This window comes from Perca fluviatilis, chromosome 22 (genome assembly GCF_010015445.1).
Source record: "Perca fluviatilis chromosome 22, GENO_Pfluv_1.0, whole genome shotgun sequence".
In the NCBI taxonomy this organism is placed as follows: Eukaryota; Metazoa; Chordata; class Actinopteri; order Perciformes; family Percidae; genus Perca; species Perca fluviatilis.
Window position 1 is genome coordinate 25,458,993 of NC_053133.1, and position 71,505 is coordinate 25,530,497.

Here is a 71,505-nt window from a genome sequence, read left to right on the forward strand (position 1 = left end):
AGTGGAGGTGGGCTGTGTTACCCCGGACCGCCTGTTGCAGAAATGGGGCGATATGTAACCAACTAACTGCTAGTGGAGTTTGTGACTGTAAAATGCCGACCATTCTAGCTACATCCCACACAAATGTACGCTGTGTTTATACTCGATGTTTATACCACAGCCCACCAAGAGCTAATGCTAGTAGCTATGTGTTAGCCTTCTTTTATTACATGGCTTGGTTGAATTCTAATGTAGAATGCGGTCTGTTATTTCTTGATAACAGACCGCTGCTAAGGATAACACACCGTTGCCATGCATAGCAGAGCGTTGCCATGGACACAGTTCTGTTCACTCTGGAGCTTTCAATCAATCCGCTGAAAGAAGTCCGGATAATGGATCAGCTGTGGCCAAAAAAAAGCATGTTTTAAATGTGTAACACCACTTGAGCCACGGTGAAACGTTTTTTCGTGTATATGGTTGAAATGACAATAAAACACACTTGTTGAGTTGATCGCCTCACTGTCTGTCTGTAAAGGGTAGGCGTGGCTTGGGAGTAGACGCTAAAGCAGCGAAGCAAGTGCATTCCGGGATTTGGTGTCTTTCATCCACATGAGCCAAAAACACATTTTCTGGCTTTTCTCGGCCTAGAAGCCACCAATTTCTAAAAGAATTTCACATTTCTACTACATAAGTGACCCAATTTAAAGATATATTCATCTTTCCAATGGTGAAATATTCCTTTAACCTATTATCATTGGGGATTTTCTATTTGCTAATATTATGTTGGATTCATTTTAGGACTTTTACATTTTTGAAAAAAACTTAACAAATTGGAGACCCCTCCCTGCACTGACTCTGAGGCCCCACTAGGGGTCCCAGACCCGCAGTTTAAGATCTCTTCAGTAGATGATAGGATACGAACCACAAAACAATCGTGATCAGATTGTTTCATAACAATACCCTCAAAGCACAGTGAAGATGCAATGCTTTTGATGGACCAGCTGATTTGATGGTTTTACTAGCAGCAGTGAGATGTGTGAGATCGTACTGTTGTGCATCTGAAACTTATATTCTGTGTCCGGAACATTTCCCAAAAGCTTACTAAGTGATATGCTATCAAATTGCCAAGACATAAAGTTGCCCCTGGCTCTGAGAGAGAGAGATAGGCTGGTTATGTGCACAAATTGTGTTGTGTGAAATATGTATCATGTACCCAGTTTTGCCAGCAGGGAGATGATGGAGCTCGTCAGGGTCTGGCTGGTGTTTGGGTTTCCAGCCAGCTCCACCAGCCCACCCACACACTCCCGGGGCAGAACCTGGCCTGAGGACAGCAGCTGGTCACATTTAAGGCCCGAGACCTCCTGCAAACACACACAACAAGAACCACAACATTGTATGTACATTTATCCGAAAAAGGTGGAAAATACTTTACACAGGGATAACGTGCAAACATTCAACAAACATTCAGTAAAGCTACAACATCCAGCTTCATCTCCCCACCACTACCTGTGCCCTTGGTATGGTTGTAGTGCTGTAATGTACGTTAACGTAATGTCTGTCATGAAGGGACCTTACCTCCACTTGTTTCTGTAGCTGCGCTGCGTTTTGCGCTGTCCTGCCGTCTCTGTACTGCTGGACAGCCAGCAACAGAGACTTCAAAGACGTAGCCATGTCCATCCTGTAGAGCAAAACTATTCTGGTGAGACAACACATTAGCTCGAAAAATCTATTCTTTCAAACTGACGTTTTCGCCGTCCATCTTGAACCTTTAAGATGCTAACGCTAGCTAACAACAAGCCTACTTTACAGTTTCGTAACGACAGCAACTTAATTAATTTAAAAGTGGCTTAACATTTTTGACCAGTGCTTATATATTTCAATCGATGACATATGTAAATATGGGTGTGCTTGTTTGCGTGTAGCAGACTACCTGCGAAGCGTTTTCTTCCCCAAGAAACATCAACAAAACACAGCTAGCTTCCTCCTCCCGCTTCGAGCTTTGAACTGGACCGGACCATGGGCGAGAAAGGGGGGGAATGCCTGGTTAAATCTACATCGATAAAGCTTATATATTGATTCGTGAATAATATAAACCAATACATTATATCACTAAATTGATGCTTTTAAATGAAACAACATTAATACACGTCTGATGTAAGTCTTTTTCTTATACATTAAGCGAACTAAAAAATGCATTACTCCCTTTCGAATGTCTTGGGCGAGGCCACGCGAGAGTCACGTAACGTAAGGGGGCGGAGCAGGAACAAGCCGTTGCAGATACAATAAAATAAAGTAAAATTAAATTAAAAATAATTAAATACAATATCAAAAATATATAAATTAGAAACTTTTAGGAAAATATAATAATATAAAAGGCTTTTAATGATTTCATTATCAGTTTGATTTATATATTCCGGTAACATGATTAAATCAAGTAAGATCAGTCCGAATTTAAGATAAAAGTTGTATCCCATATGTCTGATTTGCAAAGTAAAAAAAAATGATTTGCAAAGTTGTATCCCTTATTGGTGAATTTTTTTTTTAGGCTTAATTTAGGCTTAATTTGCTTGATCACAGAATAATGCAATACAATACAAGAGCCACGCATTTAAAAGTTTTATAGACTATTCAGTTTTATTTCTAATGTTTTATTTTGTCCATTCTATTTCAAAACATGAAGCAAGCTAAATATTAGATGCAGTCCAACAGAACAACACCAGAAGTTATGGTCTCGAAAGTTAAATCAGTCAGTTTGACTAAAAAATGTAACATTATAAATTTCACAAGAATACATTTATTGTAGGGCTGTTGTTTACTTGTGTTGGATTAGTTACATTTTGTAACTGGTGGTAACTATCTGGGATACAAATTGCATGAGTTAGAGGCAAACAAATACCACATTTCAAGAAAATGTACTGGTCAGTTTTCTGTCTGTTGAAACATAAACAAAACATGAACAAACACTTTTGTTAAGGTTGCCTAAAATGCGTTTGTGAAAGAATTGTGACCAAGATATTTACTTAGTGGGACTTTTCACAATTTTCTCTGGAGGAAAAACTAATTAGTAAAGCCACAATTTCCCTTAAACATACTGTATATTAGGTTTATTACAGCAGCAAAAAGAACCATAACTAGAAGTTAATAAGCCTGATTCTCCTAAATAGCATCAATGGTTTGATGCCGTACAAGATTGACTTAGGTGTTAGGTTTGAGGAAAGATTTGTACGCAAAGAGATGGCAGAAGTGGACACTTTACTTAGACTAAACATGGACAAGGACAAGGACCCTGGCTCACAGCTTGTACTCATTTGAGGATAAGACAGCTACTTGTAATGTGCATATTTCATTTTTCATTTGTTTTCTAACAGGCTTTGTTTTTCTTTTCTATTATGATTTGATTTACACTTGTAAATTTACATGACCGTGTACAGTTGTGACATACTACAGTCGGCCCGTACAACTCCAACAAAATGTAACGTATCAACGACCACATGCATGTATTATCAAATAAACGTGTCCTGAGCAGCACTGTGAGGATGTTGTTGAGGACGGTCCTCACATCTTAATGGATTAAGACTTTAATTACACGTTCCACAATATATCTCATAAAATCAGGATTTTCTGCCATCTTAGACTGTAGGGTCTATGTGCATATGTGTGTTGTAGACATTTGTAGTTGCTTCTGTGTATGTGTGAGGAAACTGTGGTTAGACCATGCAGAGTCTCATTAAACCCCACCACTGACATTTTCCGCTTTCTTTCATGTGTCTTGTTTCTTCTTCTGGTTTGGTCAGTAATTGCACACAAATTAAACAGACGCATGCATTCACTTCAAATGTGCATTCGTAAATCTCTCTAAAAGACATAATGAAGGTCCAAAATGTCCTTATTGCTTATTATTACAGGAAGTAAGAAGAATGCTCTTCATGTAATAAGTGATGCTTTTTAGAAAGAAAAAAAAAGGGCCAGTGACCAAGAAATGTACTGACAAGCAGCTTGGTATGTGTGAAAGCAAACACAGGAAGTGTGGGGATGCTTTTGTCCGTGCAGACAATGATGTATAAAAGTGGTTTGGCCACGTCTAAGGGCGTTTTCAAACATACCTCGTTTGGTCCGGACTTTCGGACTTTTTAGTTTGATCCGAACCAAAATTAAACGTGTGAAACCTCCCCCGGACCACGGTCCGGATCAAAAGACCAAATTTTGGTCCGACAAAAAGAGGTGGTCTCGGTCCGGACCAAGCTGAACCATGGTCCGGTTCGTTTGTAGTGTGAAAGCATTTTTTGGATGGTTCGGACTTTCGGACCAAATACAGGAAGCTCTGGCAGGCTCTCCTCGTGTTACAAGACCGGGGAAGCTCCTTTAAGGAACAGGTGCTTAGTGAGAGAGAGAGAGAGAGAGAGAGAGAGAGAGAGAGAGAGAGAGAGAGACGGTGAATGCGCTCAGAGCAGACAGCTGTCGGCTATCAGAGCAGAGAATACATCAGCAGTTTATTTGTTAAGTGGTAGTAAATGTACAGTGTAGGTTTCAGTTTGTCTCTGAATAAATGCTCCAGAAAGAAAGTTCCTGTGTCTTGCTTCTCAACATCACAACAAAACAAAAAGAGCCGCGGCAGTAGGGGAGAGCAGCGGTCAGTTGAATAGCCTAAAGAGAGGATACGAGAGGACGGGGATGCCCGTCAACAAACCAATCAGTTATAAGTATCTGGAGACGCAGCTCACGTATGTGATGACGGCAGGACGTAGTTTTGTCACGTATAGATCTGTAGTGCGCTTGCAAAACTGCAGTGTGAAACCAAAACTTACCGGATCAAATGTATACAACGTAACAAAAACATGAACCTTGGTACGGACCTTGGTTCGGACTTTCATGTGTGAAAACGCCCTAAAAAACATTTTAACTCTTTTTGCCTACATCAGGGATCTTCAACAGGGGGTCCGGGACCCCTAGGGGGTCCTCAGAGTCAATGCAGGAGGGCCTCCAAATTATTGTTAATTTCTGAAAGTAAAAAAAAAAATCTCCACTGCTTACTGGCCTATAGATAAGATAGTCACTAAGGTAGTCATCCACAGATGTGATTTGCCACATGCATGTTTAACAATAAAACATGATTTATAAAAACATGCCAACAATTATTAGGCTATGTTAATAGCTTAGTATTCTATGCAAAAAAAGCATGTATAAAGGCTTTAGGTCTTCCTACATTTTATCTCAGGCCCAGTTTAATATGCAACTTCATTTTATACAATATATGTAGTAGGGGGTCCCTGCTCCATCTCTCTTTCAGTTAAGGGGTCCTTGGCGTAAAAAACGTTGAAGAGCCCTGGCCTATATCATAAAAAAAAAAAAACCTCTCTAGTTATATTTTTAACATCATTCTGCAAAGCGAGGAAATTATGGACAATCAGAGTGAGTTTTTGAATCGCACATTAAAGTCTCAAGGAAGAAAAAACACTCCAAAAGATTTTACTTAAAGCTCAGACGACACAGTCAGGACTGATAGATTCAGCCTGGAAAAGGTTGAGGAATAGCTACTAGGCATGAAAATAAATATGTATTTTCAGACTTCAGGCTTTCCAGATGTAAATATTGCTTTCCACCACATGCTCCCTAAACTAAATTATTACTGAATTATTTTGTTGGTCTAATGTCATTTTGTTCCACTATCTGCCTTAACATTGAATTGCGTTGGCGCTGTAGGATACTTGTGTGTTTTTGAAAATTCATGTGCTTTGCGAAAGCTTTTCAATAAAAATACATTTGAAAAGAAAAAAGATTTTACTGATTCATATAGGAATATTTACAGGAAGTGACAAAGGAGTTGGTTGCCTCATTCAAACTTAAAAAAGTTCCAATACAATCAAATATTTACACCATTCTGGATGTCTGCAGTAGTAATAATTGAAAAAGGGTTAAAGGAACTTGAATATATAAGCACAGACAAGGATGCTTCTACTGCAACCAAAAAAAATAAAGCAACACCTGCCTGAGTGCAGCAGACAGAGCACCCACGGCCAAACCACGTGTCAACTGTATCAAAGTTGAAGCTATGTCCCGAAAAATAGAGAGTTATATAAATAGATATACTATTCTGTGGTTACAGAGAACTGAGGCATTATAGAGACATTCACAGTACTTTGATCATAGTTTAAAAAGAGCAGGGTGTGTGCCAGCATTTTGTTTTCTGTCATTGCCTTAACTCTCACACAGGACAGGAAGGAAGGAGCATTCAGAAAAGGTTTACATGCCCACATAAAGCTCACAGGATCTGATTTTAGTCCCTCGTTCATCAGCATATCTGAGTTCCGATCTGATCTTTCTATGTGAAAAGGCTCGTTTTTTATCAATAAACTGTTTATTTATCATATTTGCTCTGCCATACCCCAAGACTATAAAATATATATGGTATATAGATGCCACTCGACCGCAGCCACAGACAGGAAGTCGGAAAGTATTAAGACAAATTACATGGTTTGGGTCATTTCATGGTATTTGTTGACAAGTAGTAAAAGGAAATCCAGAAGCCACAATAAGAAGAAAAACCAAAAAAAATTTGAGAACTTTTCATGGGTAGACCATAACAAATGTGTGACTGTTCTGTGAGTTTTATGTTTCTAAATTAATCTAAACTTTGAAAAAACCCTCTGTGTTTAACCTCAGTTACTGTAGAAGCCGCGAGCAGTTAGTTTCTAAGTAAAAAAAAACTGAAGCTGTCCTCTACGTGACTGTTAATGATGGTAAACAACGGTGCTGAGAAATACTGAAACTGTTCTACAGTTGGATGACTGGATGGCAGATCTTTTGAGATAAGAGTTAGCATCAAGGGCTTCCTTGATCAGTTTACACATGCATATCATTTTAGATGCGTCATATGCAGAGATGGCAAAGGAACTCACTTCCCGTACTCAGTACAGATACTTGTGTTCAAAAATACTCTGGTAAAAGTAGAAGTACTGATTTAACTTGTTTACTCAAGTAAAAGTACAGGCAATTTCATCAGAAATTTACTTAGAGTATAAAAGTAAAAGTAGTCTTGTGAATGACAACCATTTTTTTATGCAAAGCTATCTGGACCACACAAATGTTACTAGAGTGCCAGCTGAGAAACTTCAGTGGACATGGAAAAAATGCTCTTTATATGCTATTGGCTACATTTTAAATGGATGTATGCCAAAAGGCCTAAACCATCACATATATGATTATTGTGACAGAGACTGGCACTCCAGGTTAATAAGATTCTGACTGAGTCGCAAGATACGAATTCAATTGTGATTCTGTGAGAATTCAGAGATCCAGTTTCTCGTTTTTAATCTTCCCCTTAACATTTAAAGGAATCTACATGTATGTATGTGTGTGCTCAAATATGGCTTCTGGGAAGAAAATAAAGGATAAAATATGAATTACTAAACAGACTAATTAAGAAGTTGCCCATACTTTTAGAGTTACAACTAACATCTCGTCATTCTTGATGCCTACTATCTGAAACATCTCTCTCAGATAATGCTAAAGGATGATTGGGAATGTCTTGCTGCTTGTCTGCCGAATCTCTGGCATCTCCGTTTTTCTTCATTTTCAATTATGTCGCCGTCCATACCACTAGGTGCTAACGTTACCGCCAACAAGCCGCGATGATTTGCCGCGAATGAATGCCGCCGAATCTGTCGAGTCGTCTTGTAGCGGTGCGTCAAGTGCAACGTATATTCCCATCCAATTAGACTGAATTTGGTATTGATGACGCGAAAAATAATAACGGTAACTAAAGTAACGAGACAATTTTGTTAAATGTAAGGAGTAGAAAGCACCAATATCCGTGTAATAAATGTAAGGAGTAAAAATAACAAGTCGGCACAAAAATAAATAGTAAAGTAAAAAGTAAAAATATCTGAAAAATCTACTTGAGTAGAGTAACAAAGTATTTGTACTTCGTTACTTCCCCGTCTCTGGTCATATGCAAATGATGACATGCATCTAATCGGAATCCGATGTTTCACACGATGGTGTGTAAAAAATTAGCCCGTTAATGCTCTTCAGCTGAACAAAAATAGCTCCCAGATACGTGTACAGCCCCGCAAAGCAGCAGCAGCAGAAATACAAGATATTATTTATCGCTAGAACAAGAGTCTGCAGCCCTGTGAGGCTGCGCTGAGGTTTAGCGGTGCTTCACCACAATCAACACAAGCAACAATGGAGATCTAGAAACACACCTGCAATTATGGCCGGAAGTGACGCCAAACGAAACAAAACCCATCTTCGCGATGTGGCTTAAAGGCCACATCCAAACTAATACATTTTCATTTTAAAGCAGTGTTTTTAAATGAAAATGATCTTATATCACAGGCCATTCACATACAGTCTGGGCATGCATGTGCCGGTTAGCAAATCGCAGCAGATAATGTTAAAAGATGAAGACAAAGTTATTACAGTACATCCTCTGGGGATCACGAACGTCTTAACCAGATCTCACGGTAATCCATCCAACAGTTGTTGAGATATTTCGGTCTGAGCGACCGACCTCTCCACTCGTAATTACAGGAATACAAGCAGATGAAGAGCCCTCTTCTTCTGCATATGTTTGTCCAAGTTCCATATTCATTACTCTGAATTCGATCCAGTCTGTGAACCTTTTTAAGTGCCCATAGTTCAGAGAAAATGTCTTTTCCACTCTCCTAACGCGTTAAAGTTGTTCAATCAGGCAACACTTCGACGTATTCTGAGTCAGGAGCATCTAGAAGAAAATGAAGAAAAACGTTAAATATATCACATATAAAAAAAAGATGCAGTTAGAATAAGACAAATATATCAAATATATGACGTACTCTCATAGTCATGATCTTCTTCGGGTACAGGCGCCTGCTTCTCCTGTGCCTCACTTGGATCGGGTGGATCAGGACGTTTTTGGGGCTGGATCAACAAGGCCGTCTTTCTTTTGACAGAGTGGCGAAGGTGCATGGCCAGGCCCTGGTTCTTCCTTTTATAGTGACGGACCAGGTCGTCCAAATTCTTAAAAAATGTCTCATCCAAACCTCCCGCTGTCTGAAGGAACAACAACGAAGGCATAGAGTAAATAACATCTCCATGGAGAGGGAAAACATGTGAACAGAGAAGGACAACAGCGCATGTGAAAGCTTTGTCGATTCATCGATTGAAAAAAAATGTCCATCACAGATTTCCTAGAGCCCAAGGTGATGTCTTTACGGGTCTTGTTTAGTTTGACCAACAGTCCAAAACCCAAAGATAGTTACTTTAAAATGATGAGAAAATAAATAATCAGTCTATGTTCACTACAGGCTAAACACTGTATTGCTACTCTATGGAAGAGCAATGAGGCACTCTCACTGGGATTATGGTTTAGGAACCTCTCCAACTGCTTAGCCATGGAAAAACTAACATATGCCTACAAGGGCAAAATCCAGAGCTTCTACAAATTATGGGGACAATTTATTAAATACCTTGAGAATTTCCATTCCAGAGGTCTACCGAGTAACTGATTCATGCTACTGTAATATTTAAAATAAAAAGCAGGGTTTTTTTTTTTCCTCTCCTTTCTCTTAAGCAAGGTTTTATGTGTGTTTACATTTGTATAGGTTTGTGTGTACACATGTACATGAATGTAGTTCATATTATTCTGACAAGAGCTATGTACATGGTTGGTTGTGTTTGTGTTGTTACGGTGTAAACTTTGAAAAAACTCCAATAAAATATATATATAAAAAAAAAAAAAAAAATGATGAGAAAATATAGCAAATCCTCACATTGGAGAAGCTGTAGAAGCAAATGTCAAATGGTTTATCAATTGTCAAAATAGTTGCCGATTAACTTTCTTTCCACGGAACAATCAACTAATAGTTTCAGTTCTAAATTGAACAACAACATGTAGTCAACGGGGGAAAAAAAAACACAATGTTAAAGAAGAGAAACTAATTCTTAGAAGTGGAAACACAGTATATTATGAATGCCTCCGCGCCGGTGATTTGGCAAAAACTCCCACTTGGACTTAAGAATGAACTGATCAGATTTTGGAAGTCAAAGGTCAAAGTAACTTCCAGTCTGGGCCTACAGATGTACATTGCCGGGATAAAGCCTGACATCACCCTTTCCATGCCCCCCCCCCTACGCGTCGCGGTCACGCACGTGGCTCGGCCGTGGCTTGGTAGCGTCGCATTTCCCCCCCTGACTCATTTTGTGGTTCTCCTTCTCCATAAACAACATGAAATCAAGGAGAGGGTTAACTTTTCCTGCTACAGATTTCTCACCGTGGTCAGAAAGACACTTTGTTGCTCTCACTATGACTCAAGAGTCACAACTTGCTCCGAAGACAACTGCAGTCATTGTCTCACTTTCTCCCTCGCTCTACCACCTTCACTGTGACATCATAATGTTCTGCAACAAAACCTTTTTTTCCTGGCTGTTTTTCAACGCCCTCGCTCAGGAACAGAAGGGGAGACATTTGGTGGGAGATAGTGACACTAATCTAAAAACTGTGGTGACGGGTTGAAGACGTGCGGGAAGCAGGGTTCGAGTCCGAACTTCGAGACGGTTTTTCTATGGTCTCGGACTTGTCTCGGACTCGCTGGTATTTGGACTTGGGACTTGTCTCGGTCTCTGCCACTGGTCTTGCCAAATATGGCTTTTGGTCTCGACCGAGTCCAGGCGTCTTTATTTTGTTTATAATAATACTGGAGGCAAAGTGAAACACTGGCCACCTGATAACCAATCACACACTAGATTATCCCTGCTAACGTTACTGCCATTCATTTTCACTGATTCACACACACTGTCCGCCAATTCCGCCATGATCAAATTTTGGAGAAATCACCAGGAATTTCTCAGCACTGCGCTTAAAAAGAAACACAGGGCAGACTGCAAATACTGCAAAGCAACAATTTCGGAAACCTGTGGGACAACGTCAGACTTCCAAAGACACCTGCCGAGGCATCATACATTGCGGTAGGTTAACTACAGAGCTAGGAGCTGCTTAGCCCTATGTGTTAACGTTAACATTAGCTAACATAGCGAACATAGCGGAAGATAAAGGTAATGTTATTGGACATAAAGTTATCATAACTTACGTCTAGTATTACTGGTTTCATGAGGTAAAAAAATGATGGTATATATATATATATGGTATACGCGATTGGTTATCGTGTACTGTATTACGTTTGTGGTTGTGCACAGTCTTTTTACAAATGAACACTCACGTTAACGTTAGGGTTAAGTAAACTTTGCATCGGGCTAACATCACGCCATAAAGTCATAAGTTTGATAACTTATGTATGGTGGTAGCGGTGTGTCACATTTGTGTGAAAGGTGGTTCATTTGGGTAATGTTATCTGACATCGGTGACGATTTCCTCAGTTTTAAATTGAGAGGCTAAGCAACAGCCAGCTACTAACATTACTCTTCAAAATCTTGAGTAAGCTAGCGCAAAGAGTCACGTTTAACTAGCAGGAGACACAAGCATGTCCTGCACGTCTCTGAAATAAATGAAAATTTAACGGATAAACTTTTTTTTTTCTGTCCTGGACTCTGTCTCGAACCTCTTTGGACTCGGTCTTGACTCGGTCTCGACTAGTCCTGGTCTTGGACTTGTCTTGGACTCGACAAAGGTGGTCTTGACTACAGCCCTGGTGGGAAGCATTAACGTTTCGCCAAAAAAAATACACTTAATACCTTTTATGAATTTCCTTCAAAGTCTTTGCTACATATATTACATGATATTAGGCTGGACGGGCTTGGATGTAAACTGCAACGTGACTGGTTGGCAGAGGCCAATATGAAGCAACATATGACACAGCACGCAACAAGAGCGGGAACTAGACCCAAAGAAGAAGAACAACATATGACGTGACACAGCACAAGAAGAACAACATATAACACAGTACACAACAATAGCAGGAACTAGACCTAAAGAAGAAGAAAAAAGAAGAAGAAAAAATGTAAACATAATGTTTGGCTTGGACTACTTTGTAGTATTTTGTAGTACCCTTGTATGCAGGTCGGTGTGTGAGAGCGCATGTGGGTGGGCGTAAAAGAGAGGGAAGTGAAATAAAGGGCGAGACAATATTGGCCAAAGGAAAAAAGAAAGAAAGAGAGAAAAAAAACATAGCTACCAGCATCTCTGCTGGGCAAAGAGGCTGGATCGGGGGCAGCTTAGGTCAGAATTTTATGATTTCACTTTTACTTCTTCTTAAGTTTTAGCTTTTTTTGCCCTTCTCCTCTTCCGTGACTTGGCTTTAGGTCATCGCAAGACCCATAGGAGGGGGCTGTCCTGCTGCAGGTCAGATCCCCCACAGGACAGGCTTAGCAGGGGATCCGGTCCTCTGACTCCAAGCTGTTTAAACATGCTGGAGTAGAAAAAATAATAACGGAGGACAATAAAAAAATAAAAATAAAAACATGTAGGCTGGCAACATCCCAAGAAACATGGGGTAAAACGTCTTTAAAGTCAGTCAAACTCAGTCAAAAATGAAAGATGAATTCAAATCTCTGATCTAAAAGCAAACAGCCTGATAATCAGTTTGAATTTCCATTTCCTTTTAACTTCATCGCTAAAAACAAGCTACAGATACGTGGGCGGCCATTCAGAGATCTGGAAACAATAAATAAAAAACATATTTGCAATTAGCATCTATACAGATTTGATAAAACCTTTTATGTTTTCAGTGGAAAAAACGACCCTCAATAATATGGCAGCCCACCCTTGTGGTACAAAGTGTTGAGTGGTGCGTGTATGTGTGTGTGTGTGTGTGTGTGTTTGTGTGTGTCGATCTAGACATACAGGACGTCAGAGGAGTTTCCTGTGACGAGGGCTTGAGCTAATAACTGCTGAGTTTCCATACCGGTTATGAAATGTTCCTTTAACTCAAAATAATCTGATCTGTGGAGGAGGAGGAGGAGGAGGAGGAGGAGGAGGAGGGCAAATGCAACTAATGCTCAACTAATACTCAAATAAATCCACTATATATCTATATTTATATAAACTACAGAAAAGAGAAATACGAATTATAAATAAGATGAGAACATACCAAAGTTAATAAAACTGAAGGATTTAGTTGAATTCTTTGTTACTTATGTTGTGTGTGTGTGTGTGTGTGTGTGTGTGTGTGTGTGTGTTTACCATGAGAGTATAGTTTCCAGTGTGTGTCTGCAGCAGTCTGTAGGTATACACCACCTTCTGTTTACTGCAAAGATAAACAAGGTACATGTTGTTGATACAGCATTTTCTTTTGCAGATTTTTAACCATAAAATAATCTAATAAAAAAAGAGACGGGGGGTGGCTGTGTTGGCTCAGCGGTAGAGCAGGCGCACATATACTGAGAGGTTTACTCCTCGACGCAGAGGTCCAGGGTTTGAATCCGATCTGTGAAAAATGTCCTGCATGTCTCCCCCCGCTCTCTCTCTCCCCTTTCTCACCTAAATAAAAAAAAGACGGAGCGCCCAGATAGCTCAGTTGGTAGAGCCGGCGCACATATATATATAGTCCTTGACGCAGCGGGCCCGGGCTCGACCCTGACCTGCGGCCCTTTGCTGCATGTCATTCCCCCTCTCTCTCCCCTTTCATGTCTCCATCTGCCCAAAAAATTCCCTTTGAAAGCTTTTATTCTGCATTTTTTCTATTAAAAAATATTTGCATTTGTTGGTGCATCACGACTTTGAGTCTTGTGGCTCTAAAATAGATATGCTTTTGATCATGCAATATTTAAAAATGATTTGGATTGATTCAACTTTGTTGGCATTTATGCGTAATGCTTTCATTTGTAAGATTGTGGTAAAATATTACTTTAAGATAACATTCTTTTATTTTTAACGATCTTTTTTGGGCATTTTTAGGCCTTTATTGGACAGGACAGCTGAAGACATGAAAGGGGAGAGAGAGAGGGGGGGGGGGGGGTAGGACATGCAGCAAAGGGCCGCAGGTCGGAGTCAAACCTGGGCCCGCTGCGTCGAGGGGTAAACCTCTATATATGGGCGCGCACTCTAGCAACTGAGCTAATCGGGCGGCCGGAGCTAACACTGTTTTAAACAAACCTCTTCAAATACTTCATGTCTGTCAATATTTTAAAAACATTACTGGGTGGCCGGATTGGGTCAGTGGGTAGAGCAGGCGCACATACGTTTAGAGGTTTATGCCTATCGACGCAGGGTCCAGGGTTCGACTCCGACCTGTGATGATTTCTTGCATGTCTTCCCCCTCTTTTTCTTTTTTTAATGCACATAAATATTTTTAGTTTAAATACTTTTAATCGTTTTGCATCTTTTGCGCACACAAAGCTTTAAAGGGTAGGGTTGTTAACATTTCCCAATATACACTTTCAATATATATATATATAACTTCTGGGCTCTGATAAAGGAGTGAAAAAGAAACATCATCTGTAGCTGCTGTTATCCTGTAAAAACTACGACCAATCAAATGCCTCCTTGCCCCGTTGCGCGTACTCCAGCCCCGCAGTACCATTGATTTGATTGATTTGATTGGTCGTAGTTTTTACAGGATAACAGCAGCTACATCTACTCTCTTTTTCACTCCTTTTTCAGAGCCCTAAGTTATGTATAGCTGTCGGAGTGTAAAGACCATTTCAAAAATATATAATAAAAAGTGTATATTGGAAAATGTTAACCCTCCCCCGTAATCCGGCAAAAACATTAAATATAACCTGAAAATACACATCACAGAGTATGTAATAATACTAATAATAATTCAGTATAAAAATGCTCTTGTAAAAGTAAAAGTCCTGCATTTTACTTAGATTACAATGCATCATATTTAATCAACTAATCTTATGTTTTTATATGTAAAATCTTAATCTGAAATGTAACAAGTAACTATAGCTGTGGAACAAATGCGCAGTAAAAAGTATGATATTCCTCCTGAATAATAATAATACTGTCCTCAAAGATGCTTTACGTAGGATACAAATAAAAACGAGCGGTAAATATAAATATGTACTCATGTAAATGTACTTGGATACATTCCACCACTGACCAGGAGTATCTCTAACTCTAATACCAATCTGTATACTTATACAGCTTTAAAAAGGACTGAAACAAACCCTTCAGATAAAGAGAAGTCTGGCACATTCAAGTTCAACCGACCAGTATAGATTGCAGAAGTGAAGAGTACTCACTAAAGACATTAAAAAGTACTCACTAAACACACAGACACATAGCTCCCTGGATGGTCTCGCTGTCTCGGATCAGGTAGGCTCCGTCCTTGTTCTTCTTCCCCAGCAGCTCCTCGCACTCTGTCTTGGAGATGGCGCCGTGGTAAAACACAGGCAGAGCTGCTGCCATGGCGACATCCACCAAAAAACCCGCTGAGCAAACTCGTCTCAGGACAGCTTCATTTCTGAGAACAGTAGCTGTGTGCACTCCCCGCGGAGATGGGAAACAGCGGCCAACAGAAAGTCCAGATGAAGATGCTGCTTTAGTTGCCTGAGGTCTGGAGAGTCTGCAGCAGCACAGAGAGTAAAAAAGAGAAGAACAGAGAGAGAGAGAGAGAGAGAGAGAGAGAGAGAGAGAGAGAGCGAGAGAGAGGTCAGCGCTCAACACATGGAGGTGTTGAGTGCACCGTGAGAAAAAACAAAGAATACTACGAAGGTGGCCAAACAGTTTCACAGGAAGTGTTTATGAGAGAGCGAGAGAGAGAGAGAGAGAGAGAGAGCAGAAGAGAGAGAGAGAGAGAGAGAGAGAGCAGAAGAGAGAGAAGAGAGAGAGAGAGAGAGAGAGCAGAAGAGAGAGAGAGAGAGAGAAAAAAAAAAAAAAAAGAGAGAGAGAGAGAGAGAGAGAGAGAGAGAGAGAGAGAGATGAGCACTTCCTATACTGTGACAAATACAAACCAATTAGACAAATCTTCCCCAAATTTAAAAGTCAATGTAAACAATTTGAGACTCTTTCAGACCAGGACAAATTGAAATTTGATTTAGGCGAGAATTCAAACTGCTGCATCTTACGGTAGCAGCTGAATTTGTCGCTTCCTGCCACAGATTAAGAGATGACCACGGAAACACCACACAGGAGTAAACCCCCACAACTAACAGAACACCCACCTAGACCAATAGGTCCCTGTAAATATGTCAATATGTTAGAGTTAAATTGTGACAAAGTTGTAACAATGTGATCAAATGTGTAATGATTTTGCTGCACCATTCTACTCCTCGTGCCTTTATCACTTTATGTGTAGGTTGGTGTTTATTTTATAGTTTATGTTGTGCCAGTTATTGTCAATTTTCTTTTATTTATTATTAAGAGAGAGAGAGAGAGAGAGAGAGAGAGAGAGAGTATAGTGTTTTGAACTCAGTACTGATCTTCAATTAAAGGTGCTGTAGGTAGGATTGTGAAGATCCAGGACTTAGCCAAAAAAAAATTTGAACATCGACAACTTCTCAGTCCCTCCCCCCCCTTTCTGCTAAAGCCCCAAATGGTCTCCTAAGCCCCTCCCCCCACAAGGGAGAATGAATGTGTGTGCATGAGCAGTGATTGACACGCAGTTAGACACCCCTCCTGGCCCTGATTGGTGCATCTGAACAGGGAGTGGTGGATTTTTACAAATGGCACTACAGGTTGTAGGTGGTGCCAGAGGAGCTGGATTACCTGCTTCATGTAGTTCTACTGGAACATAGGGTCAGTTTCAGCAAATATGACAGAAAGTTAGTTTTATAAGGCTCACCTACTGTACCTTTAACTTACAGGTGTTATGAATCCTAAAAGACTCATCTGTCCATCTGAAAAACTATTTCCATCCATTGTTTTTACTTGTTTTATAACTTGCAACTCTAATTCTCTAACACGTAAACAAGAATCCAGTTTAAATACAAAATACATGGGACACTGACATAGCAACAACTCGATTAGACAACGTGGCTCGTTGTCTTATCAAGTTACTGCTGCTGGAGCAGCAACAGGGTCTAATGTCTAACATTAAAGAAATACTAACTTTAGTTACAAACCGCATGAATTTCTGTTTGTTTTGTCCATGCTCTATTTAATTAAATGAGACTTTGTGTTAAAATAAAGGGATTATATACATTAGACTATTACATATGTACTGTAGATACTGTATGTCTTGATGCTACACTCTGCCCCTCAGTGCCAGTAAACTCTATTTACTGTTGTCCTGCAGGAGGTGCTGTGCGCTAATCCAGACTGAGGGGCATTCAGGTGGACTAAAGGACCTGACCCTAAAGGACCTGACCCTAAAGGACCTGACCCTCCCTGTCAATCTGCAGCGCTGCATGGCTTCAGAAGCACAAACAGGCACGCAAGCACGCACGCACGCACGCACACGCTTTTCTCTGTCGTCTTATGACACACGTGTGTCTGAGCTGCCATCAGGTGTTTCATTTAATCACTGCAAGTTTCCACCTCTGTTAAAGGGTGATTAGACGAGTCCTAAAGTATCTATGATATAATAAATGTTATTGATCTTAATTAGAATTGTATAAATGAAAAACATTTGAGTTTAGTGTTGAGTTTTCATGAAGTTTGAAGGGGTTACAGGATTTTGAAATGTGTGGTTTTGCTGTTCCTCCTCTGAGTCAAACTCTAAAAACACACTTCCCATTCTTTGAATTGTATGTTCTCCTTAATCTCTCTCTCTTTTGTCATGACAAGGTGACATTGTTTGGGTCGTCCCGATTCTGACAACTTGACATTAATCAAAGGGACGTTACCAGAAGTCGTCTTGGTCATGACAAGTTGACATTACATTTGTTTGGGATGTCTTTGTAATGACAACTTGACATTAACCAGGATGACATTACATGACGCACTTTCAGGTGTATATGTGGTGGTGAGCATAGGTAGTGAGCTACGGTTTCAGCCATTCATTGAAGCTTGTCGTTCTTACCGTGTTTTTTCAAAATGTCTGAGGGTCGCAAGAGAAAAAGTGTCTAGGAATTGTATGACAAGAAGAGAAAGGCCTCTGAAGAAAGAAACAAGACCGGAGTGTTTTTGGGAGAATATTTCACACACTGGCGTGCTCTAAAAGCACAGGCTGGGCTTCCCACTGATGCCTCAGTCATGAAGTTTCTACTCCACAGGTAAAGTTTGGCGTGCTATTTGGAGAAATCCATTTAAAATCACTGCTAGTGAAAGTTGATGTAAGCTATGATTAGCGATGCTAGCCCTGGCACAAGTCACGCACCGCGCACACACGGTAAACATCTCAATTTCTGAAAAAGTGCAAATCTTCTTTTGGAGAGTAGCTTGTATGAACCATGCCGACAGCAACTTGTAAACAGTGCACTCTCGTGCACACGTTTAATAGGTGTTCCCTCTCGGGAGCAGGTAGAGTGTTGCGCATGTGCATTTTTTCAAAAAGTGGAGAGGGCGGATCTTTTCTAAAATTCGGGATAATCCTCCACTATACCTTTAAGACAACTTGACAGTAAACAGGATGACATTATGTCAAGTTGTCATGACAAAGACATCCTCTGGTAATGTCATCCTGGTTAATGTCAAGTTGTCATTACAAAGACATCCCAAACTAATTGAATGTCAACTTGTCATGACAAAGACAACTTCTTGTTAGGTCACTTTGATTAATGTCAAGTCGTCATAATCTACACAACCCAAAGAATGTCCCAACTTGTCATGACAAAAAACGAATTACACTTAATGACAGAAGTCCTAAACGTTTATGACTTGTTTATAACGTTTATGACACGTCCATGACAGTGTCATGTCATAGATATGACAGTGTCATGTCACGATTATGTCAATACCTTCAAGTAAAGTGTTACCAAAGCATCAAACCTATGAAAACGGTTCAGTGGTAGCTTGTTAAATGTCTTTGGACAGATGGTTGAATTGTCTGTGGCCGTGGAATTGATAGAGGAAAAGTAAAGGATCACCAAAGTCTTTTCGGATTTGTCCTGTGGACACCATGAATGACTGTACCAAAGATCCCAGCAATCCATCAAATAGTGGTTGAGATATTTCAGTCTGGCCCACAGACATCAACAGCGGCCATCCCTAAAGCTGTAAAGTAAGTCTCTCTGGGGGACAAACCAGCCGGTCATAACTGATAATACAGCTCACTGTGTCAGAGAACAGACACATGTTGGATCATCCCATTATCATTACCTAATTCTCCATCCAAACTGAGACATGAATATGTTTAGGTTCAACGGTTTAGCTGCGATTATCGCAGCAGCTTTAGCTGAAGACTCCTATAATAGAACATCCAGCCCCTCCTGACCTTCAGACCTTTCTAACCCAGCTGCAGGAACCGCTGATGGTCTCATTTTACAGAAAGAGAATTCTTATTTATCTTATATTCTTTCTTCATCCGTTCCCTGCATCAACCATCCTTATCCTGGCCCTAATCCCAACAAACCCAAACCGATAGGGGACCCTATCTAACCTACTATCCATATCAGGGTTATTGTACTAAACTAAAACCAAAACGAAAAGAAGCAGTAAAAAATATTTTCAGTAAACTAAAACCTTCAAAAAAACTAAACTGAAACTATATTTTCAGGTTAAAAAAAGTAATAAAAATAAAATTAAAATGAATCCTTTCAGTTTTAGTTTTTTTTTTTACTTATAATTTATCACTACCACTCTCGTGACGTTGAACCACAGAAACAGTCGGAGCTGTGCCGGATTTGCTTCACATCGGACACTAAAGTATCCAAATATTAAACTTTAAACATCACGGCTATTCTCCGAACATGTATTCTGTATGTATATGTACATGTAGCTACACACTTCTGAGACATTATACCTGGCTCTGATAAAAACTAACTTAAATCTAAAGGTGACCGCGCTTTAGCCATCAGGACCCCTCGACTTTGGAACCACTAATTAAAAAAGTCTTTAATTTAACATTTTAAAAAGATGAGGCCTTAAAAGTTTTACATTTCGTTTACAAAAGGTCTTACTTTTTCTTTTTCTTTTGTTGAATTAAATAAATGCCGTCATTTCATGAATGAATATTTTGTGTGTGTAGTTTAGTGTTTTCAGATTTTCCATTACATGGCTGTGAATGTGCCATTAAATTTCATCTTAGGTGGTATTAAAAAGGTCTTAAATTTAGAATCCTGGGGGGAGCCTGTTTCATGTGATGTTGTCTCTTTTTATCTTTTTTTTTTTTAGATAATTTGTTGGTATTTTAGGCCTTTATTTGATAGGACAGTTTTCAGGCATGAAGGGGGAGAGAGAGGGGAAATGACATGCAGCAAAGGGCCGCAGCTCAGAATTGAACCCGCGGCCATTGCGACGAGGACTGAGACTCTGTACATGGGGCGCACGCTCTACCAGGTGAGCTACCCAGGAACCCGGTCTCTTTTTTATCTTTGCTCCTTATTTTTATTTGATCTTTTTACCCTTTTTTATTTGCACATTTATATTTGTCATGTTTTTTAGTTTGTCTTCTCTCTATTTTTTGCATCTTTTTGTCTTCTTGTTTTTGTTTACCCACATTTTGTCTTGCTATTGTTTGGCCTCACCGTTTAGCTCTTTGTTGTTTTATTTACCTTTGGATGTAAACTCTGTTTTTAAAGTTATTTTCATGGTTTGGGTTGAAATAATGCATCGTTACAGGCAACTTGGAACTCAAAAATGTCCGACCTACCAGAAAAAGTACAATGGAACGCCACTCAAAAGATCCTACTTGGGGATAAACTTGGGGTGACTCCATCCACCCCGACATCATGAAGAAGCATTTATCTGACAACGCACAACAATAGAGGCACACATGGAAGCACATATTGTAAAAGGTTAACCACCAACTAAAAGACAGTGTGAAGTATATTTGCCTAAATCTAAGTAATGGATTATTTACAGCTAATATCTGCTCTTTCTAAAGCCGCCTACACATGATACATATACACCAAACCGCTTTGCGCCGGCCGTTCCATTGATTTCCTACGGGGGAAGGCTCGGATTGGTCGCATTGCGCTGCACTCAAAGTTCAAATTATTTCAACTTTGACCTAGTTGCCGCTGAGTTTTTGAAAGTGCAACCAATGAGATAACAGCTGTCGTGACCTATCAACTGGTAAAAGCTTCCTTGCCACCCTTGATGATGTTTACCTGTGCTGCGCTTTGCTCTGCGCCCTACCTAGTGGTGCGCAGAGAGCAAATTGCATATCATGTGTAGGTAGCTTAATGACTGACTTTTGATGTGCTCTTGAGCAAACATGCTGCACCTCATTTGACTGCTCAGAGAAGTTATAACATTTGTGACGCAGTTGTCTGTCGAGCTCTCTGGATAAATAAAGATTCATTCTTAAAAAGAAATAGTGGGGACCGCGGAGGGTGGGGGGTGGGAGAGGGGGGTTGTTCTTGTTCAAGTGTGTTTGTCTGTTCTGTTTTTGTTGTTTAAATGAAAAAACAAATAAAAAAATTCATCATTGAGCACACGTTGCTGGTTTTTTAATCTCTTCAACAGGATTCCCACCGGCCTCTCTGTGTTTATTTGCCAAGTCAGGTGACGGATGATAGGCCGTGGCCTCGAAGGTAAGCTCTTTAACTGGCCAGGACATTGTGACCTAACATACACCTTTTCCCTGGCTGCTCACTTGCCAATCACTGCTCAGTCCTGCTGGTCTGCAGAGACACAAAAAAACACAAAACGTGACAAGAAAAACTCAAAGGTCATGTAGACAAACACTTGCACATTTCAGATTTTTTTGATGCATTTTGTCCAACTGGCCAGACAGATTTGGTCTCCTTTGATTGTATCCAGTGTAAAAACAAAAAGAAATCAACTTGCCGAGACTTAAAGTGCCTATATTATGAAAAAAAAACACTTTTTCTGGGATTTGGGGTGTTACTTTGTGTCTCTGGTGCTTCCACACGCATACAAACTTGGAAAAAAAACATCCATAGTGTTCTGAGTGAGATACGGTTTCTGAATGTCTTCTGCCTTCAGTCCTCGGCTGAGCTATTCAAATTCTGCACGGCTTTCTACGTCACTAGCCGAAACGAGGGGACTAGGGGGCTAACCGTAGCATGCTAGCTCGTTCTCAATGGCAAAACTACGGTGGCCCTGAGAGGCCACAGCACGCAACAATAAGACAACACGTGCAAATAAGACAACACGTGCAAATAAGACAACACGTGCAAATAAACCACAGCACGCAACAATAAGACAACACATGCAAATAGCCCACACCACAACGGAAGTGTTTCCAGGGGACACTTTTAAGTGATGCACATGTGCCTCAACCATTGGCTTTGCAGTACATAGACAGACCAACAACAGGACAATTTTAACAATTTTCGCCATTTTATTCATCACTAAATTCACTTCTGAATACGTTTTAGGCGAGAAATGAACTCTTTAGATTTCGAATATAGGCAGTCTTGTGAAAATCGTTGCCGAATTGACAATTTGCTTCAAAGTTTTCGGAATTGAGGAGCTCCATAAAGTGACGCGACAGCCAGCTAGCGCCTGCCGGGGCGCTAGCTCATCGCTCAGACAGTCCTGCTCAGAGACCCCGCTCTAAGCTGGAGGTCTCTCAGACCGCTCTCGTAAATAAGAGGCTTTTATTTCCCCGTTGATGGATTATTTGTTTAAGTATCACAACACATGTCCATTTTAAGAGTAACCTGTGTTTAGCAGCATTTTCGGAGTTAAACTCCACAAGCGCTTGCAGTCTTAACAACCTTGCTGGCCGGCCGTCACACACACACACACACACACACACACACACACACACACACACACACACACACACACACACAGATACATAATAATAAAATACTGAGCACCCTACTTGTGCCAGACTGCCAGTAGGCTACATTCATTTAAAATTAAACATTGCAGTTGACGCTGAGTGGAGCGTTGGTGGCATTGATTCTTAAATTCTGAAAATGCAAACCTTTTTTTTTTTTGAAGGGCGCACGTGAGCACCCACGGGGGAAAACATAAATCGGCGCCTACGCACACACACACACACACACACACACACAGGCATAGCACGGGGGGGGGGAAGAGAGATACCCGTTTCTCTTCAGGAGAATTGTTTAAATTATTTATTATTAATTAAATTATTATTAGCTTTAATTTTATTGTTTATGGTTTAGCTCTAACACCCCTAACTTATTCAAAAGAGTGGAACGCGACTACTAGTATTAGTTTATGTCAGTTTAAATTATAAAAAGAAGTAGGCCTATGCACTGGCGTGTCCTAGGTGTCCCTATTAGTGTTATGTGGAATTATCATTTATATATTATTGTAGTGCACTGTAAATGCCTAGGGACAACAGATGGAAATTAGCAATTCAAATTATAAAGGTTGGTGTCTCCCCTTTAGTCTACATAACATGTCATAGCATGTTACCACTTTATGTACAACTGTTCATTTATCATACAGACTGAAACTCAACTTCTAATAAATCAGAAAACAAATACACCAACAAAAAAGTCTGAGCTAAATACCAAATCTAATGTATATAGCCCATGTCATAATTTAAACAAGTCTCCCGCATCTGCCTGCTGCGCCGCTGGCCGTGTGTGTGTGTGTGTGTGTGTGTGTGTGTGTGTGTGTGTGTGTCTGCATAGGCGCGGATTTATATCTATATCTTTATATCTTTCGCATGTCTTACCTGTGGGCTGGTGCTAGTGAATACTGTGGTGCTATAAGTCATACATGGAAGTGTTGAGAAGTCATTGTTCCTGCTGAACTGCACAATCTGGCACAGTTTATTGCTCTTATAGTGTAATTGGTACCATGTGTTGTCCAAAACAATTTTTTGAATGGAACTTTGTCACTGGTATCAGTTTGTTAAGTAAAAAGCACATGTATATAGTGGCTAGAAAGCATTCAGTCATAGTTCTCACAGTAACACCATTTCCTGAAGGCAACATGACAGAGGAGTCTTCTGCCTTCTTTGTTAGGCCCCTCTGAGTTGAAGCCACACCCCCTACGCAAAATCAGGGCCTAAAGTCTGAAACCGAAAAAAAATGATCTGAAAGTGAAAAACAGATCTTAAACCGAAAAAAAGGATTTGAAGCCGTAAAAAAAATAAGTTTTGAATCTGAAAACATGAAATGTGGAACTGAAAAGAAATATAAAAGTGAAAAATGAAAATTTATAATTTATTCAAAATAATTCCAGAATTGAATCTAAATTTTATTCAAACTGAAAGAAAAATTGGTACACTTATTTTTAGTTTCAATACATGGTTTTATTTTTTCCAAGTTTTGACCAAAACTTAAATTTTCAAGTTCAAGCTTTAGTTTTTCAACTATATATATTTTTTTCAAATTAACAAAACATTTGGCCCCGATTTAGCTCCATACAGGTTACTCTTAAAAGGGACATGTGTTGTGATACTTAAACAAATAATCCATCAACGGGGAAATAAAAGCCTCTTATTTACGAGAGCGGTCTGAGAGACCTCCATCTTAGAGCGGGGTCTCTGAGCAGGACTGTCTGAGCGATGAGCTAGCGGCCCCGGCAGGCGCTAGCTGGCTGTCGCGTCACTTTATGGAGCTCCTCAATTCCGAAAACTTTGAAACAAATTGTCAATTCGGCAACGATTTTCGCAAGACTGCCAATATTTGAAATCTAAAGAGTTCATTTCTCGCCTAAAACGTATTCAGAAGTGAATTTAGTGATGAATAAAATGGCAAACATTGTTAAAATTGTCCTGTTGTTGGTCTGTCTATGTACCGGAAAGCCAATGGTTGAGGCACATGTGCATCACTTAAAAGTGTCCCCTGGAAACACTTCCGTTGTAGTGTGGGCTATTTGCATGTGTTGTCTTATTGTTGCGTGCTGTAGTTTATTTGCACGTGTTGTCTTATTTGCACGTGTTGTCTTATTAGTGCGTGCTGTGGTTTATTTGCACGTGCTGTGGTTTATTTGCACGTGTTGTCTTATTTGACCGTGTTGTCTTATTAGTGCGTGCTGTGGTTTATTTGCACGTGTTGTCTTATAAGTGCGTGCTGTGGTTTATTTGCACGTGTTGTCTTATTAGTGCGTGCTGTGGTTTATTTGCACGTGTTGTCTTATTAGTGCGTGCTGTGGTTTATTTGCACGTGTTGTCTTATTGTTGCGTGCTGTGGCCCCCTCAGGGCCACCGTACAAAACACTACTACAACACACACACACCATAATCTACAAAAGAACTACTTCCATTCCCTGTTCTGCAGGTATTCCACGCAAAGTTGGAAGCGCGCCCTCGTTTAGAAGAAGTCTCCCGGCTAATCCTGTCTTGTAACTGACCGAAGTTGTTTAAACAGCTAGCTAGCTGATATGATCCTTACCTATCTGCCAAAGGTGTTGGCATGTTGAGCTGCAGCGATGTGCAGTACAACAAAAATATGGTGTTTTTTTGAAAATTAAACCATGTAAACCTATTCTGGTACAACCTAAAAATACAATTATGAACCTGAAATGAGCATAATATGGGCACTTTAAAGGCAACTACACCCATTAAAATAATCATTTGTATATTAATTACTTAAAGACTGGGAATCTATCACACAAAAGAAAACATTTAATTTGGCATGGTGTTTACTGTAACAGACAACTTGGCAAGCAACCCTCACCCTAACCCTTAAGTCCATTTTCATGGTGCAATGAAAAGAAGTGACCCGTATGGATGCTTGGAAAGGAGAAAAAAGCATTCAGAAACTTGGAAAAGCATAAAAAGCTTAAGCTGCATTAAGTAATTTCTAACCCAAAGGGGGGCATTAAGACATTACACAAACCCACAGAAACACAGCCCTGGTGTCCCATCGGCTATCCAGCTGTTGACACCTAACATGGCTGCAAAGAGTTGCCAACAATTCAATTCAAGTGCAATATCACCATAAGACATGGTCTCAAAACACTGTACAACAGAGAATTCAGTAAAAGTTGGGATTAAAAATACAAAAACAAATACATTCTTAAAACACTCTTATCTGTCTGTTCAATATGAAGCTACCACCGGCAGTCAGTTAGCGTAGCTTAGCATTAAGTCTTGCATCAGAGGGATGCCTGTCCAAAGCTAATGAAATCTGCCTACTTGAACTTTAAAATCTCAGTAATTAACACGCTGTATCTTGTTTGTTTAATCTTTACTAAAACCAAAGTCTAAGAGCAACATGCTGTGATATTATTGGGGATTTTGTGCCGGACTAGAGAGAGATTAAACGTTCACCATCCCATCCTTTTCCGAAACACTACAGAGGGATGATAACGTTACTCTGATGTGTCTGACGGATGCATTAATACGAATTATCTTCTCATAAAAGCAAGAAAAGAAAGGAACTAAGTAATACAAAGCTGCAAAGATTAATCGATTTCCAGCTTGTTAAATGTGAATATGTTCTAGTTTCTTCTCTCCTCTGTGACAGTAAACTGAATATCTTTAAGTTGTGGACACTGATCCACATTTTCCACCATTTTCTGACATTCACAGAGAAAACATCTAATTGATTAAATGAGAAATAATCAACAGATTTATCAACAAAAAGTGAAAAAAAAAATCGTTAGTTGCAGCCCTAAAGTAATTTCACAAAATGTTGAACTATAAAGTTAAGGGGAAATCTAAGATACTGCTGCTAAATGATGAATAAGTTGAGCAAAACAATAAATTGTGTATTTTCTGTGGCTGCCAGGGAGGATGAAACAGACCGGCTAATACAAGCAAGACGTAGAGCAGTATTCCTTTTGATAAACAGATTTTGCAGTGTGTAGTCTACATACTGGTCTCGCACCGTGTCTTTAAGAAGTCAAACTGAGCTCCAGTTCTGTCATTCAACCGTTGATTGTACGGTTTCAGCATGCACTCTTACATTACTGCAACCCTCGGCTCGGTTTCACTGCTTTTAAAAGTGTTTTCAGAGTCTCTGGATGTTAAATTACACGATGAATTCAGTGAGTACAGGGCAGCAGCATGGGCAGGGTGCAGTGTGGTCAGAGCCCGTGGAGCTATTAATAACTAGACCTGCTGAGGCTCCAACTTTATTACAAACAATCAAACTTCAACCTCACTAATCAGGGTCGAGGAGCGGCTGAGATGAGGCCACCTACCAGGATTTATCCTAGTCTCGCATTGCCAGACCTTCCTCCACAGAGCTGTGGAGAAAGGTCTGGCTAGTCCACTCAGCTTTCCGGGATGGGAGAAAAACGTGCTCTAGTTTTCTTTAAAGTGCTCATGTTATGCTCTAGTTTTCTTTAAAGTGCTCATGTTATACTTTTCGGCTTTTTCCCTTTCCTTTATTGTGTTATATATATATTTTTTGTGCACGTTATAGGTTTACAAATAGAAAAAGCCCAAAGTCCAGCCCAAAGGGACTTACCATCTCCAACAGAAAACACTGTTCACCAACTGCTCCAAACAGCTCTATTGTAGTCCAGCCTTTACTTCAGAGACAAACGTGCGCCTAGCCTAGCTGCTAGCATGGCACGCCCTCATCCTCTGCTTCTGACTGGCTAGTAGTCCTTACCTAGGTACTGTCAGGGCACGCCCTCATACTCTGCTTCTGACTGGCTAGTAGTCCTTAGGTACTGTCAGGGCACGCCCTCATACTCTGCTTCTGACTGGCTAGTAGTCCTAACCTAGGTACTGTCAGGGCACGCCCTCATCCTCTGCTTCTGACTGGCTAGTAGTCCTTAGGTACTGTCAGGGTACGCCCTCATACTCTGCTTCTGACTGGCTAGTAGTCCTTACCTAGCTACTGTCAGGGCACGCCCTCATACTCTGCTTCTGACTGGCTAGTAGTCCTTACCTAGGTACTGCACATGTGCAACTCCCAACAAAGATGGAACAGAAGTGAGATGCCTCACTATGTAGCTAAAACTGAGAGCTCCACAAACAGGGTGAAAAGAGGAGCTGCAGCAATGTGCAGTACAACAAAAATATGGTGTTTCTTGAAAATTAAACCATGTAAACCTATTCTGATATAACCTCTAAACACAATTATGAACCTGAAAATTAGCATAATATGAGCACTTTAAACCAATCACAATCATCATGGGTAATGCTAAGTGCCGGACAAAACCACGGTGCCGCTGCGAAATGGCCTCGGGAAGGAACTTGTTTTGGTGGAACATGGTGTAAGTTCAAAGGTTGTTTTAGTCGTGCAACAGAAAACTCCGATTGGACAGATAGTCTAGCTAGCTGTCTGGATTTACCCTGCAGAGATCTGAGGAGCAGTTAACCATAGTCCTCACAAATCCACCAGAGTTTAAAATTACAACACAAAGAAAGAGGAAGGAAAAGGGAATTTTGGCCTTTTGACATCTGGCCTTTTCGGCCAGATGTCCAGCGGAATTTCCGGCAGCACCTGAACAATCCCGGAAATGAAACGATGTACACTACTATTATCCTCTTTAATGTGCATTTTTACAAACAAATCAGTTTTTCATTTTTCATGTCTAGTGTTTCTAATGTAACATTAACTTTACTGTTGGTCTGACTATTTTAAAGATATTTCACTTCCTCCCATGTCTCCGAAGTCTATACCCTTTTGTGAATCCAGTTTCTTGCTACTTTACTAAGTTATTTTATCAATACCTTTAATATAACTTTTATTCATGGTATCCAAAAGAGTTGGTTAACTAAAATACATTAAGAAGAAGTACAAAACCAAAACTCCCCCACGTGGAAATCCTTCAAACGTGCTTCCACTTCCCCTTTCACTTACACATTTGTAGCAGAGACAGAACCAGGACAGTAAAACAATTAGCCGAAACTATAAAGCACCGTAAAGCCGAGCTGCATGTTCAGCTGATCATTCTCTAACAGAGAGACCTTTCCCATTGTCATTTACACATTATTATCATTAAATACAGATTAAAGCTGCTTTAAAGGTCATGTATTGTAATAAAAAGTGAGATTCCCACATCTGTTTTGATTATGAAGCAGGTCGAGGTGCTGTATAAATACTGTGAAAGTATTATTTATTTATTTAAAAGGGACAATGCACATCAGCTGACATTTTTTATTTACACTCAAAATGTAAATGTGTCAGCTACCAAAAGCTAATTTTCATCTGTATCAAAACGCTCAACCTACAGAGCAATGCACAGCGCCTGTATTCAGAAACCGTTCATGAAATGAGCCGTCAGGACTTCTGTACAGTTGTGATGTCACAACTATACTATATATAGGCAGAAAGTGGCGCTACAGTCATTCCCCGGCTGCAATGACAGTGCAGAGACTCTGAAAGCGCAAATACAGAAGACCCGGAAACGTTGACCAATCAGAGCAGACTGGGTGTTCTTGGGGAAGGGGCCTTAAAGAGACATGCGCTAAAACGGAGCGTTTCAGACAGGGTGAACACAGGTATATTCAGACAGACAGACAGTATGAGAATAATAATGTGTTTATTTTAACATAAAAGTTGAACTATAGTTTAGCTTGTGTTGAGGTCAGAAGTGAAACCGTTCTCCCGGCAGTAGGAAATTAATTTCTCCATTTTTGAAGATCTGAAAAGATTCACATTTATCTCCTTTAGAAATTACATCCTTCTCTTTTCCCCTCCCTTTCATCCTCCACTCGCTTAAACTTTTTACTATTTCTGTCCACTCCTTTTCTTCAAATCTTTTGTGAAATGTCCCTCCCTCTCGCCCTCTCCATCTTTCTAGAAACTGATCCTTACTGTACGTGAAGACACCACCTCTCCTCTCCTCCCTCCCTCCTTACCTCTCACAACAATCCCTCCCTCGTTCAGTCAGTCCCTCCTTCACTCTGCATTCAGAGCTCCTTCTCTCCGTCTTCACCTCCATCGTTTCCCTCTAGGTCTCTGTGGTTGTAGGAAGGATGCTGCCCTGCAGACTCCTGGCTGTGCTGGGGATCCTCATGCTCTGCAAAGGTAAGAAACTATTCTGTTCATTCATCTTTAACTTCTGCTCTAATGTGCTTACAGTTCAGCGCTTATCTTTGATGTGGGATTGATCCTGCAAGAAACTAACCCAAAATATAATAAATAAAGTTTGTGTGACTGCAGAAACAGCTAAGTGAAGTGTAGAAAAAGATTATTTAAAGTCATCTTCATCCTTTCGACTTTTAAGTTTATGGTAAAGCCTGCTATTTCTGTCTGTTCTGTCTGACACACACACACACACACACACACACACACACACACACACACACACACACCTTGTGTGTGTTTGGGGCTGGATTGGAGCCATTTTGTGTTCAGGGTGGGGCGGGTGGTAAAGGGGATGAGGTGTTTTTTTATAGCAGCCTGATCCTATTGAGGGCAGTGTCGCACTCCTGTGTGCTAATTGCATAGCGAGGATCCCCACCCGCCATAGAGGGAACTACCGGGCGCCTTGATGCTAAATGCTAACCAGCCTGTTTTTTTTTGCAGCTACACTGTGACGTTTGCAGAACAAGACAGCTTGGCTGTCATGATAGAGCACAATACTTGCTTTGTTGCTGAGAGTTAGATGAGAAGATGCTCATGTCTGTGCGTTAAGTACAGAGATTGATATGGGAGGTGATTAGCTTAGCTTAGCATAAAGATGGAAACATGGGGAAACAGCAAGCCTGGATCTATCTAAAGTTTTAAAAAAAAATCTGCCTACCAGCCCCTCTAAAACTCACTATTTAATGTGTTATAGTTTGTTACTTTAAACCGTATAAAAACCCAAATGTAAAGATGAAAGTGTGGTTTTACAGGGAGGTATGTGTACAACTTTGTTTATATAAGATTTTAATGATCACTTTGAAAGCTCTTCATAGCCTCAAACCCTGATATATCTCCTGACCTCCCGGTACCGTATATGCCGGGGGGTAGGTACCTTGAGATCCACAGGAAGAAGTCTATGTTATGTTCCAAAGGCCCCGCTAAAAATGAAGGGAGCGTTTCCAGTCGGGGCCCCGAGGCTCTGGAACGATCTGCCCGAGGATATTAGGTCAGCGGAGTCGGTGGTCACCTTTAAGTCCCTTCTTAAAACACACTTTTATCGAAGAGTCTTTCCTGATTTTATTTGATCTTAAACCTTTGATCTTAAGTCTTTTATTCCTTCCTATTCTAACCCACATTGTACAGGTTTTTATACACCAAATGGTTTTTATTTGCTGCTAAGTACGACCCCCAAGGTGTATTTCAGCAAGCTTAAAAATCTGTCATTAAACATTTTCAACTTGCGCAGACGTACGTATATTCGCCCCGGAGAAAACAATGCACTTGTTGGAGGATGTCCGTCTTTTATAAAGATCTAACCAAAAAAGAAAGAAAAAATACACCAGTCAGTCGGGATTAATTGGTGAGAAAACAACCACCACCAACCCGTCTTCGACATGGATTTTACAGTATTCAGGCTGAAGACACTTTAAATAGGCTAAAGAGACTCTTTGTTAGCCAAACTACTAGCCTAATCCTCACATCATTGAGCTAAAGAGGTCCAGCTGACACTAAACGTCACTTACCAGACAAAGAGTTGACCCCAGCATTTCCAGTCAGACAGCGTGAAGCTTTTACTCGAGACCTTGGACTTTTAAACCTGTGAAGAGGATAAAAAGTGAGCCAGAGGGTCAGAGGTGGAAAACATGTCAGCAAACATTCAGATAAAGGGTCTGGCTACGTCTGTCATAGTTAGATAACTCCTCTGTTACAGACTTCAGTAGATTTCGGCTGACAGAATTACACATTTACAGTTTTGTCTGATGATAAACAACTTATAGAAACAAAAAAAAAGCACCAAAATGCTCGCTTATTCTGTCAGGAAACATGTTCTTGTGCAGACATATATTTGCCTCAATATTCACTGACCTGGGCGACATAGAGGGCCCTATTTTAACGATGTAAGCGCAGGGCGTGAAGCGTCTGGCGCAGGTGCATTTAGAGCTTGTCCAAATCCACTTTTGCTAGTTTAATGGTGGTCCGTGCGCCTGGTTCTAAAGGGTTGTACTTAGTGTCTTCATTAATTCATAGGGGTGTTTTGGGCGTAACATGCAATAAACCAATCAGAGTGTCTCCCATTCCCTTTAAAAGCCAGGCGCCTTTGGGCCTTGGAGCATTGCTGTTATGATGGCGGATTTGCACCGTAATATTTTTATTTGTAATCTTCTGGATGTTTGTGTGCTGCTGCACTTCCCTGTGTGTGTAACAAGCATAGTGTGCGCGCGCTGTGCATAAGCCTAGGCACATCTATCTATAAATTGCAGGAACATCCGTCTGTCTGTCCGTCCGTCTGTCTGTCTGTCTGTCCGTCTGTTATGCGCATATCTCTCGAACCATTAGTCCGATGGATTTCAAACTTGACAGGTGTCTTGCTAAGGGCACAAGTAAGTGCAGTGCCAAGTTTGATGTTTGGATTAGAAATGCAAAAGATACCGTTAAATATATAGGTAAAGGAACTCCTAAAAAAAATTCACACCTTGCCTAGTCACTCTCCTCTAGTTCTTGTGACCAGAACTGATACAGGTCTATAGTAGATGACTTGGCTTTGTTAATCCTTGCTGTAGAGAGCTCAAGCATAACAATGTCTAGAAAATACACCAACCACTGTTTTATACAAAGCGAGTGGGGAGCCAGCGTTGAGCTATCGTTTTCTTGGTTGCTGTCGAGCCGGCTAGCCAAACTGTCTTCTGTCTCCCAAGCAGGTGTAATTTAGAGTCGTCATTAAGTAACAAGACAATCGGGTCAGTAGGAAGTGGACATCCTATCACATCAGATATTACTGATGTTGTTTTATTCCAGAACTCATGCACCTGTTCACACTCCCAGACCTCGTGCAGGAAAGTTCCAGTTTGTTCAGGTTGGCAGAACGTGCAACAGGGAGTAGGAATGACTTTAGAGACGTATCTCTTCTGAGGAGTCCAGTATGTCCTATGACATATGTTGAAGTGGTTCTGCTGGTGATTTGGGTTCTTGGAACAGTGGGAAATGTTGTCCCAAACTGTCTCCCAATTAATTGCGTTCCAGAGTACTTTTACTTTTAATACTTTAAGTACATTTTTCCTAAAGATACTTACATACTTTTACTTAAGTAAAATTTTTTATGCAGGACTTTTACTTGTAACAGAGTATTTTTACAGTGTGGTATTCGTACTTTTACTGAAGGACCTGAATACTTCTTCCACCACCAGGTCAGGATGAGAGCGGGATGGGCGAGTCCTGCGACAACTTCACAGACCTCAACCTGTCCCACTGCTTCATGGGAACCGCCCTGTACGTGAGGCTGCTGCTCTACACGCGCTCCAACCTCGACTGCGGCCGCGAGCTCAACCACCACCGCCTGTCCTCCCAGCCGCTCTTCGACCTGTCGCGCCCCACCGCATTCGTCATCCACGGCTACCGGCCCACAGGAGCGCCCCCCATCTGGATCGACCACATAGTCCACCTGCTGGCCGAGCAGGAGGACATGAATGTCATTGTGGTGGACTGGAACAAGGGGGCGGCCAACCTCAACTACTTCACCGCCGTGACCAACACCAGGGAGGCGGCGTACAACCTGACCGGCTTCATCATGACCATGCAGGTGAGACGCTAGGGCTGTAAATAAATCACGACTGCAGCTCATAACGATCACAGAATCAGAGGAATCAAGAAAAATGTATTATTTTGCACATTGCGTTTTGCAAGAAAAGTCTTATTTTGTTCTTAATGATAAAACTGGAAAATTATTAAAGTGCTCATATAATGCCTTTGGGGTTTTTCCCTTTCCTTTATTGTGTAATATATCTTATTTTTGTGCACATTATAGGTTTACAAAGTGAAAAAGCCCAAAGGGACTTACCATCTCCAACAGAAAACACTGTTCACAAACTGCTCCAAACAGCTCTATTGTAGTCCAGCCTTTACTTCAGAGACAAACATGGTCACTTTGTAACACACGTTATAATGCTCGCCTAGCTGCTAGCGTGGCACGCCCTCATACTCTGCTTCTGACTGGCTAGTAGTCCTTACCTAGGTACTGTCAGGGCATGCCCTCATACTCTGCTTCTGACTGGCTAGTAGTCCTTACCTAGGTACTGTCAGGGCATGCCCTCATACTCTGCTTCTGACTGGCTAGTAGTCCTTACCTAGGTACTGTCAGGGCACACTCTCATACTTTGCTTCTGACTGGCTAGTAGTCCTTACCTAGGTACTGCGCATGTGCGACTCCCAACAAAGATGGAACAGAAGTTAGATGTCTCACTCTGTAGCTAAAACAGAGAGCTCAACACACAGGGTGAAAAGAGGAGCTGCAGCAATGTGCAGTACGACACAAATATGGTGTTTTTTGAAAATTAAAGCATGTAAACCTATTCTGGTACAAACTCTAAATACAATTATGAACCTGAAAATGAGCATAATATGAGCACTTTAAGGGATATCTCACAGTTCCAGGTCTTTTCAGTTTCACTGTTTTTTAGGTTCATAATATCGTGATTTCAATATTGTATGTTTTCCTTGATAATGACAGTGAGGAAGACACAGATAATGATCCTCAAGTCTGCAGCTCCACAGAGCTTTTCAGCCTCTTTTAGTTCCTAGTTTTAAAGTTTAGTTAGTTTTAGCGCATTTACTGTTTGCTTCAGTCTGAATGTTTCAGGCAGCTGCTTTCAACCCAAAAAAATACCTGCTCAGCAGCAAACAGACACCGATACAGTTAGAGACTATCTGGTGAACATAGTGGAACATTTAGCAGCTAAGAGACAGATATTTCAGATATTTATTGGATTTTACATTCAGCAGGTGGACACAAACCCAACTGCAAAGGGATGATTGTGTCGCTATGTATCTGCTGGATGTGGAAATCAAAAATGTTAGCAACTTTTTAAAGTGAAAACATGTTTGGGTGTTTTTCGGGCTGTTGTGGACTTCAGACAAACCAAACTTCTCTACGCAGCCAGGAGCCATTATGTTAAAGGCTAAAAAAGTTTTTTACATTTAAGTATATAGAGTCTTGAATAAAAAAAGACTTAAACTCTGCAAGTTTCTATGTTATCACAGAGCGTCTTTAATATGCTAACTAAAAGACAAATAAAACAAAAAGTGTACCTTGAATATGACGGTGATTTTAATGATTTTTAATATTGTGTGTCTGCAGGAGGAAGGAGCCTCTCTGAGTTCAGTGCACCTCATCGGCGTGAGTCTGGGAGCTCACCTGGCAGGATTTGTAGGAGCAAACCTGAAGGGAAAGATCGGACGAATCACAGGTACATTTAAAAAAAAAAAAAAACATTGAAGATTGTGTCATTAAAACTTTTCTTGCAGGCTGAAAAGCAGCAGAGAAGCACAACTTACTTCCTTAAATTACAAACGCAAACAACTCTTGTAAAGTTCTGAATAAAGCATGTACTGGACATGCAAATTTGTTCTGGTTGAATTAAAGTTATTGTTAATTTTGCGGCGCTACTCACAACCTGCCAAATGAGGTTTACATTGGTGTAAGTAAAACTTAAATCTGCGTAGATACATCTTACGAAAACATCAGGAAAGCTGGGTTTGGTAACAAAATGTAAAGCTTATTAAGGTCCTGAGTTAAGCCTCCGTCCTCCTTCCCTGCAGGCCTGGACCCAGCCGGGCCGATGTTTACCAGCGCCACGCCAGAGGAGAGGCTGGACCCCTCAGACGCCATGTTTGTGGACGTGCTTCACACCGACATGAACTGTGAGCATCTGAATTACATTTACCGATAACTAAAGAGAGACACACAGAGGTTCTTCTTTTACATTGTCTGATTTTTCACACACACACACACACACACACACACACACACACACACACACACACACACACACAGTTATGTAAAAGATTTTAAAGTGGTATAAAATCTCAAGGCTCAACAGACCTATATCACCCCTGGCAACAGTAAGGATGGATACCCGAACCGAGCCGGGTTTAGACCGATATTTAGAAATGATGTGCTTTTTCCGACGTGTCACTTTTACAAAGTTTTGGGCGTTCTTTTTGACGTTTTTGGTGCTTTTTCATAGTTTTTGATGTCTTCTTCCGGTGTTTTTGACATTATTTTATAATTTTTTTTTTTTTCGCTTTTCCCAATGTTTTGTCATTTATTTATTTTTAACATCTTCGGCGCTTATTTCGACGTCCCGTATATTGTCTGATATAAAAAAAACTTTGAAAACGGGTCAAATTTGACCCGAGGACAACATGAGGGTTAATGCCTGTCGGGCTCGGGCCGGCTTCGGTTCCTGCTCTGTCGGACGCGGGCCGGGCTCGGACAGAAAAATGCGGCCCAATCCCCACTCTAGTCAACAGCTACAGCCCCTGTAATTTATTCGTAACACATCTTCAACTGTGTAATTCTGACTTAACAGTACAACCATTTTGTGCAAGATTTCAACAATACTCAATAAATATGAATTATTTTCTGTATGGTATATGCCTTCTGTCTTGGATAAGTCAATGATTAGCAGCAACACTGATTTTGATGTACTGCATCAAAATCAGTGTTGATCTACTCTGAACTTGGCCTAAATGTAGCAGCAGTGCCTCTAGTGGAAACCAGGACAATAGCATGAATTTTCCTCACAGGGCAGATCACTATCATTTTGAAGCCAAGGTTGCATAAGTGAAAGCCTGAAATAATAAAATGTATGATTTTAAGCTGTAATGGCCGTGTGATCAAAAAGTGTTTTATGAATGCACTTTAATGAGAACATTTTTGTCCATTAGGGTCTGAGTGACATTTTTAACATTTTAATATGTGAATTGTATTATTGAATCTGTGTATTTTTATTGGCAGCATTTGGACTGACAGGAGCTCATGGTCATATTGACTTCTACGCTAACGGTGGAAGTGACCAACCAGGGTGTCCCAAAACCATCTTCGCAGGTGAAAACACACACACACACACACACACACACACACACACACACACACACACACACACACACACACACACACACACACACACACACACATATATATACACAGACAGACACACACACACAGATATATATACACAGACAGACACACACACACACACACACACATATACACAGACAGACACACAAACACACATATACACACACACACACATGTACACACACACACACATACTTGACAAACACACACTCACTGCAGTTTTGTCTTTTGTCTCCGATAGGTAAATCTTATTTCGTGTGTGACCACCAGCGCTCTGTGTTTCTGTTCTTGTGCGCTCTGAACCGGACTTGCAGCCTCACGGGTTACCCCTGCTCGTCCTACAGCGACTTCCTGGAAGGCCGCTGTCTGCAGTGCGAGGCCTTTAAACCTGCTTCCTGTCCCGTGCTTGGTAGGTGGTGAAATGATGTTGAAAAGAGCTCTTTTACCGCAACCGACGGACGCTTAATGTCTGATCACACCTGTGTGGTCTCACCTGCAGGTTACGATGTCAGCCAGTGGAGGGAGACCCTGCTGCAGCTCGGACAGACCCAAGTCTTCTTCAGCACCACAGCCACACTGCCCTACAGGAGTGAGTCAAACACCTCAATCTCAGCAGAAAAACATCATTAGCATCACAGATTTACTGCAGCAGTAAGATTTACAAATACTGTAGAAGCAGTAACCTACATGAAGTCCAATCTGAGTCATCATCGGTGGTGGAATGTAACTAAGGACATTTACGTTTTATTTTAAGTACAAATTTCAGTTACTTGAACTTTGAGTCTTTCCTTTTCATGCCACTTTCTACTTCCACTCCACTACATTTGTCAGCTTTAGTTACTTGATTTTTACACACACAAAAAAAAATTAAAATACTCAACAGTTTATACAAGTACAGCTCCGGTAAAACAATTAGACAATTGACAGAAAATGAGTTACACAACAGATGAGTTATACAACTTTTCATGTTGGCCAACCATGAATAGTCAACCCATTGAAACAGGTTTTGACTAGGCGTACGATGAATAATATGTAATGCGGTTGTGCTTTTATGATTGCTATTTGATTTTGGTAGGGAATAATATTTTGTTTTTGCATCTTTATTAAAAAAATAAAAGAAATAATAATTATTACAGTGTGATTTTTGCGAGGATCTGTACCAAACAAAGATTTTTTTTCCTTTAGTCCGTGGGATACATATTCTGCCTTTAACAAATATTGTACCCCCCTGCGATTTGGATATTTCACTAGTCTATATTTGGATAAAATTGCAAATAATTGTGCAGCCCTAGTTTTGACCATTGACCAAAATCAAATTCCGACAGACAACCCCCCACTTGCCATGACAAAAAAAAAAGGGACATGCACACAACAATGAAACAGGTTTAACTTGCTGTAATGATTCTTCCTGTTCATAATGACCAGATGGATGGCCCTGAACAGAGGAATGATGACAGCAACAGTTCATTCAAATTACAAAAGCATTTTTTCTGCTGAGATTTCTATTTCTACTTACATTGGAGGTGAATTTGTGTCATTTCTTCTGGCAGAGCTGATCTACAGAGTGGACATGGTGACGTGGAACCAGTACCTCCGCTGGGGGATCGTCTTCATCCGGCTGCACAGTGGCAGAAACTTCACAGAGGTCCGACTAGACCAGTAAGTCTGGCAGTGAAACACCTGGAATACCAGTGTCACCTGCTAGGCCCTGATCACACGTGGCGTCTTTTTTAACAAGAAAAGGTCGACTAAGGCGCTTTTGTAGTTTAAAAAAGAAGCTGGCAGCGTTTTGGTCCAAAAAAGCAGCCAAGAGCGTCTTTTGTTACTATAACAACAGCTACTGCTACAGTATCCAAGAGTGCTATGTGGAGCGGTGCTGGACAAAACAAAGCAGTCGAGCGATCTAGAGAATGAACAGAGAGGCAGAGCGGAAAAGAAAAGTTGAACTTTTTTCAACTTCAAAAAGACGCTCTGAGCTGCAGAAACAAACGGCGGTGGTGGTGTTAAGGACTTTGTTAAAAACACAGTTTGCTCCACAGTGTTGGTGACTTCTGCCACTAAAAGTCTCAGAGGGATTGCTAGACTGGGAAAAGCTAGTTAGATGCGTGCACTCAATATTTACCACGCTCTTTTGCTTGCGATTTAACATGTAGTCATCCAAAACAAACAATGGGTATTAGAGCACGACCGATTAAGGATTTTTAAGGCCGATATCGATATATTTGGTGATTTAAAAATCCGATATTCCGATATATCGGCCGATATATATATACAAAAAATAATAATCCAGAAACGCGTAACAAAACATAAACAGATTTCCCTAACATTAGTTATTTGTAGTTATCTATGAGTCCTCACTAAAATAATATGATAATGCAGTTAAAAAATAAACTTGTTCGTTTGTCACAACAGAACATCAAAATATATTAAAGTTAAATAAAATATATATTAAAGATAAATAAAATGCATAAAAATACAAACTTAAGATATGAAACTTAAAGTCCTTTGAACAAAAACACAATAAAAAAAAAAAAAAATCAGTGTTGCCAACAGGGAGGCTGAGCGCCTTCTGGTGGACAAACTAGGCAACGCCAACACTCAGAACATGGTTCAAGGGTGTTTCGTCCGTTTTTATTTTATGTTTTAAATATTCATTTATCGGCCATTATAAATGCCGATACCGATAGTTAAAAAATGCCTAATATCGGCCTAATATCGGTCGGGCTCTAACGGGAATATTCTACATGACAACACATTCTATAAACTGTATGCTCATCCAGTGACAATCACCTGCACCTGTGCCGGAGAGCTCACCTATATTGCTGCCAAACATCATATTGACACACATAATTGTAATGGCTGTAACACATAGGATTATAATGTAAAACAGACGCTGGCAGCTTCAAAAAAGGACGCCAAGTGGGAACATTGCCTGAAAACATCTCCACCAAATGTTCTCCTCTCTGCTCGCAGGAAGCTCCTCCGGTTCGAGCAGTACACCTCCACGCGGCTGCTGGCCCAGTTCGATGACGATCTGCAGCAGGTCCAGAAGATCTCGATGCGCATCAACACCGGCAACGTGATCGGCCCGCGGTACAAAATCAGGCTGCTGCGAATACGCTTCACGCCGCTGGAGCGTCCTGAGAGGTCAGTCCTGAACCCGCGGTGCCGTAGGGCTGCAACTAACGATCTGTTGATTATTTTCTCGATTAATCGATTAGTTGTTTGGTCTATAAAATGGTGAAAAAAAAAAAATGGCCATCAGTTTCCCAAAGCCTGAGATGACGTCCTCAAATGTCATGTTTTGTCTCTCTCAAAGATATTCAGTTTACTGTCACAGAGGAGAGAAGAAACTAGAACATATATTACATTTAAGAAGCTGGAATCAGAGAATTTCTTTTTCATAAAAAAAATAACTCAAAAGTAATTTAACTGTTGACAACTGATTGATTAATCTTTGCAGCTCTACAGTGCTGTTTGTTAAAGCTTTAGCTGATTGTTTTAAGGTCAAGGTCAACTTTATTATCCACAAATAGGAAATTCACGTGGTCACCATTACACGCTCCATCGTTACACAGCCTACTGCATAACATTAAAAACATAAATACAAAACATTAAAAGACAGAAAAACAAGGACAAGACAGACAAGACAATACAAACATTGTGAAAACATAACAAGCATGTATTTAAAAGTTGAGTGTTGATATATACAGTACAGTATGCCCGTTTTTTACAAGTCTATTGTTGTGCAGTCTAATTGCTGTAGGCACAAAAGACTTGCTGTACCTTGTAGTCCTAATTTTCTTTTGCAGAAGTCTGCCACTTGACCTGTTGCTTCTTAAAAAATTCTGATGAAGAGGATGGGTTGAATCATTTAGAATTTGTTCTGTCTTTTTTAAACTAAGGTTATTGTACAGTTGAGCTACAGATACCTGATCAACTCCAATGATCTTACTGGCTGTTTTGACTATTCGTTGCAGTTTCTTTTGGTCCTTAATATACATGTTACCAAAGGCACAAATAAGGCCAAATGATAAGACACTCTGCAAGAGAGCTTTATAAAACATCTGAAGAATACAGCTATCTATTCTAAAATTATTGAGTTTCCTTTAAAAAAAACATCCTCTTCTGTAACTTTTTGCACTTGTTTTGTGCACATTCATTAAATGTCAGTTTATTGTCTATTTCAACACCCAAATATGTATATGTTGTAACCCGCTCTACCATTACACCATTTATATTTGAAGGAGGAACTATAATTCCCTTTTTATTGAAATCTATGATCATCTTCTTTGTTTTTTTCGCATTAACCACAAGGAAATTATCTGTACACCATTTAGTAAAACTAAATGCTGCACCTCCCTCTCAAAACCCTCTAGGGATGCAATAATAGACTTTACAAAACCTACTAATGCTGTATCATCAGCATATTTAAAATAAGTGTGGTCTGAGGAGGTTGCTTGGCAGTTATTGGTGTATAAGGTGTATAGAATAGGGGACAGAACGCACCCTTGTGGTGCCCCTGTGTTTATGGTTTTTAACGATGAGACACGAGTTGAATTTGACTTGTTGACTATGGTTCGTCAAAAAGTAAAAAATCCACCGAACTAATCTTGGGTTAACACCGAGGTGTACCAGTTTTTTTTAACCATCAGGTGGGGTCGGATTGTATTGAAGGCACTGCTGAAATCTATGAACACAATCTTGACAAGACTCTTTGCCTGTTCAAGGTGCTCATATATGTTGTTTGTCAGGGTCAGCAGTGCATCTTCTGCCCCTCTGTCTGCATGATATGCAAATTGGTTTGGGTCTAAAGATGGTGTGACCTCACATAAAAGCTGTTTCAGGATTATTTTTTTGGTACGGGCACGATTAGAAATACTGTTAATAATAATAATGTTCAGTGCACCGAGGCATGATAATTAAATGGCTAAAAGTGAATTAAACTCCACAAATGTAAGAGCTTTCTTGGTAGTTCACAAAACTGTTGTACCTTCAATTCTTTTGTAATTAATAAGTAAGATATCTGAGTACTTCCTCCACCACATAAGAGAAAGAAAAGCAGCAAACAGAGAGACTGGACCTAGATTAGGTTATCAATCAGTTATCAAAATAGTTTCAGATTAATTTCCTGTCAAAAGCCTCCATGAATAATGGACTAATTGTGTTCTTTCTTCCTCCCTGTCAGGCCTTTAATGTGCCGCTTTGACATCATCCTGGAGGAGAACATGGAGGTGGCGTTTCGTCCTTTACCCTGCAACTCTCGCCTTTGACTCCCCGACCGGACCCGCTTCTTCTTCTACGGAAACTCATCTAACTCAGCCGAACCCAGATGTCCCCTGGGTTCCGCAGGCTCTCCCGGCCCCCGGGGGGCCCCGCAGGAGGAGCCGCAGCCTCCTCACTGGACGATAAAGACGACCCGACTGGTGCTGTGGATTAAATCCTGGTTACTGGAAAACCTACACATGGTCACGTACGATTGAAGCCACCACGTCTGTCTCTGCTGGTGACGGGATTTTTGGAGAGCTGATACGAGTGGTAATCTGTGATCCGGTAACACAGCAACAAGATTTGTAACGAGATTAAGGAAAAAGCTGCTGCAGGACAGATGTCACGGTGAACTCAGTTCTCTTGATGTACAGTCTCTCTTCATCTCTGGCTGCATTTAACACAACCAAACCTATTTACATGTAACTGCAGAGAAACTCTCAGTATTCACTGTGTTCCTGTCGATGAAGGGATAGTTGAGGTCTGTTGAAGTGGGGTTGTATAAGATACTTATCTATTAGGGCTGGGTATCGCCAATGAGTTCCCGAATCGATTCCGATTCAAAAGGTCCCGATTCTGTTACATTTCTGATTTGATATCAATTAGGCTAGGAACATTTCAGTTTAAATACCAATATAGCTTAAATATAAAAGATTCTTGGAGATCTTCTGCTGTAATTTAAAATATTTTTTTACAATGCACCAGGTTTACATTAACAATTGATCCCCCAAAAGAATGTGTCTCTGGCTTTAAACAAGCTAGCGCAAACCACTGATTAGCTTAACGCTATGCTTTCGGGACCCTGGTAGAGTAAAAATAAATCGCTATTTTATACCACTAACAAGGCTCCAAATAGCACCACACTTCCACAGTAGAATAATGAGGGTCCCTACATGTAAACCGAAGCATTGAGAACTTAGTAAGTGTACAGACAGTTTATTAAAAAGATAGTTTAGAAAGACATTACCTTCCCGTATACAGCCAGGCGCCATCTTGGGAAAATAGTCATGACCAGTTGAACCACGAACGCCGTGCAACCAGTAACCAGTAACATAGCTCCAGCACGGCGTTCGTGGTTCGACTGGTCATGACTGTTTTCCCAAGATGGCGCCTGGCTGTATACGCGAAGGTAATGTATGGCGCCTGGCTGTATACGTGAAGGTACGGTCTTTCTAAACTATCTTTTTAATTACATTGTCTGTACACTTTCAAAGTTCTCAATGCTTCGGTTTACATGTAGGGACCCTCATTATGCTACCGTGGAAGTGTGGTGCTATTTTGAGTTAGTGGTGTAGAAATATTGATTTCTTTTTACTCTACCAGGGCCCCGAAAGCCAAGCGTTAGGCTAACCAGTGGTTCGTGCTAGCTTGTTTCAAGAATTGTATATGAAAACATATCCCAGAGAACGGTCGACTCGGTACGTTATTAACCCCTAGGTTCATTTTGCGCCGGAATTGTCCTTTAACAGGACTAACATGAAAGCCATTGAAAAGGCATATATAAAAAAGATTGATTTCAGAATTTTATCAATCTATATCAGATCACTTAAAGATCGATTTTAATCGGAAAATCAATTACTTTTAACCCAGCCCTATAATCCATAGTCAGTGTGTTAGCTACAGCAGATGGACGGTCGGTACGCCCCAAGTTTGGAGAAGCAGGCAGGAGTACTGACACATCAAAATCTATATCAGTTTCAGTGTGCTCTATATTTAGAGTATTTTCAGAGCTTCACCTTGCTGTCAGACGGCCCTTTACGACAGGGAACTGAAGCCATTATCTCTGCTCTCTTCTAAGCCACCTGACTCCTTTGACAAAAACATTCATCGACATCATTTTACCTCGCAGAACACGGGAGTTGCCGCTCTACCGCTGCCTCCATCGGTTAGTTTGATCGCGAGGTGAAATTACTGTTTACTGTTGGGAAGTTTGAGGTCCACAGCTGCAGCTGCTGCCCCGCGCCACCCGACTTCGGATAAGCGGACGAAGATGGATGAATTACTGTTTAGGAGTCTGGTGACTTTGAAGAGAGCAGAGATAACGGCTTCAGTTCCCCGTCGTAAAGGGCTGTCTGATGACAAGGTAAAAGGGTGAAAATATTTTTCTGCGTGCATCGTTGAACCAGGGGTGTTTCGACCACCGAAATCTGAACTCTCTCTCTCTTCATATCTATTATACGTATCCCTGAAAATACAGAATGTGAAAATGTATCAAAATAAGCTCGCTAAAGAGTTGTGAAATCTTTAAATGTTCTACTTTTGATCAGTTTCAGTGCAGTTACTAAGAAGCTTCTTTTCTCTGTGTGCCTTCTACCAGCAGTATTCAACCTTTTGGTTTTCATCTCTCCTCTACCAAAGCTTAAATGTCTTTCATCCTGCAAATATACTGTACTTTAAAAAGTCAGTTTCAAGAGAAGTAATCTGCCAGTAGGGTGGAGGGGTTGAGATTCAAGGCTGCGTGATGCTGCTATGATGTTTGTCCGCAGCAAAACCAGTTGTTATAAGCTGCTGTACTACGGTTAGTTCTGTATTAATGTTAGATTTTATTAATTGTGAGTTTTATTCTGAAAATAGTGGTAGCTAAGGAAGCGTTTGCAGTCTGTGAATTTGGGGACTTTTAGCTTTTTGAACAGTGTTGTAAAACTAATGAAAAATGTGTCAGTGTTGAATTATGTTTTTTATTATGTATTTTCACACTTGGTTTGAAATAAATTATTAATTTCAAAACATTTTTGTGAGGCGATTGAACTCAAAAGTTTAAGAACTAAATGCATGTTTATTTGTTCTAATTTTGCAATTGCTTCAAGGAATATATAAATAAGTAACTATAACTTATTTATTGTGCTTGAAGGCACATATTTTACCTCAGAAATCAGAAAAAACAAATCTCATTACAAAGTCCACTAACAAGGTTTTTCTGGAGCGTTCAGCCTCGTCTTGTGGCCTTCACTAGAGAATAAAGTTAACTCAGTTGTCACAGAGACATTTTAGTTGTACTCATCATGTGATGATCATGTTCTTTGAGCATGCTAATCAAACTGCTTACGGCCAATTAAACTTTACAAATACAGTGCTCAGCATAAGTGAATACACCCCTGCTAAAGCTGACTAAAAAGAGGAATAAAGCTAGTTATTTCATGGATCCAGGATAGTATGCATCCTGATAAAGTTCCCTTGGCCTTTGGAATTAAATTGGCATGCTTTTATTTCAGTGGGGCTATTTTAATTCCAAAGGCCAAGGGAACTTCAGCACAGGGAACTCAGGATGCATAGTATCCTGGATCCATGAAATAACTGGCCTTTAAAAATAAAAAAATCTGCCTGCCTCTATGGGAATTTAACATAGGGGTGTACTTACTTATGCCCCTTGTATTTTAAGGAAGAACATTTATTTATTTACGATACATTATTCATTCACAAAGAAAATTGGTGTCTGTAAAGATAGGATTTTGCCTTATTTTTTTAATTAAGGCATTAAGATCAATTTCCAAAAGATTATTTTTTATTTCTCTTTTTAGTCATTTAACATGGGTGTATTCACTTAGGCTGAGCACTGTATACAGCAAAAATGTTTTTCCGAAAGATTAAATATTTTAGTTTTCTTGTTAATTTACAAAGCTGTTTTTACCTCAGCAGCAGTTTTACATGTTTCCCCCACTTGAAATGTACATATGACTAATTTACACTTTAGTTACTTAGCTGCGGGAAAGAAATACAACCGACCTTTGTCATAGCAATTGTTTGATCAAATTGACTTCATACCGATAAGAAAACATCAATTTGTCTCACGTAACCGGAGAAACAAATAAACTGTAGTGTGAACGTGGCCGCAGAAATTATACGTTAAGAAAGACGGCTGCTCCGAAATTTTAATTTGCATCAACTTTACCAAATTAAGAACAGGGATCATTAAACATCTGTCGGATCAAGTGTATGTGGATCAGAATATGGTGTGAAACATGACCACATCTCGCCTTTTTCACAGAAGATATTTTGACATTTCAAAGTTAAGAAAGAACAGGTGGAGATAATAAGTGCGTTATCAGCTACGCCTGTGCTTTTGCAAAAATGTCTGCTGTCGGTCAGTAAGCTTTATGTATTTATGTCTTTGCAAACCCAGATTAACTCCCATTAAGCAACTCGTTTGACTTTAAAACACTACAATGACACAGACAAAATCAAAATGACTTATTTATTAAAAAACTGAAACACTGACATTAAGGGCTGGTTTGACGTTAAACTAAAATGTACAGGTATGATAAAACAAAAACTAAAAAAATCAAGATAACAGAACTAGTGATGCTTCACTTATAACGAGGCAGGATAATGTGTTAGTCATCTGGCAGGAAAAAGATAATTAAATGTACAATCACGGTATATTTAAGTACTGTAGCTTCACATGAGCGTAGTGTGTTTTAATTCATTTATCCAATATCTGCAGACATTTCAAATCAACATTAACCTGATAAATAGCGATCGTTTGATTTAAAAAACAAATCAAAACCACACATCAACATGACAAAGCGTGAAAATACAGACATCAATAACAGAAAACACACAAAAGAGCAAAGATGGAAGGACAGAACAGGTGTGAATAGAAGTTACAGAACGTGGACCAGCTGCAGGTATCAACGTTTCGCATTCAGTCTGCTGCCGCTCGCTGGCTAACACCAACAGAGCAATCTTCACAGTTTGATACAACGCCAACTTTGTGCTGTTGTTGGAAATAAACACAATTTGGCCCGAGACAAAAACAAAATCCTTTTAAATTAGTTTTTTTTTTTTTTTTAACGAACAGTGTTAAAAGTCAAACCAGCAGCGTCCAAACGGGATACCTTTCCAGTGTCCGATCACCAGTTAGGACCTACAGATAGTAAAGACAGAGAGATAGAGCAGAGGTCAGAGAAATCCAGTTCACAGGTAGAAACAATATATACCAAAAAAGAAAGGTTTAACGACCGGAATCTACCAGACCGAATGACAACGCAGATTTTAGTGGAACTTAAATGCATGCACTGCTCTCTGGGGCTCCGAAAATGGGCGTTACAGGCAACAGAAGCATCGCTGCACGGGACGCTAGTTGTTGAGAACCCTTCTGCGAACTAGTTCTTCTTCTTGTGAGTTAAGTGATTGTTATTATATGTTCAGTAAATTATTTAAAATTTGAATTTTGACCATATGGCCTTAGCAATGAAACAGAGTTACAGAACCAATCTGAGGGAAAGGAATCTAAAGAAAAATTAATTACTAATAAAATCAGTTTGTGCAACAATCTCAACAGTGAAACTAAAAGAAACGTTGAAAAACACAATTAAAGCAAATATGTTGAGTTAATACAGTGAAATGTGTTAATTCAGTTTTTGTTGTGTTGTTTTGTGACTGGTAAGGGGGAGAGGTGGAAGGGAAGAGTATGTTTTATTATTTAATTATTTGTTTTGTTAATGTTTGTGAAAGAGGGGCAGATTATACAAGTGAATTTAATATAATCTTTCTGATCCTTTTCTTTCAGGACTTGAAATGTTTGCATTCAGTTGTTTGTTTGAAAAATGAAATTAACTTATATAAATTAAAGAAATTAAAATTGAACAAGCCGTTCTTTAATGTTGTTTTGTGCTTTTCCTTTTTTTTTATCGATTCAGGCACCGTTTAGGCACCCACACCGTTTCAAAATGACCGTTTTATTACTGGTATTGGAAAAAACCCGAAGGATACCCAACCCTAGTGAATAGGGAGAAAGACGAGGTGAGAAGATGGGATTTGGATCAGCTCAGGTATGATTAGAAGCTGAACAGTGAGAATTAACTCCTTGAAACGTGTCGGGTCAAAAGTAAAAAGGAATTCCACTTCCCAACCGACCTCAACGTGAGGCCGCCAAGACAAAAGAGGCTGTTACACAACGGGAGTTTACCACAGAGTAAACCTGACTAAATGGGTCACGCTGAGCCTGAGAGAGTAGCTGCACGCAGGGAGGGACTGAGCCGCCAGCTGCCCGCCAAACGATGAATACTTTGGGCTGTGGCTGCAAAGTGGGGCTGCACTACATTAAAGAAATTCTCGGGCAACTAACGCTCATACCATTTTTGTCGATTAATCGATTAGTTGATTTAAATTACAGATCTATGAAACCGAGTTGTAATGCTGTAGACTACAATCTAACCCATAAAATATATATGATTATTCCTTCAGCGTGCTCACAGAAGACGAAAGAGGGAAATATCCATCTCTTTAGCTGCTAAATGCTCCACAATGTAATTGTAATTAACAGTAAAGTTGCAGCCGGACAGATAAACAATGATCTGAAACAATAACCTGGGGATAGGGCTGGGCATCGTTCAAAATCGATCCGGTGCCAATTTCGATTCCTCAGTTTCAATGCTGGTTCCTAGAGCTGGGCACTGAACGTCGATGCTTTTATGGCACCGGAAAAAATAATCCGATCCTATGAGGATCGAAAAATTATCAATCTTTCAGTGCCAAAAGCATCTGAACGCGTAAGCGAAAGCTTATCTGTCCTCTCTGCACACTGACAGAGCAGAGCTCCGACCGACCGTATTAATGGAGAGGCGAAAGCGGTCGCGGTGCTGTTGACGTTACACTTCCTCTTAGACAAGCAGGCACAACGGTGGTTTCTCTGCCCTGATGACTGACTGACAGGCTGAGGTTGTAAGGCAAGGCAACTTTAATAATGTTACTCTGAGCGAGCAGCGTTACCAGAATTTCTACATTTTGATAATTGTTTTGATTCACAATTAAGTTGGAAATTTGAAAGTTTTGTGTTTAATGGATTTTTGTTGATGTTGAAATGGATTTTTCGGTTCGTTAGGAACCGGCATCGAAACTGAGGTATCGAAATTGGCACCAGATCGAAAGGCTTTGAACGATACCCAGCCCTACCGGTTCCTAACAATACTTTTTCCGATACCATAGGCACCTCGCCGTGTGTGTGTGTGTGTGTGTGTGTGTGTGTGTGTGTGTGTGTGTGTGTGTGTGTTGCTGAGGCGTCGCTCGCTGGTTGAGCCAACCCCCTTTGTGCCTTCCCCTCAACAACCCCCGGCCCTAATGTGCCCTCTTCTGGGCACAGTAGGGCACAAACACTAGTTGCCCGTCAGCGGGGCGGATGTTTTGGCCTATACTAAAAGGAGTTGCTTTTTGACGCTTCCCTGATTGATTAGTTTTTAGAGACACACACGCCCTCCGTTGAGGAGAGACCCTCGCCCGGATCAGGGAACCTAGGGGCGAAGCAAGAAGCTAGACACACTACCCCAGACGTCCCCAAATCACGGGCTCTTGTCCCCCTTTGTATGAAAAGCACTGCCCGAAGGGGATCTTTACAACCAACGATTTTTCTTTAGTACTCACGGTCTTTGGCCGATCCTCCCAGGGTCACCGGAGGTCCCTTCCTTCTCAAGGACGCCCGCTTGCCCTCCTTGGTCGCCGGACTGAGAGAGGCGGTGCTCAGGGACTCTGACCGGGCCGTGCGCGTAGGGAATTGCACTCCCACTAGGAGATGACAGGTGGTCTGCGAGTCCAAGTCGATCCCCGCCGGGCCGCAACTCGCCACGGGCGGTTAAAGAGGAGTCTGACCTAACCCCTCGTGAGGGGAAACCCTCCCCGCTTGACAGCGGGTACAACGAGCCCAAAGAAATACGGCAGTGGCAAAGGTTTGGTCCCCTAGCTCAAGCCGAGCTCAGGTGGTTTTATTATCTTGTGACAAAAGCAGAAATTAAAAGCAAGTGGTCCTTTACAAAATAGAAATAGGGCCTCTGCTTAACAGAGGAATTTAAAGCCGCTTCTCTTTTTTCTTTCCTCCCTCCACTGCACCCAGTGAGTGCAGGGGACCACCCCTCTGGCTGTGAGAGGCAAAAATAAATCTTTCCCAATGCAGCAGAAGGCGCCAGGAAGAAGAAGAGAAGAGCGCTTCTTGGCAAAAACACTAATATTTATATACGAAAAAACATTTACTCCTCCCAAAGTTACCAAGGGGGATGTGCTTTATGTACTTTTTTGTCCTTGTAAGGTAATGTAAGAAATGCTCACAGACAACTTACAGTAAAAGGAAACTTAATGAGCCATACAGCATGTGTGATGTGTATAGCAGCACATGTGTTTCAGGATGTACACACACACACAGGGATGTGTGCCCCTACCAAGGTCTCTGTTCTCTGCCTGTACTCTCTTATCTCTGTCTGGCTGTTCTCCACTCCTTACAATTCTCAATGAAAGCTTTCTTTGTCATATAGTGCAGAAAGAGATCAGTATGTAAGCAAAAACAGATTAATATGTAAGCAAGACATATGTTTTTTTGGGGGTTTTCAAAACACACACCCACACTAAGCAATTATATAGGTATTCTGTTAATGCCAACAACGTTATATATGCTGTAAAGCAAGGAATGATATGGATTCTGCTATTTCTTTGTTTTGGGGTTTTCAATCGAACATTCGTTCAACATCCTCCCTTTAAAACACAAAACTAGCAGCGCTCAAATGTTATTATAGTCCAGAATTATTGCCAAGGGGTCCTGACTACGGTTCGTCAGAATCAGGAACGTGTTGCTGGTTGCGTTGAACACGTGCCAATGTTTATCAACAGGAATGCATTCCCCGTCCTCATTCGAGAAATCAGAATTCATCGTCTTCAGATGAGTGGAATTCTTGACGAAGTAATCCAGATTCTCCATGGAAGGTTCTACCGTCCATTTGTGTCGGAACCGTCCCAGTTTCACGTGTGTGAAATACTTCCACATATCCGGGTCACCAGTTGCATGCGGGTGAACCTTAGTTTTCTTGCGTTTTTCCCCCACTCGACCATACTGGTAGATCCTGAAGGCTGATTCCTCTGGTGTCTGAGGGTCAGGGGTCGGCACAGGGACAGGGGTCGCTTTTGGTTCCACCAATATCTGGGAGTTTGGGACCGGTGTAGGAACAGAGGTCCCCTCAGGTTCCTCCGGTTCAGTCGGAGTCCCTGTAGACACTTTGACAGGGATGGTAGAAGGGGTTTGAGTCTGACTATTCTCTCTTTTTGTGAACCCTTTACAGGCTCGGATCATAACCTCCCCAAGCACAACCTGTACACTGTGCCTGGCTCCCCGGGTTTTGACCTTAATCACCTCAGGGTAGGCCTGAATCATTCTAGTCTCCCTGAAGGCCAAAGCTTGGCACGGGGGATCCCTATCAAACAAATCCGGGGCCCTGTAGCACCTGTGGTACGTGTGAGGATCACATGTTGATGAAGCCTGAATTGGAGCCTTTGCAACAGCCCCCAGACATCCAACTGTGGTCACATCGTCCCACCGTTGCTCCGGTGGCCACGGTATCAACACATTGGTTGTAGAAAGTAAACCTAGCATTACCACTGCATTCAATCCCCGTTGTGGCCACTAACGGTTTCCTTGCTGTGGGCCTGGTTGCTCTAAGGCCTTGCCAGACTATTTCATAGCATTGGATCCCGCAGTGGACACAATGTCCGGGTATGTAATTCTCCCATTTCAAAATGCAATTAGATCGTTCATTGTTTTTACCCCCGTACTGGACTCATCTACAGCCGACTGACAGCAGAAATCGGTATCTAGGTTTTATTGTAGCCATCTTGGGTGTGTCTCTTTCTAAGCTGTAGTTGAGTAATATGCACTGGGTATTTATAACCCTTTAGTACCACTAGGTTGTTAGGTAGCTGAAATTGGACTACCCCCGCTCACTGAAGCTTTGATTTAACGCCTGCTTCAGTCTTCGTGTAATCTGAGTATATCCAGACCTCAACCCTGTCCTGAAAGACAGGAGAGGAATCAGTTACTTGTTTTGGTTTATAACCTGCCAGTTTCCCCTGGATTTACATATTCCTCCTGACCCTCCTCTGGGAGGAGTAGGTAGAAGGTAGATTCCCCATAGATGGGTAGGATGTCACTTATCTATCGTACTAGGTCGGTGGCAGTGACCCCCCTATCCCTTCCTTCCTCTGAGGTTAATTGAGATAAAGCCCTATAGCCTATCCCCTGTGCAGAGGTCAGACAATCAAGCGCCTGAAAGTTTCCTTTCTTACACGCCGGTTTAGCCTGTATCTCTGTGAGGTACTCCCTGCCTACCCAGACTACTAGCTGTTGTTCATAGTCCGGTAGAGGCTCCATTCTCATATGCGATTTGAGGAAAGCACGTATGTGCTGCTATTCTGAGGGCATCCCTCTGGCCCCCTCAGCATGTGCACTACGGTCCTGTGCCCAGCTTCCCCGTCTCCGGTTACGCTGGATATCTCCCTTTCTTGGCTTCCTGAAGCCGAGTAACCCCCAGATAGCCCTACGGCCCCTCTGAGGTCACTTGGGCTGTTCTTACTCAATCTGTCTGAACCACCTTGCTGTCTTCCTGGGGTTCCAGTCCGCTGGCTTGGGCTGTACCCGCCTGAGTCTCTGGAATTCCCTGGAAAGTACACGGTTACTGACCCTGCCGGACTGTACGACCGGGGCTCATGTCTGACGAAAGGGTCCGGGTAGATAGGGCCCGGGTCCACCAAGGCTCGCTCCATCATTCCCCTCTCACTTTCAGAACAGCACACCACCCATTCGTACCTCCGGTACTCCTTCAGCATTCTGGCTAGAGCACTTAGCCCAGCCTGCATCGGGTACTTGAATAACCCTGTGCCTAACAGGGTAATCACCCTGTAAGGGTGTCTAGCGAATGCTACACCATTATAGAGTATTATGTAAAGGTAGATTTCATCCTCTGGGTTGTAGAATTCTGACGCTAGCCTAGTCTGGTCTGACTTTGCGCTAAAGCAGCAGTGTACTACTTCCCCGTGTGTTCCTGTCGTGCTGTGCGCCTGACGTACTACGGTGCCATCAGGTAATGCCTGCGCTGGTACCCAGTCACATGACTGGGGGAAACGTTGCTTATGTGCTAATGCTACACCTCCCCCATGGTCCAACGCCCTATTCGCTGGGTTGAACCATGAGATTAGTTTTAGCTGACTAGGCCACGGGCCACAGTCTTGGATCCATCCACTGTAGTAACTGACTGACCCTGGCCCCATGTCTAGTAGACTTTCCGATATCCTAGCGGTGCCGCTTACGACTGGAGGGTTTTCCTCCGTGTCGGTTTCAAAGGTAGATTGTGCGCCAGGCACTGCAGTTGCCATGGCTCGAGGGGGTTTAATAGATACTTTGCGCTTATGGATTTCTCGTTCAACCAAAATTCCTCTACACTCCTTACCCCTCCTATTTTATATCTAGACGAACTTTCACGTTGCTTTCGGTTCGGTTTACCTACTTCACCTAACCAGTTAGTAATGGATAGGGCTTAGTCCTCAGTATCCCTGCTACTTCGAAGATTCCTCCCGCTAAGAGCCGGTACGCAGAGATCCGGGTGTGCCTACTTTTCCTAAAAGGCTGTAGCTCCTCTACTTACCCCCACCCAGTGGCGTAAATAGATTTGCACGGCGCGCTACTTTGAACTCTAGAGTATAAAACATTTGAACTCGAGATGTATGCCCCCTTAAGTTTGGACCTCTAGACTGTTATTAGACTGTATTTGGCTGCTAAGAATTAATCCGTTTTGACTCTTCTAGTTAAATTGGTGCTTAATTCGTCGCCCCTTAGCACTACAACGGTCCCATAAAAAATATATATATATATTTTATTATATTTTTATAAATAGAAAACTGTCCCATCTAATGTGGTCCCATCTGGGGTGCCATGTCGACCGGTGTGACAGTTGCTGAGGTGTCGCGTCGCTCGCTGGTTGAGCCAACCCCTTTGTGACTTCCACTCAGCAAGCCGCGGCCCTACTGTGCCATCTTCTGCCGTACAGGCAAACACCATTTGCCCGTCAGCAGGGCGGATGTTTTGGCCTATACTAAAAGGAGTTGCTTTTTGACGCTTCCCTGATTGATTAGTTTTTAGAGACACACACGCCCTCCGTTGAGGAGAGATCCTCCCCCGGATCAGGGAACCCAGGGGCGAGGCAAGAGGCTAGACACACTACCCCAGACGTCCCCAAATCACGGGCTCTTGTCCCCCTTTGTATGAAAAGCACTGCCCGAAGGGGATCTTTACAACCAACGATTTTTCTTTAGTACTCACGGTCTTGTTCTCTGCCTGTACTCTCTTATCTCTGTCTGGCTGTTCTGCTCCACTCCTTACAATTCTCAATGAAAGCTTTCTTTGTCATATAGTGCAGAAACAGATCAGTATGTAAGCAAAAACAGATATGTAAGCAAGATATATATTTTTTGGGGGGGGGGTTTCAAAACACACACTCTAAGCAATGATATAGGTATTCTGTTAATACTAACAACGTTATATATGCTGTAAAGCAAGGAATGATATGGATTCTGCTATTTCTTTGTTTTGGGGTTTTCAATTCGAACATTCGTTCAACAGTATGCAGAGAGGACAGATAAGCTTGTGCTTTTTTTCGGTGCCATGAAAGTATCGACGTTCGGTGCCCAGCCCTACCTGGGGATTCCACCGCCATGGTTTTGGAGCGTCACAGAAGCCGAGCGTCTTGCCTGCCCGACTTGCAGATTTTGTTGTTTTGGTTCATTTTTCCTGGATATTTGTGCTTCTACCATAAAAAGTCTACAAAGTAAATAGTTCCTTTAATTTAGTCCAGTTATGAACGACACAGATGAAAGATTTGTGGCCGTGTTTTAGTTGTTACAGTAGTGTAGTGACGCGATATACCATCGGGAGTCTTCACAGGGTGTTTATTTTGAAAACTGACCGGATGCCCTAGCACTTCCACTTCCTGTCTGGCCTGTTGAAAACCACGTGGCTCCCAAATTAAAACCTGCTTCTGGGACACGGTGCGTCGCAGCTTGCCTAATCACAAGCATTGTCTTGAGTGGCCGTGATTGCTTTTAGTATTACAAAGTTTGCAGGGGTGCCTAGTTACCTGCAGCGGTGTTGCGGTTGTTTGGTCGCCTCATTGGTCCGAGCTGGTTGACGGGGCGTGTGTTCCTGCGTTGGGAGGCAGCATTCAGCCTGTACGGAGCTCCTCTCCTTGGTCCCTAACGGAGGAGAGACAGGTTAAAGATTCACTTTGAGCTCTTAACACGTAGTCTCCATCAGATTAAAAGTTCTCTTTAATGCTCACCATGTTGCCCTCTCGTCTCCTGCTTTGCTCCTCTGGCCAGTTGGAGAATCCTTCGTCCTCCATCTGAGACATTTCATCCTTTTCCCTGTACGCTAACCCCGGCGCGCTGACAGAAACATGAACACAATGTACAGAAAGTTTAAGTTGGTATATCCTAAAAGAGAATACTTTACATGCCTGTTTTATTTGTACTGAGTAAATGTACTTTGTTGCTTTTCACCACTGATATGTAATCTTGATCTATCATCTTATATTAACAGTGTGTTAGTCTTCAGACACTTTGTAATATTTTCTGCTTTGTGAAATATCAGTTATTATAGTATTTAAAACTCAGAATATGGTAAGTTTGGTAATATTACTTGCTTAATGCAGGGTTTTCATGTTCAAATCTATCCAACTTCACATTCAAAGCACTCTGGAGGTTTATTACCACAATGTAAAGTCTGATAAATACCGACAGCAGGAAGAAAAAGGAGTTTAATCTCACCTGATTGGACCCAGGGGGCGCGGTGACATATTGTTCCCCGATATTGTGACTTTCACCCCCTCCAGCCTCTCCTGTCTCCTCCTCTCCAGGTCGTGCCTCAGGTCCCCCGGGTCTCGAACCGGCTGTCATCACATCATCAATAAAAAATAAATAAAAAACACCTATTCAGATGGAAATTTATCCGCAAAACCAATGAGGCCGTTTTATCAACGGTCTCTACGGTGTAGTGTTTTAGGATGCCAAATATTAGAGACGGAGTTTGTTTATGCACCTGCAAGGGTCCTAGTCTGGAGAACAGAGGCTCGTCGTCGTCAAGCAGCGAGTTCATGTTTAAGCTGAAGCCTCTGCAGAAGAAGACCATGTTTTTTTTACAACTTTACACATACAGTAATAATTATCACCTGAATGAATGCAGCACCTTTTAAAAACAAAACTACAAGATTAACACATTTCAAAACTACAAATGTAACAGTAAATAATGCAATTTAAAGTACAAAAAATACAGAATGACAAATCAAAATTAAACAATCAAAATCAAAACTAGGAGTAACATTACTAGTACAGTTCTGAACATGGGTTTAGGAACTAGAAGAACACCCAAGGATCACAGGCTCTTTTACTGAAAGACACTGGTCTCTTTTGACAACTTAGAAATTAGATAATAAGTCTGTATTTTACTCAAATTTACCGACATTATCCCTGACATATGATGTCAAGACTGCTCTTTATAATTGTCAATGCAGCCAATAGAACCCAGAATCAAAGAGATGCCAATTCCTACGGGACTAATATTATTACATAACCTGTGCATTTGGTGAAATATGGTCGGTAATTGGAATGGATGGAATTTTTACTTGACAATTTACAGACATGGCAGATTCGAACAGACAAGATCACAGACAACCTCTGTAATTATTACAAATTAGGGATTGACAAATTGATAGGCAAAAAAAACAACACTGATGCAGATAATCTACAAACTGTTCCTGTGCGAAAAGGGCTTAAGTTACTGTTGTAGCGCAGAACATTAACCCGTATTGTTATAAATCTTAATTTTGTACTTTTGATCTCCAAGTTTAAGAAAACTTTAATATTCTGCTCCGTCTGGACAGGATTATGAGGATATGATCATGCACTAACTACCATTAGAACCACTTCGATCACCAAAAACAACAAACACTATGCCCGTCTGTCACTTTTCAACGTACCGGTTTGAACTGAACCTCTCATCCAACGTCAGCTCCTCCGTGTCTGCTTCAGAGTAGCCGCCTTGTTGGGGCGCTGAGAATCGCTCATTCAGGGTGACCCCATCATTTCTGAAATACTGCTCTGTGAATTCAGAAAAGAAACACTTTAACAACCTAAATATGTCAAGTATTTGTGGTTTAATCACAATCCAACTGCATGCCAAGAAACACTTTTATGGTTTGTGTGTTTATCCAAATCTGAATTTCTTTTCACACAGTTTACAAAAAAAGCACAAATTTAATTCTGTAAAGCAGTGTAACATTTTATCAGGATGTGACCCACGGTAGAGCGTTTCACACATTGTAAAACAGGTTAATAACTGTGTACTGATCAGACATACTCTGCCAATTTCAATGCCAAAAATAATACGTTTAAATAATACGTTTTCAAACTGATTTCACTGCTGCAGGAAACAGCTGCTCTTGACATTCATTTTAAGATTTCAAAACTTCCTCCAGAGCCCCAGGAGAGTTCAGTGTATGAGCTAGTGCCACCCCTCTATTAAACTAGACTGCAATGTTATTTAGATGTAAACTTTGGCATAAATAAGTGAACAAGGCATTGATTTTTTTGACTTGTAACATGTTATGTTAGGGATCTTGAATCCAAATGGAGATTAAACTCTTATTTGTTCCCATTTATGGTATGTTTTATGGTCTTAAACACACAACATAGATGTGTGCGTGCTGTGCTGACCTTTGACTTGGTGCACCAGTGTGATGATTTCCTGGGCAAAAGTCCCAGTGTGCATGGCATTCTCCTGGTACGTCCCGGAGTGCTCCAGCATAGGCAGGAAGTCCAGACGCTGGCGACCCACGTTGACCAGGTCTAAAGAGAGCTGCCTGTCCGAGGAGTAGCACAGCGAGCTGCGGAGGAGATGAAAAAGAATGAAACCAAGCCAAGAGGTAAAACTGGTTGCCATTAGGATGAGCTCTTACCAGAAGATGCGTTTTATTTACCAGTTCTTACATTTTAACAACACATAGAAGCTGTTAGCTTAAACTGCCATTCATGCTTAGTTTCTACAGGAGGAAACACTGCATTACTCTAAAGTAATTTTACACTTGTTTCTGTTTTAGCGTTTTGAAAAGTTACCCAACTTGCTCTGTGTGGACGTTTAAGCATCCGGCACAAGGACTGATTTACTCCTTTTAAAAGTCTCTTTTCCACTTATTACTGTAGCTGGTAACAACTGTTTAAATTCCTGATAAACTGAATATATTGTACTCAGTTTGAGCATATATTTGCGTATTTTAGCCAAAATACATAGTTTAAAAAAAAGGACTGTCTCCATCACATCTGGGAAAAAAAAAGATAAATAAAATCTTTACCTTACCCAACAAACCTACCTTTACCTTTCATGAGTTCCACAACTGACAATGTTTACAATAACTATGTTGAATAAAAAAGGGGGATGTTCACCCCTGAAAGTACACAGAATCGTACAAATTCATAATCTTTTTATGAAGGTTTATGGAGGTTTAGAAAGGCTTAAAAAGGTAAAGCCAGAGGAGCCCAAGATACCCCCTCTCTTTTAAACAGACAGGTGAGTTCTAGGTTGGGTGAAAGTTCACACTTCTTTTCGCATTTGATCCATTAAATCTTCCATTTGGCATCTTTACTTGGGTTCTCACTTCAGCAGATATACATTCGGTGGACTCCAGTCATGTTGTTTGAATCCCCCATGGAAAACTTGACATTTTTAATCGCCCATCTTGTCCGATATAGATCTGTGATCTTTGTTCAAACTTGCCCCACAGTTCCTCCAGGATTTAACATTTCCTCTTTTACCTTTTGGAGCCACTTTTGAGCAGAATCTATTATGTTGTTCTTCATAATGTCGATTTCTCCTCTTCGCTGATGACACCTTACATTTCTCCATTGATCAGCATGGATAATTCATGACTTTAAAATATCTCTTTATCCGGTTTGATGCTGTGAGAGTTGACAGCTTCAATCACTCCATTTCACAGCACTTGCGTTTATGTTCCTGGCTTGAAGTTATGCTTTTTTCAGATTGACAATATTTATGTTTATGGCTTCAATTTCTGTGCACACAGCACTGATTACACTTCCTCCATCTTCCAGATACGTTGATGCATAGGTTCATGGCATTGATTTCTGATTTTTCCAGCACTGAAGATGCTGCAATTTCTCCTCCATCAACATTCATATTTATCTTCAAGGCTTCAATTTCATTTCTCCTTGTAACGGCACCGATCTTTTCTCAACTTCTTAGCATTGATTTTTTTGTTGAAGGCGTCAATTTCTCCTCCTTTCAAGAGGATTAATATTTATTCTCATGGCTTTTTTCTCTCCTTGTGATGGCCCCGATGAGGCTGCAATCCATTGGTTGAATCCATATCCATTCATCATCATGATAGTAATGTTCATGGCTTTAATTTCTCAATGTATCTGTATTGGGGACATCCATGTTCCTGGCCTCATCTTCTCCTTGCAACCACATTAATGATGCTTTGATTTCTCCTTTAACAGTATTGATGTTGACATTCAAACTTTCTTCTTTAAACAATGTGTATTCATTCTTAAATCAGTAAAGTATGGCTGGGGCTGTCAGGTTTGTCTTCTTTACCAGCTTCTCTGACAAGAAACTGAGATCCACAGCTCAAATTCTTCGACTAAAAACAGCTGTAGGTGTGTTTGTTCATCCATCAATCCCTGTGGCAAGAACAGTAAAGAAAAATAAGACTCCATGTTTGTCTGAACTTGAATGAGTCTCAGCATTCGCATCGTGGACATGCTTTGAAAACTCTTACCACAATAACACCTCAAACACAGTTCAGTATTTGGCCAATTAAGGCAGAAGTTCATCTTATTAAAGCCACAGGCACACTTCCGATATTCCCGCTCATCCACAAGTAGTGGGAAATCGTGCCAGAACATTCCTCCCACTGATCGTGTGCAGGTTTCCAAACCTCAGATTTGGCATTTGGAGAAACGGCTCCTGTCAAGCTAAAAAATGCTCTCAACTTCCTGTGAAATATCTTCATTCATGTTGTTTAAATATTCCAAACATTTCCCCCCGTTCATCGCAGAGCACTCAGATTACTTTCTTCTTTTAACGAGGTCTTTCTCTGGTGGGCTCAAGTGATATTGCTTCACCACAAGGCAAGCAATGTTGCTTAATTGCTAAAGGTTTGCACTTCTTTAAATCTTTATTTGTCTTCTGTCAACGGTTTGACTTCCAAGGGACTTCTTTTCAGGAAACAGACCTGTCCTTCAGTTTCAGTATTGCTTGGTTTATACTTCCTGGTCCTGCTTCACAGACCGCAACTGAAATGTCTTCAAAGAATTCAGAGAATCATAAACGACAACTGTGGACCTCAGCTCAACCAGAGGCAACATGTGTAGCATCATTAAGGAGGTGGTTAAAACACAAATGTGCATTATAGAGATCGTCACATTTAGAGAGCTTTAACATATAATGGCCTTTTCCATTTTCAGTCCAAAACAATCCAAATCTTTGCGTGATGTCTTACCAAGACAACCTAACTGAGTGATGACATACTGCAACAACCCTTCAAACATACTTCTCTATAACAATGTAAGATAATGTTTGCAGGGTGTGTCCTTTCACAGCTGCTTTTAGGAAAGCAAGAGAGCAACAAAGAACCAACGTCTGGTTCTGATCCTTTTCAATATGGTCTTTGAGACGTTTCTTGCTCCGGAGAAGTCCACAGCGTCTGTGTGATGGTCCACTTCTGCCGCCAAACCCCTCTTCACTCATACCAGCATGATTTCAAAGTCTTGCTTCTTCTGTGATTTGCCGTGGTGTGTGGCCATTTCTGAATCCTGTTAGAACCACCTTTCATGCGTTGCCTCTTCAATCTGCCTCCAGGCTTGCTGAGATTAAAGGCAAAAATACGGAGTACATTTGATGACAACATGCTCACTCACTAGCTCTTCTGCTAGCCATCATCACCCCCCTTCCCTTTATTTACTTTAATATGTCTAAATGAGCTTCAATAATTGTTTTTTTGACAGATTTTCAATTCAGTCATTCTTTTGATTTTGGAGGGGTTTTGCGCTCCTGTTTCTTGCTTACCAGATCCTTCCATCTCATCAGTGCATTTGCATAAAGGTAATGTGAGAGTTGATGACCAGTTAAAGTTCCCAGCTGGTGAGTGTCTCCTGTTATTTGTGTAGAATTATGAAGGAATGATTAGCAAATATTGCCAGCTTGTTTATACTGTAACATGGTCACTTTCCCAAAGACAACCCCCAAGCCTCGTCAGAAATGTTGAACTGGGGTTTTCATTTCTTCAGGAGGTGTTAGCCTTTCCCTGGCTCTATGCGCATCTTCCTGGTGTCAATCCATACATTTTCATGTGAGGGTGACTCCGTTTCAGATGAAAGTGTGTTGTTAGAAACTTCTGAGAGGCATCCTGGTCGTAAGATGCAACAGCTAATCTGGTAGATAATGGTTAGCAGTGCCTTACAGTATCCATGTCCAGGGAACACATTTTAAGCAGATGTACAAACTGCAACACAACACAATCCAGTTCAATGACGATGTATGTTGTGTGCCGTCATTTTCAACAAGCCTCCACTCTCCAAGTGGCTGTTTCTTTCTTCCTTGTTCCTTCAGCAACTTTCCATGATTTCAGAAAGAGAAGTGTGAACTTTACCCTCTCACCCTTAATAATTTTCTTAAAAAAACAATATATATTCTACCTGTTTTTGTTTACGGGTCGGCTCATGTCGACTTTGATGGTTAGCGTTTCCTCCGTTACAACCATCATGTTGTTGGTCTTCTGATCGTTCCATGCTCGCTCCCTCTGACGGGGCATTTTAGGGTCTAAGTCATCCCTGTGTAGGTGCCGGTCCAAACTTCCAGGCCTTTGAGGTTCCCACTGTTGAAGTCTGTCTTCTTCTGCCCAGTCAGGCTCCCCTTCGATTGGATCCTCGTAAGAATCTTCCCTGAAGGCTCGGTACCCTGGTCTTTGCTCTTCTTCAGGAAGATCTTGGTATCCTTGGGAGGACTGCTGTAAGCGTGGTTGATTTCTGGGCGGTCCAGTCCTTCCACCCTGGCTGCGATTGAACTGCCCTCTCCCTGGGCGAACACCACCCCTCCCCCTGTGGTTCACAGGACCATCCCGGTTACCATATCTCACAGGGTTTGGTCTATCTTGAGGCGCAGAGTTCCTCCTAGTTTCATGATAGTTGGAGTCTCCCCATTTATCTTGAAAATGGCGTCCTCTTGCGTCTTCCCGATCCTCCAACCTGCTGTCCAACGCCCTGAAACGCTCCGGAGAGGAGCCCATTGGACGAGGACTCCTCTGTCGAATAAAGTCAGGCGCAAGGTCTTCGCGATCGCCAAATTGTTCCCAACGTGACGGCTCTCTGCTGCCTGTGATGCCATGATCGTGTTCAATGACGAGTGGTCCCGAGCGGCGAACGTCTCCACGGGGGAAGCTCCCCTGAGTGTCTCCTCCAAACCTATCTCTGGGTGTGTCCACTGAGTAACGCGGTTGCCCAAAGTCCTCCTCATTCCTGTACCTGTGACAGCATAAGAGGAGGTGACATGGTTCAACAATTATTCATGCTTATTATACAACTTCACATCTGGTTTTAAATGTACACTTTAAATTAGCTTTTGAGTTATGCCACAGCCTAAACTAAATATCTGATTTGCTTATAACAACAAGTTTTAAAATCACTTTTGCCTTTAAAGCTGCTGTTTTAATTAACAACTAGAATGTGTTCAACATAAGACATGCAGAAATTTTAAAGAATCTGAAGAAGTTGCACAGAAAGACAACTTTAAGCCATGCAGACTACTAGTTAAACTAGTATTATGTTTTATGGAAAATAAGTTGTAATGACAAACAGCGAGCAATTATATTCTAAAAGAAAATTAGAAAGATGGGAATCCTCTGCATTCTTCGCTTCCTTGCGACAGTGCTGCAAAGCATTTTGCTTAAAATTTACCCAAGGTGAATGGCGTCATCCATTTGTCTTCTTTGCCTTTTAAAGGGGGGGGTCCTCTCGTGATGTGAATCCTCTCTTCGTCTGTCTCTAATAGGACCCTGTGTGCTCCTCCTTCCTCTTTCCCTACCTGTGCCCCCTCTTTGGTCATCCAACCTCGCATTGGGACTTTGGTCTCTGAACCTCCCTCGACCCCTGCCCTGCTCCTCTCTCTTCCAGCCTATCCCCGCCTCTCTCTGCTGGTGGTCTGAGTGAGACTTCGGTGTCGGCGGCAATCTTTCCCTAGATATCCTCAGAGGCGACTGGGGCAACCTCGCTCTGTTTTCAAAACGCTGGAAGAGTTCTTTAAACCCTTCTCTGCGTCTATCTCCCCCAACTTCTCCATCACGCAGCGGGGAAAGCCTGCGGTCATCATCAAAGCCCATCACATCAAGATGGGGCGATGGTGGCCTTCTGCGATAAAATTCCTCTTGGTTTGGGTGGCGATGATGCACAAACTCATGGTCATCTGGGAAAGGAGGGGATCTTCTCTGGCCTTCAGGGTACATGTCTTCCCTGGAGTAGTCCCAGTGTTCTTCAGGATCTCCTCTAGGGCGGTGGCTCCTGTCCGACGGATTCCCATCCAGTTCTGCAAGGACTTTATGAGGATCAAAGTCTGGTTCCTCCCATGGGAACCTTCTGGAAAAGTAAATAATGAAAAGAAAAAAAACTCACATCACCACAGGAATCAATAAATCAGCATTCACATTGATACTCCGATCTTGTGAGACACAAATATAAAAACTGGCGATGCATTTACCTGTAACTTGGCGATCCGGGCCGTGGTCTTGACATTTTGCCAACCTTTAAGGAAAAGAGTTTTTTGTTTCAAAATTAAAGCTGCAGGAAAAATATAACACACCACAGTACAGGCTAGGGCTGTGCAATTAATTGAATTTCGATTTCACTTTCGATTTTGGCTCCCAATGATCACCAAAATAGTATAATCGAGAAATTATTTTGCCATGTTCTGTTTTGCAAGAACACTCATTTTGTCTTGTGTTCTGAACATTGACATATATATAATGGACCAATAGACCCCGTTGCTCTGGACGGAGACCAGTGAAGGCTATTAGAAGCACTTTTCCGGTGATGGCCAGCTTTACTGCGCAGCCTCCAACTGACAGAGACAACGTAAATGTGACGTGAGCAACCTGTCTGAAAGTGTGAAGTGTTCTGGTAGATGTGCCGAGAGAAATCTCAATCATTCCCAATCTTACAGAGATGGAGAGTGTAGGTATATGTAAGGAGATAACATGGGCACAGGCTAATTATTGCTAACTAACATGCTAGTTAACATTAGTAATTAAACCTAAACAGCTAACGTAAGTCGAAACTGCCTGCAAGTTTCTCCTGTACTATACGGTAATTCCTCTACTGTGCGACAGTAAGTCTCGTGGTTATGACCCAATCGTTAGCCTATTTTTATAAAAACGTCTGCTACGGAGCCATAACGTGAGGTACAAGGTAATGGAGCCTTTTATACATTGTTGTGTTTCTTTAGAACTAAACAATGGACAAATCGAGTCTTTAAACACTTCGGATGTAAAGTTATTCTCAGTCAAGTGACATAAAAAAAAAATGGCGGTAAGCGGAATGCTAACAGGAGGTGATGGCCAGTTAGCAACAAAATGGCGCCATGATGGCTCGAGTTCTGAAGCGAAGCTTACCCCCTTGGTTCTGAATGACACACGCATGCGCACATCCGCCCCTCCCGAAGCCAGTCAGGGAGACAAGTCCCAATACATCAATGTGCAAGTCGTGTGCATATCATCCGCTGGAAATTAAAAACTCAGCGCGAGTAAAGATGGCAGCAGCGTTTGGTGAGCAAAAGAAGGCAAAACCTACTCAGTTGTCTGGGAACAGCTAACGTTAGCTAACCCCTGCGGTCCCTCTGCCTTTGCCCCCCCCCCCACTGTAGTATACTGTCTAGAGACGTTGTATTCCCCCGATACGCTGTATTCAATTACTGTTTAAAATAGGGCTGGGCGATAAAACGATAACGATATGTATCGCGATAGACACGTAATCAATATCAATAGAAAATGCGTTCGATAAAACGTTCGATAACTTGTTTTTCTTCTTCGGAAGAAACCAGAAGTTGCGAAGCAAGTTTGGTTGCATGAATAAAGGCACTCACTCTCTGGTAACCTAGCAACGTAGGGAGTGACACGCTAACAGCCAATCATGTAACAGTATCATGTTTGGTTGCGCCACATCGCTGTCTCGTGTTGGATTCTACAATAACAGAACCGGCGGCGTGGAGCGATAAGTGGAAAGTGAGTGCCGCAGCGAGCGAGGAAATTGTTGATAAAACAGGAAAAGTCAGTATGGCAGTTTTGGGGATTTTATAAGTCTGACCGTCGTCCCCACCAAGACTACCGCAAACTTGTTTTACCACCTTAGCCGCGCTCACACTTTGGAGCACAGCCGTATTCGCCAGCAACGTCCAACAACATCTGCAGCTGCTACACCGCACAAGCAGCAGACCGCCATGGAGAGGTACTCTGCATCAGCGCCTTACTAAACGCTACAAAGAAATAACGGAGGCAGACGTGCTGAGCACTGTCCAGAAGCCAGGTTACCAACCTAGCACTAAACCTGCAGAAAATAGTTCTTCTCAGGTTTCAGGTTTCTCTATGTTTATATTTAACACTTTGCACCATTTTATTACACCTTATTAAGCAATTCTTACTTATTCTTTCTTCACTGTGATTTTAGACTTATGTTTACATTTTAATTATTTGAGTGATTTCCATGGTTGTGTTGACATTTCTGCTTTTATAACTGAGGGGATTAAAATCAGAGGAAGGTTAAGTTTAAAATAAAAATGTTTAAATTTAATATATTTTTCTCCTGGTCCTTATTTTAAATAGGTCATAAAAAATATCAATAATTATCGATATCGACCGATATGAAACACTTATATCGTGATACAGTTTTCAGCCATATCGTCCAGCCCTAGTTTAAAACTTTTTCCAGCTTAGTGGGGGTGCATAGGCATACTGCTCAAAAACATGAAAAAACAGTAATGTTCCCTCAGCATTTAGTTTTGTTGTTAAACTGTATGTAAATGAGCAGGGACGTTAAATCACCCGTTTCACATAAAGTTACTCTAAGGTACCGTCTATGTGCTGGATTTTTCCAAAGGTTAGCTAGCAAATAAGCCCGCTGACAGCGACATTATTGTTATATAATGTTTTTTGGCACAATGTTTCGTAATGACAGTAGTAGTGGTCATAGTGAGTGAACATGTGATGTGAGATGCACATTGTGTTACGTCTGTGGAACTGTTCATTAGCTGTGTAACGTTATGTGTGATATCTGTAATGCTGAACCGACTCACAGTAGTAAAACAGATTTTATTCTGATCCAAAGACTCTTTCTGTGAGATAAAGGACACTAACAGATTATACCCTGGACACTATCCATTATATCCAAATGTTAATGAGTAATCGTGTTAAATAATCGTGATTTCAATATTGACCAAAATAATCGTAATTATTATTTTTTCCATAATCGAGCAGCCCTAGCATTCTCGCCCAGAAAAACTTTGAGCCTCAAACACTTAATTTCCTGCATGCTGGTGAATTTTTATGCACCAATTGTTGCTCTGTTTTACCTTTCCCTGCGCACTTAGGCAGCAAAGTAACACCACAAGACTTTACCAGCACCTCAAACGTCATCACAAAGTGCAATATGATGAAGCAGTACAAGGCAAGAGGTCTGAAAAGATGTTTCAATTAGCCTATTTAGAGCCATGTTCACGGCCATATTCAGCACAGAGCATTAAACTTCTATTTTTGGTAACCTATTTGAATGGCCAATTGAATGTTAATTCTATAAAAAGGTAAGCAGTTAAAGAGCGTGCTAAGAAATCATTCTGTTTTTGATAGTGTACTTAATTGGCAATTTACAAACTCCATTTCTCTAGAAACTGAAGCTGTAGCTGCAGCATGTTGACATGTTTTAATTATGTAAAGACATGTTCAAAGAGTTCAGATAGAGCCGGTATCAGGGCCATATTTAGTTCAATATGTTAGGTCACTATTTTTGGCCAGTGTTTACTTTATTCTCTTTATTCATTGAAGCCTCTATGTTTACAGGCTTGTTGTGATGCACAATGTGCTATAGGTGCCAAAAAAAATCTATGTTTGGTACTGCCAATTTGTTTTGTCATAGTTCATGTGTGCAATAAACCTTACACATTGTAAGAAAAAATCGTGATATCAATTCTAAGCTAAAAAATCGTGATTCATATTTTTCCCTGAATCGTGCAGGCCTACTGTTGTCTCTAATATTACTCGTTGAAATGAATGTACATAAAGAAGGGCTGTGCGTTAATATTACAGTTTCTGCTGAATTATATCATGATATTAACTAATCTTATTGTTGTGAAAGTTATTTATTGTGTTTTTGAGTTAGCTTTCATTAAATAACGACTTTTAAGTTGTTTGAGTTTTGAAAGTCTCATAATACATCAAGATGAAACCCACTTCACTAGTTTGTCATACTGTTAGCAATATCATATTACTGGTATAAAATATGCTTATAAATATTGTGATCATTGATTTTAATCATATTGCCAAGTTCTGCCTTAATATTATTGCAGAGCTGCACTTGTTTTAGCTACTGTAGGTGAACCTAATAAACTGGTAATTGAATGCATGACAGGGAGTCTTTCAGATTCACATTAATCTGCAGTTTATAGCTGCACAAAATTAATATTAGATGCAGCTTGAACCGAGTTTCTTTAATTGGTGGCTCTGATTTAGATGGTAATACTATAACCAAAGATAATTTATTAGCGTGATTCTCACTTGCAATGACAAGTCATGTCAAATACTAAGTATATTTTTGAATGTGTACCGTTACAAACTATCATTACAACTCGGATCCCTAATCTTAGCTTTGTAGCCGCCTTGAGTGAGCACACTAACGTTAGCTAACTTTAGCTAGCTACAAGCTCTGCTGAGTTTATGGGAATGGTTTAACTGATAGTGCGATAGCCCATGGTGAGTATTATAATATAATATATTCCCCAAACCGTCAAAACATAACCAAATTGTCCAAGCAAAACAGATTTACCTAACGTATAGCTAACTGGCTGCCGTTAAAGCTAACTAGCAGGTAGCTAAGGTTACGAAGTTGTCTTACCTTCGTCCTCGACACGCGCCAGGCTACCGCGACTAACGTTAGCGGAAGCAATGACAACCACACCAAAACAAAACCTGCAATATAACCGTTTGTAATTTTACAATAAAGCCCTATTTATTACAAGATATAACCCAACGCTAGCTAAATACGCTGCGCTCGTCTTTAACATCTGCAAGAAAATGGCTGTTGACGCCGCGCTGTGATCCGAACAGAACTTCCGCCACGGTCTTTTCAGAATAAAAGTAATTTAGTTTTTTTTTTTCTCCACAATTTGAAATGTCAAAACAAACGTAACATAATGTACAGTGTAGGGAGGTACAGAAAACCCATGGGGCTTAGTTGGAGCCTCCACCTAAATAATGTTAAAATGTCTCAATATTGTAAAGAACACAAAATTAACATACAGAAAATATTATAACTACATCATAGTGATGGAAAATTATAAGAACAAAATAAGAACAATAACAGTACCAAAAATGTAAACAGAAAATATGAGTGTTAGATGTGAATATAAATAAAACAAAAAAGAAAGCAGTTATCTCTTTGTTTATGTTATGTTTATATGACTTTAAAGTATCTATCTATCTATCTATCTATCTATCATCTATATTTCTGTCTGTCTATGTGCCTGCCTGTCTGTCTGTTTGCCTGTTTGTGTGATATACTGTACAATAGTTTGTAATTTGTGTACTATGGTTATTTGCCAACATGTAACATAAAACAATGCATTAAGACTATCTGTGTGTTCAGATAACAGATCCTACAGTCAGTATGTAAGACTATTTCCACCAGTAAAAAAAAAAGGATAAAAAGTTGTGAATGATAGAAATAAAACATTATGACTTAAAGCTCATCATCTTGACATAGTAAGTAAAATGTTTGACTTATGTCATAAGTTTGATATAACATTTGTTCTCATTTTCTTTTCCTGGCTGAAAGAGGTATATGTTCCCTGGGAAACGTTAATAATGACTAAAGTTGGGTTTTATGAAGACCTTCGGCTCAAACATTGACAACAATGGACTTTAAAGAGCTTTTAGAGTCCCAACACTGGCTGTCCAGAACCACCAAAGTAGTATGATCAGTAATCAATAGATTACCTTCAATTAAATACCTGACATTGGCTCTTACAGTAATGGCGAACTAACAGGTTTGTTTTATTTTGAAAGATGAAAGGCTAAACAGGAAGTTGTGTTCTGTTCCTAATAATTTGTGATTTTCCAGTCAATATAATAAATGATATCTGATATATTCAGAGCAATATACATCTGTGTAGGAATCTCAAGTAAAAATAAATTATTCACTTCAATTTTGGCAGATCAGTTTTAATTTCGGTGCAGCGTAAATTGAACACACAGTGAGATAAAATGGTAAATAAAAGTGGCTGCATTAGCCCTACACTACATTTGTCATTTCATAAGTCACTTGTTATGAATGTCAAAGATTAAACATCTTATACAGTTTTGAATCATTCTAACATTTCCCTTCGTTTCATATCCTCAACCCAAAACATTTATTTATTTATCCAGCTCACTGACACAAATGACTTGATGAAGTTTATTGTTCTTTTTCAGCAGTTATCCATGCACCACATCTACAATGATATATTCCACCAAGCTGCAGTGTCACAGTAATATTAGGATAAACATTATGTCCTTTATTTTTTACTTCATATACAAGGGAACCCCCGGAGACCCTCTTACGATGAGCTTCGGCAGAATCTGGAGGAATAAGGAGCTAACATGGAGAGAGGGAAGCCGGCAGGTGAGTAAAAACATAAAACAAGTGCTGAACGTTGCAGCAGTGATTGAGAACACTTTTCCCCTCTCAATGTGGCACCTTGGAGGAGCAGTAGAGCCACCTTTCCCCAACCTGGATCAAACTTTGATTCCTTTTCAACAATCCCCACCCACCCAGAAAGTCCCTGCGACTGAGATCATACTTTCAGCCATGCTCGCATTAGCATACAGGCGCAGAAATAAGCTGTGGGCCCGTTACGACTCCGCTCCAGCATCATTACCACCAGCTTACTTGCCACCTTCAGGTGAACAAGTTAAACAGATTTATATAGAAATATGCATCCATTGCGCGCAACAAAGGTGTTAAATTGTAGACTGACTATTGACAGTATTATTTCTGGAAATTTGGAAGGTTTATAATGGCATGAAGAGGCGTTTTATTATACTACACTTTGTATTTTTTTTAAGGCTGATTCAAAAATGTTTTGTTTTGAGGCAGAACAATTGCATTCATTGAATTCAAAAACTAAATGTAGTATTATTCCCCAGAATTACATACCTGTCACCATAATATAATTGAGCAGTTAAATATACAGAATGTGATTTTCCAAATCACATTTCTTTTTTACGTTTTTAGGCTAAATAAACTCAAAGCATTACATTGGAAAAACTAAAAGTGTTTTTCACCAGAAGGACATATCAGGCACCAAAACATAATGCAGGGAGGTCAAATTTAAAGAAATCCAACTGAATATTTGAATAGATAAAATAGAATGTGATTTTCCTTAAATACTCAAAAAAAATGTACAGAGTTTGGTTGGTGGCCGGTCCTAATAGAAAAGGAATTTAGTTTACTCCACCAGAATGATAAACCTGACACCAGACCATAAAGGATGGATATATAATTTAGAATAAATATAATTCAACAGTTGAACAAATAGAAAATGGTTTTCCCTAAATACACAGAAAATTGTAAAGAGTTTGGTTAGTGACTGGCCAATTTTGTTTAAGGTGGGTGGTGTTTGGCTGGGGATAGTTTGGACTTATTACCTCAGTATTTATACAATCCTGGCTAAGGCCCTGATCATCCACACAGTAAACCTGCGGTTTTTGTGGCCCTTGAGAGTCTGTGTTCCTTGGGAAGTCGCATGCTTTGTCCTCGCATATTTGCAATTGTATCCCCTCACATCCTTCTGACGTGCCTGATTAGGTGAAGCAATCAACACAGACTTGCTCAAAGAATATTTGTAGTTCTTATTACCGTTCCTTCCAAGATATTTTGGTGGAAAAGAGCAAAAGTGCACATGCTGGACGAGCCACAGGAAAAGCACAGAAGACGGGCTGTTTTGACTGCACAGAGGTTTAAGGCCTCAGAGGTGATGAGCTGTTTAAACACCAGACTCTGTTCTGAATTGGTGAGGTATATTTGAGTTGGTGGGGGGGAGTGAGCTGAGGTGGAGATAGAAGCGTCTTCAGAGCAGTGAAACACACAACTACTGTAAGTGCACACTATAAACTGCAGCTAGCGTGGTTACAGTCAGTGCCGGACAAATACACAACACACTGTGTCAACATTTTCCCGACCTGCAGATAAAAATACAGGACATGGACATATTATTTTTTTTCATGTCCTCGCTGTGGATTGTTGCACCTCCACAAAACGTCCACCGATCAAGTGACGAGCAGCAGAAAAACCAAAGCGACAGGCTAAGTGTTACGCGTAATCAGCGGGGTTATAATATCAGTCGGTGATGGGTTTTTTTTTTCTCCAGCGTCAGGGCGGCAGGAAATCTACAGCAGACTGTTTTTATTTATAGAAGTAGGTGTCGCTGTCAG

The 71,505-nt window shown here is 40.9% G+C and overlaps 5 protein-coding genes across 9 annotated transcripts in view; 1 reads left to right on the forward strand and 4 right to left on the reverse strand.

The window, feature by feature from the left end:
• cip2a (cellular inhibitor of PP2A) overlaps positions 1–2,029 on the reverse strand; it is a 21,868-nt gene extending 19,839 nt beyond the window's left edge. Inside the window, exons 1-3 of the mRNA XM_039790460.1 lie at positions 1,910–2,029; positions 1,555–1,657; positions 1,193–1,340 (exon numbers count right to left, since the gene is read on the reverse strand). Coding sequence (XP_039646394.1) covers positions 1,193–1,340; positions 1,555–1,656 — 250 coding nt within the window. The 5' untranslated portion in view covers position 1,657; positions 1,910–2,029. The remainder of the gene's footprint in view (positions 1–1,192; positions 1,341–1,554; positions 1,658–1,909) is intronic.
• Positions 2,030–7,340: 5,311 nt separating this feature from the next.
• On the reverse strand, positions 7,341–29,656 carry si:ch73-264p11.1 (uncharacterized protein LOC100000923 homolog). Its single transcript, XM_039790885.1, has 5 exons — positions 29,574–29,656; positions 15,129–15,428; positions 13,097–13,160; positions 8,796–9,012; positions 7,341–8,704 (listed from the first exon to the last, which is right to left on the reverse strand). The coding sequence occupies exons 1-5, from the start codon at positions 29,654–29,656 to the stop codon at positions 8,664–8,666; spliced, it is 705 nt and encodes a 234-aa protein (XP_039646819.1). The 3' UTR covers positions 7,341–8,663.
• Positions 29,634–42,824, forward strand: lipib (lipase, member Ib). Its single transcript, XM_039790883.1, has 10 exons — positions 29,634–29,742; positions 32,970–33,361; positions 34,916–35,024; positions 35,377–35,478; positions 36,578–36,667; positions 36,942–37,109; positions 37,200–37,289; positions 38,251–38,359; positions 39,674–39,847; positions 41,889–42,824. Exons 1-10 carry the CDS (start codon positions 29,691–29,693, stop codon positions 41,971–41,973), a joined length of 1,371 nt encoding a protein of 456 aa, XP_039646817.1. The 5' UTR covers positions 29,634–29,690; the 3' UTR covers positions 41,974–42,824.
• Positions 42,825–46,146: 3,322 nt separating this feature from the next.
• Positions 46,147–68,134, reverse strand: zgc:112982 (uncharacterized protein LOC503771 homolog). 5 transcript variants are annotated; one of them, XM_039790212.1, is made up of 11 exons: positions 64,444–64,590; positions 63,534–63,577; positions 62,738–63,412; positions 61,481–62,305; positions 57,482–57,651; positions 56,746–56,866; positions 55,809–55,881; positions 55,538–55,659; positions 55,051–55,156; positions 54,850–54,964; positions 46,147–46,832 (listed from the first exon to the last, which is right to left on the reverse strand). In XM_039790212.1, the coding sequence occupies exons 1-11, from the start codon at positions 64,468–64,470 to the stop codon at positions 46,819–46,821; spliced, it is 2,292 nt and encodes a 763-aa protein (XP_039646146.1). In that variant the 5' UTR covers positions 64,471–64,590; the 3' UTR covers positions 46,147–46,818. The 5 variants fall into 5 exon arrangements, with proteins under 5 accessions (XP_039646146.1, XP_039646145.1, XP_039646144.1 ...); XM_039790211.1 differs by lacking the exons at positions 46,147–46,832; positions 64,444–64,590 and adding exons at positions 49,631–50,941; positions 67,931–68,134 and having other exon boundaries at positions 62,738–63,409; XM_039790210.1 differs by lacking the exons at positions 46,147–46,832; positions 64,444–64,590 and adding exons at positions 49,631–50,941; positions 67,931–68,134.
• A 1,105-nt stretch (positions 68,135–69,239) lies between these two features.
• The window catches only part of map7d2b (MAP7 domain containing 2b), a 17,873-nt gene continuing 15,607 nt past the window's right edge, over positions 69,240–71,505 (reverse strand). Inside the window, 1 exon segment of the mRNA XM_039790213.1 lies at positions 69,240–71,505. This exon segment is cut by the window's right edge and continues 884 nt beyond it. The gene's annotated coding sequence lies outside the window, so the exon portion shown is untranslated.

Bases quoted from the DNA above. Each gene is read 5' to 3' on its own strand.
- zgc:112982 (XM_039790208.1), bottom strand. From the start codon at position 64,470: ATGCGTGTGTCATTCAGAACCAAGGGG. The intron at 57,652-61,480 runs GTAGAATATATA...TCTCCTCCGCAG, and splicing joins CGACCCGTAAACAAAAACAG to CTCGCTGTGCTACTCCTCGG. The intron at 54,965-55,050 runs GTGAGCATTAAA...CTCCTCCGTTAG, and splicing joins GGAGACGAGAGGGCAACATG to GGACCAAGGAGAGGAGCTCC.
- si:ch73-264p11.1 (XM_039790885.1), bottom strand. From the start codon at position 29,656: ATGGAGGTGAAGACGGAGAGAAGGAGCTCTGAATGCAGAGTGAAGGAG. The intron at 9,013-13,096 runs GTAAACACACAC...TTGTTCCTTCAG, and splicing joins CTGGAAACTATACTCTCATG to ACAGCGGGAGGTTTGGATGA. The intron at 8,705-8,795 runs GTACGTCATATA...ATTTTCTTCTAG, and splicing joins AGAAGATCATGACTATGAGA to ATGCTCCTGACTCAGAATAC.
- lipib (XM_039790883.1), top strand. From the start codon at position 29,691: ATGCTGCCCTGCAGACTCCTGGCTGTGCTGGGGATCCTCATGCTCTGC. The intron at 33,362-34,915 runs GTGAGACGCTAG...GTGTGTCTGCAG, and splicing joins GCTTCATCATGACCATGCAG to GAGGAAGGAGCCTCTCTGAG. The intron at 37,290-38,250 runs GTGAGTCAAACA...TTCTTCTGGCAG, and splicing joins AGCCACACTGCCCTACAGGA to AGCTGATCTACAGAGTGGAC.